At 47.5% G+C, this 66,749-nt stretch overlaps 1 protein-coding gene across 1 annotated transcript; it reads right to left on the bottom strand.

The window, feature by feature from the left end:
• Positions 1 to 9,900: 9,900 nt before the first annotated feature.
• LOC309556586 (alanine aminotransferase 2-like) lies at positions 9,901 to 57,187 on the bottom strand (the record flags this gene model as incomplete). The annotated part of the gene is made up of 5 exons (XM_082259026.1): positions 57,108 to 57,187; positions 56,454 to 56,638; positions 23,302 to 23,391; positions 22,678 to 22,786; positions 9,901 to 10,196 (listed from the first exon to the last, which is right to left on the bottom strand). Exons 2-5 carry the CDS (start codon positions 56,583 to 56,585, stop codon positions 9,901 to 9,903), a joined length of 627 nt encoding a protein of 208 aa, XP_082115152.1. The 5' UTR covers positions 56,586 to 56,638; positions 57,108 to 57,187.
• Between the last annotated feature and the right edge of the window lie 9,562 nt (positions 57,188 to 66,749).

The following is a 66,749-nucleotide window of genomic DNA, read 5'->3' as shown; positions in this document are numbered from 1 at the left end:
GGCCGCTACAGGGAAAAGAGGACCTGCGGCCGCTACAGGGAAAAGAGGACCTGCGGCCGCTACAGGGACAAGAGGACCTGCGGCCGCTACAGGGACAAGAGGACCTGCCGTCACTACAGGGAGAAAAGGGACCTGCCGTCACTACAGGGAGAAAAGGGACCTGCCGTCACTACAGGGACAAGAGGACCTGCCGTCACTACAGGGACAAGAGGACCTGCCGTCACTACAGGGACAAGAGGACCTGCCGTCACTACAGGGACAAGAGGACCTGCCGTCACTACAGGGACAAGAGGACCTGCCGTCACTACAGGGACAAGAGGACCTGCCGTCACTACAGGGACAAGAGGACCTGCCGTCACTACAGGGAGAAAAGGGACCTGCCGTCACTACAGGGACAAGAGGACCTGCCGTCACTACAGGGACAAGAGGACCTGCCGTCACTACAGGGACAAGAGGACCTGCCGTCACTACAGGGACAAGAGGACCTGCCGTCACTATAGGGAGAAGAGGACCTGCCGTCACTATAGGGAGAAGAGGACCTGCCGTCACTATAGGGAGAAAAGGGACCTGCGGTCACTATAGGGAAAAGAGGACCTGCCGTCACTATAGGGAGAAGAGGACCTGCCGTCACTATAGGGAGAAGAGGACCTGCCGTCACTATAGGGAGAAGAGGACCTGCCGTCACTATAGGGAAAAATGGATTTTTGTAAAATCTTACCGTAAAATCCTTTTCTCTTAGCTCATTGACAGACGTAGTCCTCGGTGATACAGCACCTTCGGGTTATGTTGCCTCCACAGGAGAAGGACTAGACAGGAAATAAAATGCTCTGGCCACACCCTAGGGGCAGTCCCCGAGGGTATATCCTCTCTCTCTCTGCCACAGCAAATCAGTTATGTCACAAAAGCAGTGTTTAGAGAATTTTACCCAACCCAACTCAAAAACAGAGGGGCGGGTACTACGTCTGTCAATGAGCTAAGAGAAAAGGATTTTACGGTAAGATTTTACAAAAATCCATTTTTCTCTATCGCTCATTGACAGACGTAGTCCTCGGTGATACAGCACCTTCGGGACGTCCCAGAGCAGTATCACAAATGAGGGGTGGGAAAATGGAAATCAAATCCAAATCTAGAAGGCCCAACCGGTGCCAACTAGAAGTTTACAATGCTCATCCTTAATGATGAGACTTAACAAAAAAATTTTCAAACAGAAAAAAACCCTCGAGGTAGACAACCGGTCTCCTCAAATTGCGGCCTGCAAAACCTTGCGGCCAAATGAGGCATCCGCCGATGCCATCACATCAATTTTATAAAATTTTGTAAAGGTATGTACCGACAACCAGGTGGCCGCCTTACATACCTGGACCACTGACGCCTGATGGCGGAAGGCCCAGGAAGTACTGAGCGCTCGAGTGGAGTGTGCCCTAACAGGGAACGGAGGACTCTGACCCTTAATAGAATAAGCCTGTACCACCGTCTGTCTAATCCATTTGGCAATGGTCGCGGAAGATGCAGGCAACCCCTTTCTGGGGCCATCCGTGATCACAAAAAGTGAATCCGTCTTACGGAACGATTCCGTAGCTTTCGGGTATACCCTGATTGCCCGAACCACATCCAAGGAATGCAACGCACGTTCCCGATGATGATTGGGCTGAGGACACAAGGAAGGTAGTACAATATCTTCATTCAGATGAAAATCTGAAACCGCCTTAGGAAGAAAGGATGGCTTAGGATGGAGTACTACCTTATCCCTATGAATCACCAAGTATGGGGACTGGCATGATAAAGCAGCCAGTTCTGACACCCTGCGTGCAGAAGTGATAGCCACCAAGAAGGCCACCTTCTGGGATAAAGTAAGCAAGGGAATCTCCCTGATGTTTTCAAAAGGAGGTTTCTGTAGAACCGACAAAACCAAATTAAGATCCCAGGGCGGTAAGGGCGCGCGGACTGGTGGAGCCAGGTGCCGCACCCCCTGGATGAAATTCCGCACCAAGGACTTGGTAGCTAAAGGTTTCTGAAAGAAGATTGCTAATGCTGAAACTTGACCCTTGATGGTGCTCAAGGCTAGCTTCTGCTCAACCCCTTGTTGCAAAAAGGCCAATATTCGAGACACCGAATAGGTACGTGGAGGAAATCCTAAAGATTCGCACCACGCAATATAAGTCTTCCATGTGTGATAATAGACTTTGCTGGAAGTCGCTTTCCTTGCTTTAATAAGGGTAGAAATGACTGAAGTAGACAAACCTCTGTCCTTCAGTACTTGGGTCTCAATGGCCAGGCCATTAAAACCAGCGACTGTAAAGCACGAAGGTAACTTGGTCCTTGAGACCACAGACACTCCCTGAGACGAAGTTCCCACGGAACGTCTGCGACTAGCATGTCCAAGTCGGCCAGGCCGGCTTGGGGAGGCCAGCCTAGAATTTCTAGGACCACTGGCGCTGATAGGATCTGAACCAGGCGTCCCTAGAGCTATCTGGCCCCGACCATCCGAGGAAGTCTGGTCGTTTTCTGTTTCCACACATTTATCAGATACCTGATAGTTATCAGGAAGGGTGATCTTTTCTGGTTGAACCTCAGGGACCGAAGTCACCCGACTAGAGGCTACTTGGCCTATCTGGTCAACCAGATCCGATTCCTGTGTGGTATCGGGACTAATCTTAGGAAAGGGTAAAGGAAAAGATCTATTCAGGGAACGGTAACTACCGCTTCCTGTGGTACTTAAATGTTGGAAGGGAAGAATCGCACCGGTAGTAGTGGTTGATGCTCGATCTGATGTCCTGAATACCGGTGAAAACGTCCCCCCACCCTGAAACCGGGTGGGGGCGCACCTTCAGGCTGTGTACTCCTTTGCTTCGGGTTTGGCTGGGTTGGTCCTCTGCTTGTCCGACCAGCCCTTCTTGAATCCTCCTGGAGGAGTCTTGCCTTTCCCGCTAGTACCAGCCGGGCGCCCTTTATGGGCGGTAAAGAAAGGTCCTCGCTTGTTGCGAAGTCCCTTAGCTTTTGCAGCCTGTGGCAAGAAAGTGCTCTTGCCCCCAGTGGCATCCTTAATGATTTCATCTAGGTTGGCCCCAAATAGACGATTCCCCTGAAAAGGGAGATTGGTCAAGGTCTTTTTGGAACCTAGGTCAGCTGACCAGCATTTTAACCACAGCACACGTCTGAGGATCACTGCTAACTTAGATGCATGCCCTAATAAGGGAGTTGTGTCCAAGGCCGCGTCACAGATAAACCGTAGCCCTTGTATGATCTGTTCCATCAAATCAGATGTCTCCTGGGGAATATCTTTTCCCCTAAGATCTTGGCGTACCATCTTCGCCCATTCTGTAAGTGTCTGGGAAACTAGACCAATAACAATTACTGGTCTAAATGCTGACCCTATCAGAGAAAAGATAGTGCGGGACTCTGCTTCTATCTTTCGATCCACCGGATCCTTAAAGGACGAAGTGTCCTCCACTGGAATAACCGTGGCTTTATTCAGCCTGGAAATAGGCGGATCCACGACTGGTGGTACCGTCCATTTCTTAATGATGGATTCCTCAAACGGATAGCGTCTAGCAATACGCTTGGAAATAGTAAAGGTACGTCTAGAATGCTCCCATTCTCCTTTAATCTGATTACCAAAACATTTAGGTACCGGAAAAGCCTTCGCCATCTTGATGGGCTTATTAGTACCGAAAGGCCTCTCTGTTTCAGTTGCCTCTGCCGGTAAAGCCTCAAGTTTTAAGGTTTCTTGCACTGCCACAACTAGTGCGTCCACCAATGCTTCTTCCTGAATTATAGCAGGAGAAGAAGCGTCCTCCTCACTGTCTGAGGGGGCTTTACCTGGGATAACAGCCCTTGCAGAGGAACCTGCAACTGCCGTGACCATCTCTGAATCTGAGTCAGAGGTGTCAGATGGTATAGGGGTAGGCGGGGGTCGCTTCCTTGACCCCCGTCCCTGACAGGCCGCCTCCACCCGAGCCACCATAGACTCCAAAATTGCTGTAAATGACTCTATACTCTGTGCACCGGCGGGTCCCGAGGCCCCCTCGAGGGAAACAGGTGGGGGAATATGTGTGGCAGGGTCCATGATAACTCCAGTTACTTCCTGGATAAAAAAGAAAAAAACTTTTTTTTTTTTTTTTTTTTCTGACCCCCAGCGCCACAAAAAGCCCCTTAGTGTTACCTGCTAGGGATGCCTATCGATCGAAAGAGAGAGAGATAGACCCCCAGGCTCACCACTTGATGCTCAGAGTTAAACTGCAACAGCTTACAGCGCTGTCTTGACAAACAGGAAGTCTTTTGGCTGGCTGCCCAGGAAGAAGGGAGGCGGCTCCGCCCCTCTGCACGCCTTCCGGCGCCTCCCCCAAGCTCCACGAGGTGTAGGATCACCTCAAACATGGCCGCCCCCATGCTGGAGACACGAGGCTACGCCAAAATGGCGGCTCGTGCGATCCAGCAAAAAAAATGGCGGCGGCCTGTGCTGACTAGCGGTGTGCTGCAGGCACACAACACTCTCTTTGCATGGGGATATGGCGTGGTTGGCGGTACCGGCCCTGGCGGACCGCATGGCCGTTCGGGAGGCCTGCTAATAGCTGGAGATCTGATTTGGAAGGCAGTCTACATGTCCGTGGCTTCTAAATGGTAGGTAGCTTATACTTAACCCATAAGATTCCCAGAATGCCACAGATTACATCTTTAAAACATGTATACAATAGATTGTTAACTCCCAAACCAAGCCTCCTGGCTTTTTGCACACATAAAATCACACTCAAAGTAGGAGGATTTGTGACATGTTATAGGATAGAAAGAACTCTTTCTTACCATACAGAGAGGGGCCCGCGTTCACCACAAAACCAGTCAGGGAAAAAGGGGGAACATACTACTCACCATACCGGAACCAGGCGGGCACCAACTCCTGACAGTACCCCTCTCCACCGGGGCGGGAGGGCTGTCGACCGATACGGACGCCGTGACTCATGGTCTTTGGCGTTTCAGCGAGACGTTTAACTCGCGGGTTCAGTCCTTTTAATGGGACTTTGTCGCGGCCGACCCAGCGCGGAGCTAAGGCCTGCACGCGCTCGTAGGCTGAACTGGGGTGACCACCGGATCTCAACATCCAGCCCGTCGCCCAGTTCAGCTTTCTTGCTTGAAGATCTCACAGGAACCCTGGAGAAAAAAAGCTGTCTAAAAATCCTTTTAGAAAAAAATTCTTGCCAGGACCTAAGATCCCAGCAAGGTATCTAGGTCCTTACTCCTAACTAGACAGAAAATAACTGATTTGCTGTGGCAGAGAGAGAGAGGATATACCCTCGGGGACTGCCCCTAGGGTGTGGCCAGAGCATTTTATTTCCTGTCTAGTCCTTCTCCTGTGGAGGCAACATAACCCGAAGGTGCTGTATCACCGAGGACTACGTCTGTCAATGAGCGATAGAGAAAAGAGGACCTGCCGTCACTATAGGGAAAAGAGGACCTGCCGTCACTATAGGGAGAAGAGGACCTGCCGTCACTATAGGGAGAAGAGGACCTGCCTTCACTATAGGAAGAAGAGAAACTACGGTGCCTGTAGAGCAACAAGGTAAAAAAACAGGCATAGAGCACCCCAATAAACAGTGGGCACAGTGCAGCGGAAAAGTGGGCATGGTTGAATTACACTTAATATTAGACATAACTTAATACGTTGACCACCACTAGTTCTGAGCCTTCTCTACAAATAAGTATAACAAGCTGCACTAAATAATGCCAAGAAGAGACTTCAGAAGAATTCTTTATCTCTCCACCACGTTCTGCTCTACAAATTATTTATAATGAGAATGAAAATCCTCTGAGCTGTAAGAACGCACATAATTATACCGCACAGCCTCCGACAATCACAGGGCAGTGACCCAGTTCCTCTAATTAGAACACAGGGATGGGGTGCAGCACCATCATGCAGCTTCCCAGTGGCTCCTCCTGAATGTTGGCCTCTTGCCCGTGGTTACGTGTGTCAACATTCAGCAGATAACGAGCCTGGCCCTGCGGAGGCACGCAGTACTGGACACAACAAAAGGCCGGGATCTTTCCAGCAATGGGCTCTTGAACACAGCCTAGATCTGGGGGATCCTGAGGATTTTTGTTAAAATCCCAGGACAGTCCCGGGGTATGAGTAAATCTGCTGGAAACTTGATAAATTAAGCTTTTCAGATTTGTCTTAAAGTAAATTTTTAACAATTGCCATGTGTATGTCACCTGCTAAACTAACATGGAAATGTGTGCTTCTACTGGCAAGGAGCCGCCATAATGAAGCCAAGACTAAAGCCCCGTACACACGGGTGGAAATTCGGCCGGGAATTTTCGTCCGACGACCGATCTGCCGATTTTCGGATTGTTAGTATGATGCTTCCGACAACCGACTCCGACTTTTCGGCCAAAAAAATCCTGGTGTGCAGGCTATAAAATTTTTGTCGACCGTCAAAACACGTCTGATTTTCGTCTCATTAGTACAGATTTCGATGGGGAAAAAATCTTATGAGCAAGACTGGGCATGCTCAGAGATGAAAGAACACAAAAAAAGCAATCCCACACATCACTTCACTTCTGAAGTAGAATTCTGTCGTGCGGGAAAATTCGTGTGCAGTTTAGAGCACATTCCAACCAACAGACACCACTCTGGACATAAGACGGACGACCGGTCGGCGGAAATTCGTTGCGTGTGTTTACGAGGCTTTAGTGGAGAAACAGCAGAGAACGCACTTTATACAGCCAATCAAACTGCTGCTAGATGAATATTTTGACTATAAAAAGACACAGCAAGACCATTGACTGTCTGGTATCCGCCCAAGAGGAGCGGGAAACTTGCCAAAAAAGCCGAAGTGACATCTTCACATCTATCACTTTCTTTCCGGCTTGTTGTAATCGGTCACATTTAAATGGATCTTTTCTGTAACGTCAAAGATATTTCGTAGCTTATCCAAACCACGTCTTCAGTTCTCATGAGGGTCCGGAAGATACCTCAACATTTATATCCACACAGATAGCACCAACACCCTAACTCAATCATCATGGGATGTTTCAAGGCAGATATTTATTGTCCAAAAACAGGATGGGAAGTACAAAAGTTGTGGAAGAACCCTGTTCTAGGTACAAAATCCCATCCATGGTGCCATAGGGTCTACAGGTGGAAAAGGGACAGTCTTTCAAGGACAATGAGAAGCACATTTTGGATAGAGAATGACTGGTTTGCAGGGCGGAGAAAGTGCACATCTACATCAAACTGGAATAACCATCTGTGAACAGGAGTGGGGATCTTTGACACCATGGGGGAGATTTACTAAAACTGGAGCACTCAGAATCTGGAGCAGCTGTGCATGGTAGCCGATCAGTTTCTAAATTCATCTTGTTCAATTAAGCTTTGACAATAAAACCTGGAAGAGGATTGGTCTCTACGCACAGCTACACCAGATTTTGCACTCTCTGGTTTTAGTAAATCTCCCCCCATCTGTCTTCCACATATCTACTCTGGCTATTTGGCAACACTAATACCTTTGGCTATGTAAATTGAAGAATTAACACCTATGAAGACTTCCTTACATGGATGGGATGACTCAGGGGTGTCCAAACTATGGCCCTCCAGCTGTTCAGCAACTACAATTCCCATCATGCCTAGTCATGTCTGTGAATGTCAGAGATTTTACAATGCCTCATGGGAATTGTAGTTCCTGAACAGCTGGAGGGCCATAGTTTAGACACCCGGATGGGTGGGGGGGTTCCTACAACTTTCACACCCCCTATCCTGTTATTGGACAACCAACATCTATACGTTCCATGGTGATTGGATGAAGGTGTTGGTGTGCCCTGTTCGGATATAAATTCTGAGGGATCTTCGTGACCCTCATTAAAACTGAAGTGGTTTGGAGAAGCTAGGAAATGGCTTCAACATTACAGAACAAGTCTGGTTGTATGTGAGTAACGACTACAAGATACAGTATATCATGACCTGGATTAAGGAGAACCTTCAGAGACATCCCGGACAATCACATGTACACATTCCACGGTGGTTGGATGGACGGTGTTGGGGCTCCCTGTATGAATATAAAATTCTGGGGGATCTTCCCGACACTCCTTAGAACTGAAGAAGTGATTTGGAGAAGTTATGAAACTATAACATTACAGAACAAGTCTAGTTGAAGGTGACCAAATACTACTAGATATTCCGAAAACCTTTATCAATGAGAACCTTCGCGGACATCCTGGACAAATATCTACACACCACATGATGATGGAATGAAGGTATTAGTGCTACCCATGTGGATTTAAATTCCGAGGTATGTTCCTGACACTCATTAGAAATGAAGAACTGGACTGGAGAAGCTACATAATGTCTAACATTACAGAGCAATTCCATTTGAATGTGGCCATGCACAGACAACTAGATATACAATGTCCTGAAGAAATAAGAAGCTTCACAGACACCTTTCCGATTTCCGAGAAGGATCAGCCAGCTAAAAATGTTCTAAACGCACAATGTTTAATGTATGAAAGCAAAGATCCATGAGCTGCAAACCAAGTAATCCCATAAATCAAAGAAATAATAGCAGCCTCAGTCTATCTCCGCCCTGGCCGAGCCCCCCTCCCCACTGACGCATTTCACCCTGCTTACTGGGCTTTGTCATGGAGGAATTGAAATGCGATGGCGGGACTGGCCGGGACGGAGCTAGACTGAGGCTGCTATTATTTCTTGATTGTATTGGATTGCTTGCTGTGTGGTTCATGGTTCATTATTCTTCGCTTCATACATTGGAAGTAGTTTGGGCAGACTTTTCATCCAGGTTGCACCTTGGTTGGGATCAACTAGACATGACTGTACAATCCGGAGCCGGGACCCCGAGCTTTCATTAGGTTCACATGCAAGGTTTAACCACTTGCCGACTGCCTAACGACGATTTACGTCGGCAGTCAGCCCCTCACAGGCAAAGTGACGTAGGTCTACGTCGCTAGCCTGTGAGGGTCTAGGGAGCGAGCGCACGCTCCCGGAGGCGCGCTCCCGCATGGTCACGGACCCCCCCGATGTCCGCCGGTCACTCTGCGATCGCCGCTGCAGAGGGAGAAAGTCAGGCGGCTAATGTAAACAAGCCGCCTGTCATTCTCCCCTGTGTAGAAACAATGATCATATGGTTCTACTATGTAGGACCGTTCATCACTGTTCCTACAGCCCAAGCCACAGCCAATCACAGTTAGAATCACGCCCCTAGGGACACACACAGCCCCTCCCTCTCAAAAAAAGTTAACCCCTTCCCTGTCAGTGTCATTATTACAGTAACAGTGCATATGTATAGCACTGATTACTGTAGAAATGTCACTGGTAACCCCAAAAGTGTCAGTCAAGGGTCCGATCTGTCCGCCCCAATGTCGCAGTCCCGCAAAAAAAAAAAAAAAAAAAAAATCGCAGATCGCCGCCATTACGCGTTAAAAAAAAACAACAAAAATCTTTCCCTTTGTTAGTAAACGCGATAACTTTTGCGCAAACCAATCAAAATACGCTTTTTGCAATTTTTTTTTACCAAACATATGTAGCATAAAACAAATTGGCCGAAAATGTTAAAAAATTTTGATTTTTACATTTTTTTTGGGAATTTTATGTAAAAAAAATGTGAAAAAAAATGTGAAAAATATTGCTATTTTTGCAAAATTGTCGCTCTTTTTTTGTTTATAGCACATGATCAAAAAATCGCACAGGTGATCAAATACCACCAAAAGAAAGCTCTGTTTGTGGGAAAAAAAGGACGTTAAATTAGTTTAGGTACAGCGTCGCACAACCGCGCAATTGTCCGTTAAAGTCACGCAGTGCCGAATCGCAAAATACCCCCTGGTCAGGAAGGGGGTAAAATCTTCCGGGGCTTAAGTGGTTAAAATATTTGATACAATTTTACGCTTAAACAGGCCTGTCTATAGACTTCGATATAGGAGAGTGGTGTGTCTCTGGAGGAGGGGAGCTTTTTGGTTTATTTGTCGGATGGTAATGTGAGCACATTGGTGGCAGGAGATGGACAGGTAACAGATGGGTCTCTGCAGGTGGCTGATGAGGGCAGAGCTCGGGACATCACTCACCACAATGGAATCACTGGCCCCCGTGGAGAGGTAGATGTCGTCTGGGTTGCTCTGTATTCCGCCATCTCTCTTCTCTATGTATTTGGCCACATCTTGCCGGATGACCTCAATACCTTGGCTGGCACTGTAGGAGCCTGTGATAGGTAATCAGAGAAAAAGGAAGAGGTTAATTCAGCATACAAAATGGGCATCGTGTCAACAATTTTGTCTGACCAATCTGTGCCCTCCCGGCATTAATTGAAAACGACATGAGAGGCTTAAAAAATAAAAAAAAAATCAGTGTAGCAGCCCCAAGTTAAGGCGCAAGCTACAAGTGGGGTTATGTGCTGGCCCTCGGTGCAGAGAGCCCAGAGGTACAAATGGGGTTATGTGCTGGGCCTCGGTGCAGAGAGCCCAGAGGTACAAATGGGGTTATGTGCTGGGCCTCGGTGCAGAGAGCCCAGAGGTACACATGGGGTTATGTGCTGGGCCTTGGTGCAGAGAGCCCAGAGGTACACATGGGGTTATGTGCTGGAATCAGATAGACAGAGCCCTGAAGTACAACTGTGATGGGTTCAGGTACAAAAGCCCACCGGTACAAGTGAGGTTATGTGATGGGCCAGGGTGCAAAGATTTCAGAGATACATGTGGGGTTATATGCTGAGCTCAGATACAGACAAACCAGAGGGTACACTTTGGGTTATGTGGTGGGCCCAGATGCAAATAAACTAGAGGGTACACCTTGGGTTATGTGCTGGGCCCAGATGCAGATAAACTAGAGGGTACACCTTGGGTTATGTGCTGGGCTCAGATGCAGATAAACCAGAGGGTACACCTTTGGCTATCTGCTGGGCCCAGATGCAGGTAAACCAGAGGGTACACCTTGGGTTATGCGATGGGCCCAGATGCAAATAAACTAAACTAGAGGGTACACCTTGGGTTATGTGATGGGCCCAGATGCAAATAAACTAGAGGGTACACCTTGGGTTATGTGATGGGCCCAGATGCAAATAAACTAGAGGGTACACCTTGGGTTATGCGATGGGCCCAGATGCAAATAAACTAAAGGGTAAACTTGGGTTATGTGATGGGCCCAGATGCAAATAAACTGGAGGGTACACCTTGGGTTATGCGATGGGCCCAGATGCAAATAAACTAGAGGATACACCTTGGGTTATGTGATGGGCCTAGATGCAGACAAACTGGAGGGTACACCTTGGGTTAGGTGCTGGGCCCAGATGCTAATAAACTAGAGGATACACCTTGGGTTATGTGATGGGCCTAGATGCAGACAAACTGGAGGGTACACCTTGGGTTAGGTGATGGGCCCAGATGCAGACAAAGCGGAGGGTACACCTTGGGTTATGCGATGGGCCAAATGCAAATAAACGGGAGGGTACACCTTGGGTTATGCGATGGGCCCAGATGCAAATAAACTAGAGGGTACACCTTGGGTTATGCCATGGGCCCAGATGCAAATAAACTGGAGGGTACACCTTGGGTTATGCCATGGGCCCAGATGCAAATAAACTGGAGGGTACACCTTGGGTTATGCCATGGGCCCAGATACTAATAAATTAGAGGGTACACCTTGGGTTATTTGCTGGGCCCAGATGCAGATACACCGGAGGGGACTTCTTAGGTTATGTGCTGGGCCCAGATGCAGATAAACCAGAGGGTACACCTTGGGTTATGTGATGGGCCCAGATGCAAATAAACTAGAGGGTACACCTTGGGTTATGCCATGGGCCCAGATGCAGATACACCGGAGGGTACACCTTGGGTTATGTGCTGGGCCCAGATGCTGACAAACCAGAGGGTACACCTTGGGTTATGTGCTGGGCCCAGGCGCAGAGAAATTAAAAAAAAAGGTACAATTCTTGAAAAGTCAAGAACTCAAGGCAACTTTTCTTTTCTTTTGCAGAGCAGTAAAAGTCTTTATTGCCGTCATTGAACTTCGCTCCATTAGCCATATCAGCAACTTTTATAGGCTGTCTGGTGTAAAGAATTCACTGGGAAAAACACAAACTGTCCATCTACCTCAGTGTGCCCCACTATTAAAAAGTGTATTTAATCACTTCAATACCGGGCACTTTTTCCCCCTTCCTGCCCAGGCCAATTTTCAGCTTTCAGTGCTGTCGCACTTTGAATGACAATTGCGCCGCCATGCAACATTGTACCCAAACTAAATATTATATAATTTTGTTGACACAAGTAAAGCTTTCTTTTGGTGGTATTTAAATCACCACTAGGTTTTTTTTTTTTTGTTAAATAAAAACGAAGAAAAAAAAAAAAAGCTGAAACTTTTGAAAAAAAAAAAAAAGTGTTTTTCTTAGTTTCGTTTATAAAAATATGCAAATAAATAATTGTTCTTCATAAATGTATTATTCTACATTTCTCTGGTGAAAATACTCCAAATCAGTGTTTAGTATTTAGTCTGTAGGAAAGTTATAGAGTACAAAAAACTATGGGAAATATCTGAAAATTGAGCAGTCCTGATGTACTAATGGTTGACGTCATTTCTTGAGGCCTGAAAATGTCAGGACAGTACAAATACCCCCCCCCCCCCCCTCCCAAAGTAGATAGTCCAAGGTATTTAGTAAGATGTATGGTGGGGGTTTCTGAAGTTGTAATTTTTTTGTCATAATTTTTTGGAAATTGAAGAAATTAAAAAATAAAAAGAAAAATTATAATTAGTCACAATTTTTTTTTTTTTTTTTTTTACATACTGTCACCGTGCAGTACAGTGTCATCGTATAACTAGTGTAGCAGTGATTTTCCTTTTTTTTTTTTTTAACGATTTTGTTTTTAACATAATGTGATCAAAGCAATATAATGTTACCATAGCAACATTGTACTACTCTGAGGAAATGATCAGGAATTTTTTTTTTTTTTTTTACACATTAGGTTTGCGTATAGCAGTGAATTACATTGCTATAAGCAAGTATTTTACTGAATGAAACAAAATCATTAAGTCTGTTTTTTTTTGTTACTAGCTGTAATCACACGGTACAGATGGGCTGTGATTATCCTTGGATGTACCATGTGATCAAATTTACCAATCACAGCTTTTTTGAATGATTGTTTTTAAACACACTGTGACCAAAGCAATATAATGTTACCATAGCAACATTGTACTACTCTGGGGAAGTGATCAGGAATTTTTTTAAAATTTTTTTTTTTTTTTTTACACATTTGGTTTGCTTATAGCAGTGAATAACATTGTTATAAGCAAGTATTTTACTGAATGAAACAAAATCATTAAGTCTGTTTTTTTTTTGTTACTAGCTGTAATCACATGGTACAGATGGGCTGTGATTATCCTTGGATGTACCATGTGATCCAATCACAGCTTTTTTTGAACGATTGTTTTTAACACACTGCGACCAAAGCAATATAATGTTACCATAGCAACATTGTACTACTTTGGGGAAGTGATAAGGAATGTTTATTTGTTTTTGTTTTTTTTGTTACTAGCTGTAGTCACACGGTACAGATGGGCTGTGATTATCCTTGGATGTACCATGTGATCAAATTTACCAAATCACAGCTTTTTTTGAACGATTGTTTTTAACACACTGTGACCAAAGCAATATAATGTTACCATAACATTGTACTACTTTGGGGAAATGATCAGGAATGTTTATTTGTTTTTAACATAATGTGACCAAAGCAATATCATGTTACCATAGCAACATTGTACTACTCTGGGGAAGTGATCGGGAATTTTTTAAAAAAAATTTTTTACACATTAGGTTTGCTTATAGCAGTGAATTACATTGCTATAAGCAAGTATTTTACTGAATGAAACAAAAACATTAAGTCTGTTATTTTTTGTTACTAGCTGTGATCGGTCAAAGTTAATCACATGGTACAGATGGGCTGTGATTGACCTTGGCTGTACCATGTGATCAAATTTACCAATCACAGCTTTTTTGAATGATTGTTTTTAAACACACTGTGACCAAAGCAATATAATGTTACCATAGCAACATTGTACTACTCTGGGGAAGTGATCAGGAATTTTTTTTAAATTTTTTTTTTTTTTTTACACATTTGGTTTGCTTATAGCAGTGAATAACATTGCTATAAGCAAGTATTTTACTGAATGAAACAAAATCATTAAGTCTGTTTTTTTTTTTTGTTACTAGCTGTAATCACACGGTACAGATGGGCTGTGATTATCCTTGGATGTACCATGTGATCAAATCAAAGCTTTTTTTGAACGATTGTTTTTAACACACTGTGACCAAAGCAATATCATGTTACCATAGCAACATTGTACTACTTTGGGGAAGTGATCAGGAATGTTTATTTGTTTTTGAACAATTGTTTTTAACACAATGTGACCAAAGCAATATCATGTTACCATAGCAACATTGTACTACTCTGGGGAAGTGATCAGGAATTTTTTTAAAACATTTTTTTACAGATTAGGTTTGCTTATAGCAGTGAATTACATTGCTATAAGCAAGTATTTTACTGAATGAAACAAAATCATTAAGTCTGTTTTTTTTGTTACTAGCTGTGATCGGTTAAAGTTAATCACATGGTACAGATGGGCTGTGATTGGCCTTGGCTGTACCATGTGATCAAATTTACCATTCACAGCTTTTTTGAATGATTGTTTTTAAACACACTGTGACCAAAGCAATATAATGTTACCATAGCACCATTGTACTACTCTGGGGAAGTGATCACCATTGTACTACTCTGGGGAAGTGATCAGGATTTTTTTTTTTTTTTACACATTAGGTTTGCTTATAGCAGTGAATTACATTGATATAAGCAATGATTTTACTGAATGAAACAAAATCATTAAGTCTGTTTTTTTTGTTACTAGCTGTGATCGGTCAAAGTTAATAACATGGTACAGATGGGCTGTGATTGGCCTCGACTGTACCATGTGATCAAATTGACCAATCACAGCTAGCAACACAATTGTACAGAAGGAATCGCATGAAAGGAAGCCATCCATTGTGTACAACTGTCATGTGACCTTCTGTAATTGGTCAGGACGATAACTGGGTACTGGCAGTGAGCCGGCACTGCGATTGGTTGATCGGTTATGTCCCGTGGACATGGTGGGTGACAAATTGCCACGTGATCGGCGCTTCCTGACAGGATTTCATATGACGACATCCAGTCAGGATAACAAAGCCACATTTTCTATTGGCCGGGCAGGAACTGGTTAAACCCCAGCCATGAACTTCTCTTATTTGCTTCCTGTTGGTAGGTTATAACGGTATTAAACCCACACCAAAACATTATATTGCAGCTTACCAATTATTAGATGCGACGGCTGCATTTGTTTTCTTTTTTTAGGCTCTCTTTCTTTTATTTTCACCTGGTGATCTGGTCAGCAAGTCTGTTTTTCAACAGAACAAGCTGCCCTGCAGACGTAGCAGTGGAAGGGTTGAGACAAACCATTTACCACTAACAGGGTGCTTACAATGATCTTTTTTTTTTTTTTCTAAATCCTTTATACCAAAAGCAGTGGCGGCTGGTGCTCCATGGGCCGGGGGGGGGGGGGGGGGGGGCGTCAGACGGACCAAACTATACCCCACCCCCTGGACCACACCATACCTCCCCCCCTGGACCACACCAGCCCGCAGTGCTCTGCGCTCCAAGCCCACCCTTTTTTTGAAGCCTATGAAAGCCTCTGGCTCTAATCTTGTGTTAAAAAAAAAAAGAAACCCCATTGGAATCCATGTGTCCGGCGCCCTGCATGTAGAGATAAGGGGGCCGGACGCATGGATAGGGGGGGGCGGCGCCCCTGCACCCCCAATAGACGGGCCGCCACTGCCCAAAAGGATAAGCTTCTGTAACTGCTTACGAAGCGTTAGCAGGTCATTTGGCTTCAATTTGTTAGTGTATTTAAATCTGTTAGTACATCTAACACCCCCACTAAAACAAACCTTAGTGCTGCGCTAAATAATATCATATAAAACAATCAAAGAAATAAATGATAACAACTCTTGGAACCTCAGTTGTGACAAGTGTGCTATACTAAGAGGTAACATACGAGTTAACCACTTGCCAACCGCCCTCTGCAGATATACTGCGACAGGTTGGCTCGGCTGCGCGAACTGGCGTACCTGTACGTCGGTTCGCAGTAGCGCTCCCAGGGGGGCGGGCTAGGCAGCGGGGATGCCGATATACGGGGCCGGCGGCTGCGATCTCTCCCCGCTGAGAGAGGACGACGGTCTGCTGTTATAAACACAGCAGACCGTTGTACTCTCTGAAATGATCACAGAGCGCTGGTGGCCCTTCTATATAGGATCACAGGTCTCTATGGTCATTTCACAAGCCCCTACACCATACAGTTAGAAAACACCCCCTAGGCTCACACTTAACCCTTTGATTACCCCTGACATAAATCTTTCCCCTAGTTTGTAGACTGTGTTCATTCCCGTTCTCTCTATTTAGGATCACAGGTCTCTGTGTTGATTCCTCAAGCCCATCCCCCGCACAGTTAGAAAACACCCCCTAGGCTCACACCTAACCCTTTGATTGCCCCTGGGTTAACCCCTTCCCTGCCAGTGTAATTATTACAGTGACAGTGCATATTTTTAGCACTGATTACTGCAGTAATGTCACTGGTCCCCCCAAAAGTGTCAAAAATGTCAGGTGTTCGATCTGTCTGCCGCAATGTCGCAGTCCCGCTTAAAAAAAAAAAAAAATAAATAAAAAAATCGCAGATCGCCGCCATTGCTAGTAAAAAATAAATAAAAAAAATTACAAATCTTTCCTCTTAGTTTTTAGACGCAATAACTTTTGCGTAAACCAATCAAAATACGCTTATTGTGATTTTTTTTGCCAAAGATATGTAGCAGAATACATATTGGCCCTAAGTGCCGGTTCACACTAGGGCGACCTGTGAGGCGACCTAGTCGCCTCACAGGTCGCCTCCCATAGGGAAGCTACGGACCCGTTCTAATAGGAGCGACACAAGTCGCTCCGACCTAGAAAAAGGGTCCGGACCTTTTTGGGGCGACCAGGAGGTGACCGCCATAGACTTCAATGTTATGAAGTCCGTGGCGGCCGCTCGGAGGTCGCCACCTAAAGTCGCGGTAGTGTGAACCGGCGCTGAAGGGATGAAAAAATTTGATTTAAAAAAAAAAATAAAAAAAAAAAAAAACAAAATCGCAGAGGTGATCAAATATCACCAAAAGAAAGCTCTATTTGTGGGGAAAAAAAAAGGACATCAATTTTATTTGGGTACAGCGACGCATGACCGCGCAATTGTCAGTTAAAAAAACGCAGTGCCGAATCGCAACAAAATGGCCTGGTCATTAAGGGGGCAAATCCTTCCATTCCAGAAGTGGTTAATAATACTTGTGATATAATCAAATGCTTCTTTTAAAAACAAAGTCCACAACTATGCAAATTTTATGTAAATGCACTGCCTGGCCAAAAAAAAAAAAAAAAAGTCGCCACCTGGAATTAATTAAGCAACTAAATAAACTAAGCATGCATTAGCTCTCCTATTGGATAGTTACTGCATGCGCCCAAAGAATGAGGTCAGCTGACTCCCTGAATATACGGAATGATCAGATTATTCCATCAGTGGATTTTTTCTTCCCTGATGGGACGGGAATATTCCAAGATGACAATGCCAGGATTCATCGGCCTCAAATTGTGAAAGAGTGGGAGGATGAGACCTCATTGTCACACATGGATTGGCCACCACAGAGTCCAGAACTTACCCCCATTGAGAATCTTCGGGATGTCCTGGAGAAGGATTTGCGCAGAGCTCCGACTCTCCCATCATCAATACAAGATGTTGGTGAAAAATGAATGCAACACTGGAAGGAAATAAATCTTGTGACATTGCAGAAGCTTATCGAAACAATGCCACAGCGAATGCGTGCCGTAATCAAAGATAAAGGCGGTCCAACATGTGTGACCTTTGTTTTTGGTGGCGACCTTTTTTTTCGGGCCAGGCAGCATATATTAGACTGAGCTTAGGTGCGAGGTAACATCATTTGAGGAGAGAACCCAACCATGGGGGGGGAGGGCACTCATCGAGGTGGCACATGGATGTACATGTTCATTAACTGCATGAAAGGAGGGATCCTCCCCGCCACCGATATCCGTGTTGTACGGGGTGCTCACTCTTCCTCCTTTCATGCAGTTAATGAACATGTACATCCATGTGCCACCTCGATGAGTGCCCTTCCCCCCCCCCTATGGTTAGGTTCTCACCTCAAATGATGTGACCTCGCACCTAAGCTCAGTCTAAGAACGCCTTTTTACCTCTCCCCGGCCTGGGGATGAGTATCTGGTTGGCCCCAATACATACTGCTGGTCTCCTCACTCCACTCCTCCACAGTACTGTTGCAACGTCACATATGAAGAAAGAATTCAATAGTGCTTATAGCCTTAAAAGCACATATCTTTATTAACCACTTGCCAACTGCCCGCCTGCGGCAGGCTGGCTCGGCCGCGTGAACTGGCGTATAGGTACGTCGGATCGCGGGAGCGCTCCTGGGGGGCGTGCACACGCCCCCCATTAGGCAGTGGGAAAGCCGGTCCTTGGGGCCGATAAACTGCAGCAGGCTGGCTTGGCTGCACAAACCGATGTATAGCTACGTCGGTTCGCGGGGGCGTGCTTGCCCCCATTAGGCAGTGGGGAAGCCGATCCATGGGGCCAATGTACTGCAGCAGGCTGGCTCAGCTGTGCGAACCAACGTATAGGTACGTCGGTTTGCAGGAGCGCTCCTGGGGGCGCACACTTGCCCCCACTAGGCAGTGGGGAGGCTGATCCATGGGGCCGATGAACTGTGGCAGGCTGGCTCGGCTGCACGAACCAACCTATAGGCATGTCAGTTCGCGGGGGCGCGCCTGCCCTCATTAGGCAGCAGGGAAGCCGATCCACGGGGCCGATGAACTGTGGCAGGCTGGCTTGGCTGCACGAACCGATGTATGGGTACGTCTGTTCGTGGGGGCGCGCTTGCCCCCATTAGGCAGTGGGGAAGCCGATCCATGGGGCCAATGTACTGCAGCAGGCTGGCTCGGCTGCGCGAACCAACCTATAGGCACGTCAGCTCGCGGGAGCACTTCTGGGGGCTGCCTGCCCTCATTAGGCAGCAGGGAAGCTGATCCATGGGGCCGATGAACTGTGGCAGGCTGGCTCGACTGTGCGAACCAACCTATAGGCACGTCAGTTCGTGGGAGCGCTCCTGGGGGCGAGCGCCTGCCCTCATTAGGCAGCAGGGAAGATGATCCATGGGGCCGGCGGCCACAATTGGTGCAGGGCGCCCGCGACGGTGGAGAGAGAACAGCGGTCTGCTGTTGTGAACATAGCAGGCTGTTCTCTCTGGAATGAACACAGAACGCCTGTGATCCTCCCATTTAGGAACACAATTAAGTCGCAGAGGACCCTTTTTTTGGTCCGCACCAGAATCGGATGGAATGGGTGTTCACACCTATGCAATCCAATTCAAGTCCGAACTGACAGTTCGCACTGAGATATGCAAACTGCTCTGGGGGTGTCGTTAACTTTGTATTGACACCCCCAGCGATTCGCAAATGGCAGTGTGAACTGCCTGCGAGTCGAGTGCGATGTGAGAACCCGCATTGGATTCGCAGGGTTCTCGCATCGCATATTTGTGAGAACCGGCACTAAGGGTATAAGGGTCGTTGTTCTCTCAGGAATCAGCACAGAGCGCCTGTGATCCTCCTATTTAGGATCACAGGTCTGCGTGTCGATTCCACAAGCCCATCCCCCACACACTTAGAAAACACCCCCTAGACATACACTTAACCCTTTGCTCGCCCCTGAGTTAACCCCTTCCCTGCCAGTGTCATTATTACAGTAACAGTGTATATTTTTAGCACTGATTACTGTAGTAATGTCACTGGTCCCCCCCCCCCAAAAGGGTCAAAAATGTCAGTCAGGGGTCCGATCTGTCCGCCGCAATGTTGCAGTCCCGCAAAAAAAAAAAAAAAAAAAAAAAAAAAATCGCAGATCACCGCCATTACTAGTAAAAGTAAATAAATTAAAATGACAAATCTTTCCCCTAGTTTGTAGACGTGATAACTTTTGCGCAAACCGATCAATATACAATTATTGGGGTTTTTTTTTTTTACCAAAAATATGTAGCAGAATACAAATTGGCCTAAAATGATGAAAAAATATTTTATTTTTATTTATTTTTTTTTATTGGGAATGTTATATAGCAGAAAGTAAAAAAATATTTTTTATTTAGTTTTTTTTAGTTTTTTTTTTTTTTTTTTTTACAGCGCAAAGAAATAAAAAAAAAAAAAAAAAAAAAACACAGGTGATCAAATACCACCAAAAGAAAGCTCTTTTCGTGGGAAAAAAACAACATCAATTTTATTTTGGTACAGCGTCGCACGACCGCGCAATTGTCCATTAATGTAACATAGTGCCGAAGGACAAAAAAAGGCCTGGTCATTAAGGGGGAAAATCCTTCCGGTCCAGAAGTGGTTAATTGCACGAAAGGAGAAGAACGACTGAGCACCCGGTACAACACGGATGTCGGGGGCGGGGAGGATCATCGCAATATATTTACATAAAAATTTGCATAGTTGTGGACTTTGTTTTTTAAAAGAAGCATCTGATTATATCACAAGTATTATTTTGTCACGTTACCTCTATTATAGCACACTTGTCACAATTGAGGTTCTTACCATTTATTTATGTATTTCTTTGATGGTTTTATGTGATATTATTTAGCTCAGCACTAAGTTCTGTGTTAGTACAGCACTATACATGTCAGTATGAGATGGTGATCAGTGCTTGCAGCTGGCTTGAAGTTGTGTTGGTCATAGCAGCTGGCAGGAAACTTTTATATTTGTATTATTTAACATCTAACACCCCTCTCCCCCAGACTGACAATGCTGCGGTCTGCTGTGCCTACTGTGCTCTTTTATCCAGAGTAGGAGGGCGCTCTAATACAGGAGGTGTGTCACTGCCCAGATTAATGGGGTGAAAACTAATGCAGCCACCACATCTAATGATGATTGGTAAGTTACAATATATGACATTTTTAGTTTCAGGTTTAATACTGCTTTACACATCCGATTGGAAGGGTTTTGTTGCAGGGCCGCTGATAAGCCAGTACAGCCAGCCCTCCTGTACTAAAAAAAAAAAAAAAAAAAAAAAAAAAAAAAACTAACTGAAAATTGTGAAGAAGAAGAAGAAAAAGAAAAAAGGAGGAAGAAGAAAGAAAAAGAAAAAAAGGAGGAAAAAAGAAAGAAAAAGAAAAAAGGAGGAAAAAAGAAAGAAAAAGAAAAAAGGAGGAAAAAAGAAAGAAAAAGAAAAAAGGAGGAAGAAGAAGAAAAAGAAAAGGAGGAAGAAGAAGAAAGAAGAAAGAATGAAGAAAGAAGAAAGAATGAAGAAAGAATGAAGAAAGAAGAAAGAATGAAGAAAGAAGAAAGAAGAACATTTTTATACTTTGTTATAAAATTTTGCAAACCGGTAATTTTTCTCCTTCATTGCACTTCAGTGCACTGATGAGGCGGCACTGATGGGCCCTGATAGGCTGCACTGATTGGCACTGACTGCACTGATGGGCACTTATAAGGTGGCACTGATAGTCACTAATAGGTGGCATTGATAGGTGGCACTGATGGGCACTGGTGACACTGATAGGCAGCACTGATGGGGCACTGATAGGTGGCACTGATCTGCACTGGTAGGTGGCACTGACCTGCACTGGTAGGTGGCACTAGTGGGCACAGTTGCTCTTCCTCTTTGGGACCGATGTCCCTCTGACAGCAACCAGCGATCCTCGGCTGCTGTTTTCATCATGTGATCAGCTGTCTTTGGCTGACAGCTGATCACATGGTAAAGGGCCAGGACCGGCCTCTTACTCTGATCTGTGATCAGCCAAGTCTTATGGACTCGCTGATCACAGAGCGAGCCGCGTGCGCCACACAGGGAGCGCGCAGGCAACTCATGCACGGGAGGATGTAAATGGACGCCCTCCGGGCAATTTAGGCCCGCGTGTAGCGTCTTTCGGCTAGAACGCGTGCAGGAAGAAGTTAAATATTGCAGAGATATCCATTCTGTGAAACTGCATGTACATTCATTCAGTGGGAATGGGGAAAAAAAAAAAAATCAAACTTTATTAGGTTGTTATTTTAACGTCAAATGTTATTCAATTCATAGGGAAGAGTGGGAATCAGGAACATACAGTAATGTGGCCACTAGATGGAGCTGATGATCACAGGAAATAAATATTCGCTATGATGACCAGCACCATCTAGAGGCCCAATGCAGTATTATCTGCTTTTATACAAGCCTTTATTTTCCCCAGAGTATGACCTTCGTACCCCCCCAGGTGTCCCTGTATCCATTTCACATACTGACCACAATTTACACAGCGCTTTACATACTGTATGTTTGTATGAGTCCCTGCCCCCAAGGACCCTGCGATCTCACATGCATGCTCACATATAAGAGTCATTGTAGAATGGGGACAATTAACCAACCGGCATGTCTTTGGAGTGTGGGAGGAAACCAAAGTACCCAGAAGAAACCCACAAAAGTAATGGGAGAACATGCAAACTCCATGCACATGCCGAGGACCCCAGGGCTGCAAAGACTGAAGTGCTAACCACCAAGCCACTGGTGAGAGACCCCTTTCCCGGCCCAGTACTGACCCATGCTGTTGCCCCCGCAGGCCTGCAGGATCCGCACCGCCTTCTGCTTGGCATCATCCGGGAACTTGTTGTCGTTGAGCAGCTCTGGGTAGAGACAGAGGGCGATGACCTGGCAGGATGGAGAAAAGGAGAGAATGGGCACGCCAGAACCACACAGGGGGGGTCATCAGGTAAAAAGTCCATCATACCGGGGGGGGGGGGGGGGAGGGTATTATCAGGGGAGCGATCAGAAAACTTGACAGAGCCAATGATGGCTATCCAAAAAAATTACCGATCGCCACATGTCTGATCAATTACTCGGATCGGATGCCCCAACCTTGCCTGCACGGCCATGAAGGTTCAGGGATTTTCCGGCACACTTCATTCACACATGACACTGGGGCTGCAGGATGACAGGGAATTATTTACAAGCAAACATTAGCCCTTTTCTCTAAGTGACTACATAAATTCCCCAGTTCCTGGAGATGGGATTTTATTAGAGTACAGTCAACAGCAACTAAAGCAAAAACACCTTTCATTATCACATCTTATCAATCAATTTATCATCAAAGCATCTCTGAATGGCTCCGCCCCCGAGGAGCACAGGGCTCCCTCAAGTGGCAGGCCTAAGTATTGCAGCCTCACCTGTCTGAGGAATGTGATTGGCTTCTGGCCCATGGCGTGCGCATCTCCGATATTGGCTTTTATCACCTCTGTGAATGGCTTCTTCACACCCTGAAAAATATAAGAACAACCCAAATAAAATCACCAGAACATAGAAAATGTATAATACAACACAAACTGACCACATAATACTGTACTACATCTCTTATCCTGTATGCCGGGTATAATTCTCAGTATCTGTTCTTATTCTGTATGTATGGACTCTGCACAGTAACACTTCTCTTGTCCTGTATGCCGGGTGTAATTCTCAGTATCTGTTCTTATTCTGTATGTATGGACTCTGCACAGTACCACTTCCCTTGTTCTGTATGCCGGGTATAATTCTCAGTATCTGTTCTTATTCTGTATGTATGGACTCTGCACAGTAACACTTCTCTTTTCCTGTATGCTGGGTGTAATTCTCAGTATCTGTTCTTATTCTGTATGTATGGACTCTGCACAGTACCACTTCTCTTCTCCTGTATGCCGGGTGTAATTCTCAGTATCTGTTCTTATTCTGTATGTATGGACTCTGCACAGTACCACTTCTCTTCTCCTGTATGCCGGGTGTAATTCTCAGTATCTGTTCTTATTCTGTATGTATGGACTCTGCACAGTACCACTTCCCTTGTCCTGTATGCCAGGTGTAATTCTCAGTATCTGTTCTTATTCTGTATGTATGGACTCTGCACAGTACCACTTCCCTTGTCCTGTATGCTGGGTGTAATTCTCAGTATCTGTTCTTATTCTGTATGTATGGACTCTGCACAGTACCACTTCTCTTGTCCTGTATGCTGGGTGTAATTCTCAGTATCTGTTCTTATTCTGTATGTATGGACTTCACTCTTGTCCCTTAGTACCCTATAGAATTTCTGGTCATGGTATAGTCGGTATATAATAAGTAATGGGTTAAGCAGAGGATCTGATGGAGCGGAGGGCGGTGGGGTAACCTCTGATCCCTTCCTCCGCACTATGTGTTAGAAAAAACAGCTTATCACCCCCCCCCCCACCCCCACCTACATACAGAGTTCACTTATTAATATAAAGCAAACACATCGCTGGGGGTGTGAGAGGAGGCCACCAATCAGCTGCCACTCACCTGCGCTCGTCTACCTGTAACCTACTGACAGATCATGGCTGGATCCTGGTGCAGTAATGACAGGTGAACCTGCTGGAATGGGAGTGCAGAACTGACAGCGCCGGAATCCAGAATGCAAATCATGGAGGACCGCTCAGTGTTCTCTGTACAGCACTGCGGTATATGTCAGAGCTATATAAAATGTATAATAATAATAATAAGAATTATTATTATTATCCATTTATATAGCTCTGACATATACCGCAGTGCTGTACAGAGAACACTGAGCCAGTCACATCAGTCTCTGTAACAGCGGAGCTTACACTCTAATGTCCCCCCACAGTCACAGTCTATTATTATTATTAATAGTGTGTGACTGTGGGACAGAGTGTAAGCTTCTCTGGTACAGAGACTGATGTGATTGGCTCTGTGTTCTCTGTACAGCACTGCGGTATATGTCAGAGCTATATAAATGGATAATAATAATAATAATAATAATAATAATAGGTGTGTGACTGTGGGGGGACATTAGATTGTAAGCTCCTCTGGTGCAGAGACTGATGTGACTGGCTCAGTGTTCTCTGGCTCAGTGTTCTCTGTACAGCACTGCAGTATATGTCAGAGCTATATAAATGGATAATAATAATAATAATAATAATAATAATAATAGGTGTGTGACTGTGGGGGGACATTTGAGTGTAAGCTCTTCTGGTACAGACATTGATGTGACCTGCTCAGGGTTCTCTGTACAGCACTGCGGTATGTGTCAGTGCTGTATAAATGTAGAATAATAATAATAATAATTGTGTGACTGTGGGGGAACATTAGAGTGTAAGCTCCTCTGGTGCAGAGAGTGATGGAAATGATTTACAGTATATTTTCTGTTCTGAGTAGCTATTGAATATATGTCAAAGCTATATAAATGTATTAGCATAATAATAACAATAAAAGTGTGGGATTGTTGTTGAACATTAGAGTGTAAGCTCCTCTGGTACAGAGACTGATGTGACTGGCTCAGTGATCTCTGTACAGCACTGCGGTATATGTCAGAGCTATATAAATGTATAACAATAATATTAGTGTGTGATTGTGGGGGAACATTAGAGTGTAAGCTCCTCTGGTGCAGACAGTGATGGGAATGATTTACAGTATATTCTCTGTTCCAAGTAGCTATTAAATAAAGATAACTCTTCGCAGAACTTTGGACCCAGATATGGAATACCCCTCCATGTCATAGTCTGGATTGGTGTACTTTGATAGGACTATGTGTGGTGGAAATAATATTGTATAATAGGCAGAATAATGGTGCGGTGTCCTCAGCTGCCTTCATTAATTTCAGTTGGGTGAGCGATTTAACTCCAAGGAATTTACGGTCTCCTTGTTATGATTAGAGGAGAGGCAGGTGAGGTGAAAGAAAAGGTTTCGGATGGCGGAGAAAGTGGTAATCCTCTTGTTACATTGTATAACATATGATGGGTCAGTCTGTTGGAAGGACAGATTACTAGATGTACATAGCACGAAGGTCTGTAGAAGGTGACAGCGCTGGAGAGCTCCGTGCATGGCGACTGATCTGGCAGTACGCCCGGGGATCAAAGGTGAGTTTAACATCTTACATGAGAACTTAGCGGTGGTGGTGGCACATCGGTTCATTCCAAGAAACTCCGAGACGGCACGTCTGTACAGTCCAAAGGTAGCCAAAGATGTTATTTTTATCTAATGTTAAATAGTCAGCAGTCTACAGAGAATGCTGAGCCAGTCACATCAGTCTCTGTACCAGAGGAGCTTACACTCTAATACGCCCCCACAGACACACATTATTATTATACATTCATATAGCTCTGACATATACAACAGTGCTGTACAGGGAACACAGAGCCAGTCACATCAGTCTCTGTCCCACAGCCCAGAGGAGCTTACACTCTAATGTCTCAAACTCAAACTGTTGGCGCTATATAAATCCTTTATAATAATAATAATAATAATAATAATAATAATAATGACACAAATATTTTTTCTATATAGAAATTCTAGATTATGATCCACCTATCACAGCATTCATTGTATCCCAGTAGATATGGTATTTAATGTGTGATAATGTTTTCACTGCCGAGTTGGGAAGTAGGGTAGAGGGTCAAAGATGGGAACCATGGCACATGGCAGGCAGACGTTCAACACTGCTGAAGAGTCTGATGGAGGCTGCCAAGCAAGAATGAATTGGTTTGAGCACCTTGTTGAAGATTTTGTAGACTTTCCAAGCCATTTCCTCAAGTCCAGTAAGTGTCAGGAAGATACTCCAGCATTTATATCAGTAGCACGGACTCCTTAATCTAGTCAGTCATTCTCTTAGGGGTTTATTGGATTGTTGATTGACATCCCATTTGATGGTGCCTACGTAATTCTAGGGTCAACGCCACTTGGCAGAGCAAGCAGCATGACACCAATTATAAAAAGTGCATTCTTCCTAATGACCACGAATGGAAGGAGCATTCTTTCCCCTGACCACCAATGGAAGGGACATTCTTTCCTACTGACCACCAATGGTAGGGGCATTCTTTCCCCTGACCACTAATGGAAGGGGCATTCTTTCCTACTAACCACGAACGGAAGGGACATTCTTTCCTACTGACCACCAATGTAAGGGGCCTTCTTCCCACTGACCACCAATGGAAGGGACATTCTTCCTACTGACCACCAATGGAAGGGACATTCTTCCTACTGACCACCAATGGAAGGGGCATTCTTTCCTACCGACCACCAATGGAAGAGGCATTCTTCCTACCGACCACCAATGGAAGAGGCATTCTTCCTACCGACCACCAATGGAAGAGGCATTCTTCCTACCGACCACCAATGTAAGGAGCATTCTTCCCACTGACCACCAATGTAAGGAGCATTCTTCCCACTGACCACCAATGTAAGGAGCATTCTTCCCACTGACCACCAATGGAAGAGGCATTCTTCCTACTGACCACCAATGGAAGAGGCATTCTTCCCCACTGACCACCAATGGAAGGAGCATTCTTCCCACTGACCACCAATGGAAGGAGCATTCTTCCCACTGACCACCAATGGAAGGAGCATTCTTCCCACTGACCACCAATGTAAGGAGCATTCTTCCCACTGACCACCAATGGAAGGAGCATTCTTCCCAATTTTTGTTTATTAAAAGTCTTGCAATCAATAATCATAAAATCAATATACATAAATAAATATATACATATTTACATGAAAATGGAAAAAAATACATAGCAAGTTCTGCTCTCAAATAAAGAATGGCTTTACAGCAAAAACAAAACTCACATCATGAAACTGTCATTACCGGAGAAAATAATCGTAGTAGGACTCACACCACCACACCAGACATCCAACCTGCGAGGTCAAGAAACAAAACCACCCCCATTATGCATGCAGCCCTCCTTCAAAAAGAAGATATTAACCAACAAAAGCTAAGGGCGTGAAAGAAATAGCATAGGAAAAAAGAGCTCCTCACCCAGAGATGGACAGTTCACCAAAAGCAGGTCTGATATTCCTCCACGCCCTTATCCAGACCGCTCGAGGCTCCCTGCCCTTCTCAAGACCCCGAATCTTCCCAACCTCACCCAGAATATCGTACACCACCACCTCAACAGGGAGGACTTTCTTCCGCAGGGTAATCTGGCACCGTGCATTCCACGTGAAGTAACGGACAACTATACTAACTAGAAAAAGTGTATCCAAATCAAAATCCCAGCGAGTCGGGAATGCCCCGTACACCCACTCCGCATAACTCATGCGATAGAGAAAGGGGAGGCCTAGAGCCCTCCCCACCCTTTTATACACCTCTATGTTAAAGGGACACTGGAGCAAAAAGTGGTCCATAGACTCCACTTTACCAACACACTCCGCTCTAGGACAATCCCGATCATCCACAGGGCGATGCTTCAGGTTCCCTCTCACATAGAGCCTTCCATGGAAAGCGAGCCAGGCTTGATCCCTAAACTTCAAAGGGATTCTTCCTAAGTTAATTAAACGCAACCCCTCCCTCATTACGGGGCCTGGGCAATCCCTTAAGGTCAGTGACACACTGAAAGCAGAGCCCAAAATCCTCTTCTCCAGAAGCTTTCTGGGGAGGGACTTGATATCCCCCACTGTCACCTGCCACTGCCTAAGTATTTTCAGACACGGGGCAACATAAGCCGGAAGCTTGCCATGTCGGACTCTCAGACTTTTCACTGGCCCGCCATCTTCCCAGCATCGCAGAAAAGGCCTAAACCAAGATTGAAAAATACCCACCCATCCCGGCGGGGTCTCTGCTAACATATTACCAAGATTATACTTTAAAAAGAGCAGAGAAAAGAAAACTATAGGGTTGACCATTCCTAGACCACCCTCCCGCCTGGACAGGTAAGTTACATTGCGTTTGATCAGGTTCAGCCTATTTCCCCATAACAGTTGGAAAAAGCAGCTGTACACCCTTGCATAGAGAGATTCCGGCAAGATACAGACAAAGCTGACATATAAAAAGATTGGGATCAGGTAAGTTTTAATCAAGTCAACCCTTTCCCTCAAGGAAAGTTTCCATTTCTTCCAGCTTGCCACCTTGGCATTGGCATTCAACAACCTGCTTTCCCAATTTCGATGACCATAGTCACCAGGACCAAATTTGATGCCCAACACTTTAATTTCCTGCTGAGGCTCTGGGAAGGCATCCGGAAGTTCGAAGCTTTCACCCTCCTCACCCATCCAGAAAACTTCACTCTTTTCATGATTGATTTTAGAGCCAGAAGCCTCTGTGTACTGCTCTATCACCGAGACCACCTCCTGCGCCTCCTCCATCCCAGAGATAATAACAGACACATCATCGGCATAGGCCACGACCTTCAAAGGTGGCACACCAGCAATGCCCAAAGGCACCCCACACAACGATCCACTCTCTAACCTTCTTATGAAGGGGTCGATTGCGAATACATATAGCAGGGGGCTCAAAGGACACCCCTGGCGCACACCAGAGCCAACCTCAAAAGGCCGTCCAACCCAACCATTAACAAGTGGGAAGCTCTCAGCCCCTTTATATAATGTTTTCAGCCAATCAATAAACCTCCCCTGCAGGCCGTATCTACCAAGTAGCAAATACAGGTACTCATGATTGACTCGATCAAAAGCCTTCGCCTGATCCAATGCCAGCAAGTACTTTCTCCATCCAGCAGCCCTGCATCGCTCCAAAGCCTCCCGGACAGCTAAAATTGCTGAAAAGGTACTTCTGCCCTGGACCGAGCAGTGCTGATAATTGGACAACAAATCGCCTGCTACTGACGACAAGCGCCAAAAAAGAATCTTCGCCAAGATCTTTCTATCAACATTGAGAAGACTGATGGGGCGCCAGTTCTCAATTATTGAGGGGTCTTTACCTTTTGACAGAAGAATCACAGCGGATTGCCTCATGGAGGGAGGGAGAGAACCCTCTTCTAAACAGCTGTTATAAACCTCCGCTAAAAAGGGAGCCAGAATGGACTTAAAACACTTGTAAAATTCAGCTGTCAACCCATCTGGCCCAGGCGATTTTTTGGTAGCCAGCTTCTCTATAGCACGAACTACCTCATCCGCTGAAATTGGTTCTGTCAAATCCATCAAAGGCAATGTATCATTTCCCAATCCTGGAGTAGAATCCAGAAAGCTTTCCATCCTGTCCCGATTAAGGTCCTTTCTTCCCAGAAGGTCTGCGTAATATGACCTGAAGATCTCCAGGATCCCTGATCTGGACTTCACCAGGGAACCCGTACTATCCCTCAGACCTATGACCGTCTTAACTGCTATGCCTTGCTTACAGTTCTGGTAAGGATCAGGCGAGTGATATTTCCCATAATCTCTCTCCAGAACCAAGGAGGCATGCCGGTCGTATTGACACTTCCTAAGAAGAAGCTTTACCTCCGAGATCTCCCCTGGATCTCCTCCATACGAGACAAGACGATCAAGCTTCCTCCGCAAATGCTGGTAGACAATATACATACCAAGCTGCTTCTTCTTACTTATGGCCTTGAAAAGTCCAATCGCCCTTTGTTTCACAAGCTCCCACCACTCTGACTTACTGCTGCAAAAGTCCAGAATAGAAACCTGTGCCTGAAAAAAATCCTCAAAGGATTGTCTTACCTCTACATCTTCCAGGAGAGCCGAATTCAGTTTCCAGGTACCCCTTCCCCTGGGTGGAGTGTCCGAGGCATTCAGAGTCACAGACAGCATACAGTGGTCAGAGAACTCCACCGCCCTCAACTCAGGAGCCGAGAAAGCAGAGTTCTCCTTTAAAAAAAACCTATCTATCCTACTCTGACTATTCCCTCTCTGAAACGTGAATCCCGTGCTGCCAGGGCAGTGCTTAATGTGCACATCTACCAGGCCTGCTTGTCTAACCATATCTCTAAGAAAAACGCTATCATAACCCAGCCTGTCTATGGAGACCCTCCTGTCTTCAGGCCTAATTATGGTGTTAAAGTCACCTCCAAAGACAACCTGCTGGGATGTAAAAAGGAAGGGCTTGATCTTTGTGAAGAGGCATTTCCTGTCCCATTTTGACTGCGGTCCATAGATATTGATGAGGCGCAGGTCTTGCCCCCTAACAGAGACGTCTAAGACCATGCATCTCCCCATTTCTACCTCAATTATCCGCCGGCACGTTACCATATCGGTTTTAAAAAGAACCGCAACTCCGCTGCAAGGCTCAGCCGCAAGAGACCAAAAGGAGGGACCGCATCTCCACTCCCTTTTTGCTAGATGAACATCGGCCAAAGTATTGAGCCAGGTCTCTTGCAAAAATAAAATCTCAGCATCAAACTCACTGAGCAAAAATAAGGCAATATCACGAGCTCTTGCAGATTTCACGCTGGCGACATTAATGGTCGCCACCTTTATCAGAGCGGGCACTGCCATCAGGATGATTGGGGTAGTCGTTTCTTAACCTCCACCACACTCTCATCACCTGAAGCAGCTCTCTTTACACTATGTGACTCCCCCTCATCCATAGATGATAAAGAAGTAGATAAATCGGATACTAACTCCTCCCCTGATAAAACCGAAAATGTGTTGCCAAGAGGAACCCCTCCTGGCTCTAACTGTAAGGAAGAAATGACCGCCTTACTGGTCTTCCTCTTCTTCTTTTTCTTCCTCTTTGTCCTCTCCCACCCCTCATCATCCGAATCCTCCACAACAGAGGGTGAGACATGGGACATGGACACCCCTCCCTCATCCCCATCGACCCCACCACCATCCAGCACCCCTGCACCCTCTTGGCCGCGTTTGCGGTGTCGAGAGACAGGGACTGGAGGTGGAGTAGGCCGAGGGGGAAGATCCACTATACCCGCCCCCCCAGCAGCTTCCGCTAGTCTGGAGGATCTACGCACAGTAGATGTAGGAACAACAGGAGGGACAGACTCAGGGACCACATCACTAGGGGAAACAGAATCTGACACAACAGACACAGGAGGGACAACAACAATTTCCTCTCTAACTTCAGCTGCTTCATCTTCTTTATCAAGCCTCTGCAGCTCAGTCTCCAATCCTGGCAAGTTATGCAGTGCCTCTGGGCACTGGCTATATGGATGACCCAGCTGCTGGCACAAATTGCACCGAATCTGGGTGCATTCTCTGGCCAAATGGCCTAAATCCTGGCACAGTGAGCACTTCTTGTGGGTGCAGGACGATGCAAAGTGGCCTTTATCACCACATTTATTACATACCTTAGGCTGACCTTGGTAGAAAATGGTCAGCCTATCCCTACCCAGAAAGGCTGAGCAGGGAAGGTGCTGAACTACATCGCCCAGCACCCCCAATTTTAGTGACACTGTCCAGGCCCCTGTCCATATCCCATGCTCATCAAGGACCTTCCGCAGTGGAGTGAGGACCTCGCCATATCGGCGTAGCCATACTAATAAATCAGCCTCTGGTATGGATTCGTTACGCACCAAGATGGTCACCGACTTTATCAGAGGCTGTCTTGAGATCACCTTTGGCACCAAACCACTCCACTGCTGAAGGCCCTTGCACCTCCTATATCTCTCCCAAAAGAGATCCAAACTCTCAGGTTTTACAAACGATAAATCAAATTCATAACTTCCCACCGGGCAAATCAAAGCAAAAATGTCACAGGCTTTAAACCCCATTTCCAAGACCAACTCGGCCACTCTCCCCCTTACTGGCGGCGTTCCATCGCCCTCCCACCGCAACTGTACCACATTCCTCCTCCTATACCCACTAACCAACCCCCCAACAAACCTCCTTGAATTGCGATTATTAACCGAAACCCCACCACCCACCCTGGTGTGACTCCCCAAAACTGAAGCATAGCTTCCAACATTCCTCCCAGCAGAAAATCCATCAGTTTGTTTTGAAACATCCGACACAGACATAACAGATAACGATTGTACAGATCCGGGATTGATCTGTACAACCGATAAATCTTTCCTCTGCTGAGCAGGAGGAGAAATGTCATTTCTATTTTTCCCAGCAATATTATCCCCTTCACCACCACCCACCACATTCATTGCTTTATGATTATTGTCATTTTTAATACTTGCTGGGATATTTGTTGTCTTCACAGCAGAATCCATAGTTGGTGCTGCACTGGTAAGAGATTCAGCTGTCATCTTCTCTTCCCCTGGGACAGGGTTTTCAGCTGTGGAAATGGAATTCCGTTCTAGCACAGCAGCAGGTAAAACACTGCAGGTAACTTCCATGGCCGCCTCCATTCCAAACACAGCAGCATGCTGATCCCCTCCCCCACCAGCAAACAGCTGGTCAATCAGCCCTGAAACACTGGGAAGCTCTGGTGAAAGTGAAACAGACTCCTTGGAGCTGGCAGCCATTTTGCTTTCAGAGGGACTACTGGTCTCAGCCAGACCAGCAAAATCCATGTCTGGGGTGTTAGATACAGGTCCATCCACATTCACCTGATGGTCCGGGGATTTCACGGTCAGGGATTTTCCCTGCATGTCTGTACTGGTTGTGTTCACAGCAGAATCTCCAATAGGTAGCTGTAGGCAAAGCTCCTTCTCACCTGGGACACCATCCACTACAGCAGGTGGGGCAGACATGTTGGATGGCAGCATGGTATACTGGGATTTCTCCACCAGTACTGGCTTTGCTGGTTTGTATCTCCTCTGCCCATCCACAGGGATTTCTGATGGATCATCAGTGAATGCAAACTTATCTGCTCTCAGGGGGGACTCCATCTCCTGGATAAATGTCAGGGATCCATGCCCACTCTCAACCCCCTGGCTGGTTGCCGCTGGCGATTCCCAGTTCTGGCATGGGGGGAGAGGTGCAGAGGCAGATGGAGCCTGGTCATCCATTAACTGAGGCTGCTGATCCACAGAGCTTGCTGATGTTTGGCTGGCAAATCTCCTCTCATTATCAAATTTTTCTTTAAACACTCCGCTTCTATCTTTCAACTTTTCCAACAATAAAGATGGTTTCTTTACCTTATCTTCCAGATCCTGTAACTCAGGCTTCATGGCTGTACGATTTTTACTCCAGGCCTGGCAGTATTTGGCTCTGAAGGATTTATGTTCAGCCTTCAAAACTTTAAGCTTTTCTTCAGCTCTTCCAATCGCCCTAAAACGATTGATAACCTTCTGGCTGAAGACATCCGCATTCTCATCGGGGCCTGGACCCACAGACAGGTCCTCCACCTCCTCCTCACTAGGCCCCGTGTCATCAGGGGGATCCCTCCCAGGGCCTCCCCCAGGATCAGGCATTGTTCCTGGGCCAAGCTAGCAAGCAAGGCCCAGGCTTGAAAAGGGCTGGTTCTCACAGAGAGCTCCTTGGGTGTGTCCTCCTCCTTCTTCCCACTGACCTCCAATGTAAGGAGCATTCTTCCCACTGACCACCAATGGGTGGATAATGTGACCAACTACTATTATGTACACCATGGCCTGGAGGAATGAAAACCTTCACAGACATCCTGGAAAGCCAACACCTACATATTCTATGGTGATTGGAGGGGGAGGGGGGGGGGGGGGTCGGTGTTCTCTGGGTGGATAGAAATGTTGGGGGATCTCCTGACTCATTAGAACAGAAGTCACTTGGAGAATCTACAAAACATCTTGTCCTCCGAGTCCTTCAGAATCTTTTACAGGAAAGGAGTAAGCTTTGTTCTGACATTTCCCGGCAGTCCTGGGTCTGAAAACTTCCTTTCAGCTCAGTCACCATAAGCCGCTCTGTTGGGGTAAGCAGGGGCCCCAGCACTTAAAGCCAACAACCTCCCGGAATAAAACAAGGATTGAGGAGGGCCACAATGGGCTCTCCTGGTTTCCATGGCAGTGAATGGCGGTGGATGAGCTCCTCCGCATAACGAGGCTGAGAAAGATGCGAGGAATTCTACAGAACAATCGCTGTCATCCTGCACTCACTGAATATCTGTGTGGCCCCAAAGTATCACGGGGGGCCCAAAATATTGGCACTGCGCCCGTAACAGAAGAAGAAGCAGGGTGAGAGTATTCACATGAACTTTCAGGGTTCATTTACTAAAACTGGAGTGCTCAGAATCTGGTGCAGCTGAGCATGGTATCCAATCAGCTTCTAACTTCAGCTTGTTTAATAAAGCTTTGACAAAAATAATCTGGAAGCTGATTGGTGCAGCTGTGCACGGTAGCCAGATTTTGTACACTCATCCAGGTGTTAAATTGCAGCTTTCCAGCTGTTGCAGAACTACAAGGCCCATGCATTGGGAGCCATTGGGCCCCATCGTTGGCGTCATTGGGAGCCATTGGGCCCCATCGTTGGCGTCATTGGGAGCCATTGGGCCCCATCGTTGGCGTCATTGGGAGCCATTGGGCCCCATCGTTGGCGTCATTGGGAGCCATTGGGCCCCATCGTTGGCGTCATTGGGAGCCATTGGGCCCCATCGTTGGCGTCATCGGGAGCAATTGTGCCCCATCGTTGGCGTCATCGGGAGCAATTGTGCCCCATCGTTGGCCTCATCGGGACCGGGACAAGGGGTGGGCAGGAGGGGAAGCTTCCCCGGGTGAAGTGCTGTCATGTGTGGTTTTTGGCAGGGCCAGGACAAGGGGTGGGAAGGAGGGGTGGCTGCCCTGGGCACAGTGGTATCATGTGAGGTTTGCACTGCCCTGCCATCAGGACCGGGAAAAGGGGTGGGAAGGAGGGGCGGCTGCCCTGGGTGCAGTGGTATCATATGAGGTTTGAGGGTGCTGCCTTTAGAGGTACTACCTACAAGCTGGCAGGAGTAATGACAGCAGCTTTAGAGTAACAAACATTTGTGCTGGGGATGAGGGTATGTGTGCTAGGAGGGGAATGGAGACAAGGATTAATGCTGGGAGGGGGGATTGGACAAGGAGGGGATTTGCACTAGGAGGAGGAAATTTGGGGGTGGCAGTGGTGCACGATTTATTTTAGGAGGCAAAATTTGGGGGGAGAATGTGATTTGGGGGGGGGGGATGGACGAGGGGGATTTATATATTAGTAATGGGAATTTTGGGGGAAGTATTTGTGCTAGTAGGGATAATTGGGGGTAATTTGTGGTAGAAGGGAAAATTGGGGGGGGTTGTGCTATGAAGGGGGGGGGGGATTTGGAGGTAGGAGAGCATATATGCATAGAGGAGAAATTTGACGGGTGGAGGATTTGTACTAGAAGAGGGCATTTGGGGAGAGAATTTGAGCTGGTGGGGGGGGGGGGGGGTGGGGGGAAGGTGGAGGGCAAAGATTTGTGCTGGGAATTTCAGTGAGGGGAATTTGTATTGGAAGAAGGGGGATTTTTTGTTTGGGGAGAATTTTGGCTTGCAAAGGGAATTTATGCTTAGGGGGTAAGCGTGTAGATTAGTGCTCAATTGTTTTGTGGGGGGGAGATTTTGCTGGCACAGAATGCTCATACATTGTGGGGCTGGGCATCGTTTGGCATCTTCGCCCTGGGCACTAGATGACCTTGTCCCGGCACTGCCTACCATATTATATAGCCAGGAAGAAGACACCATTATTCACCATTGCAGCTTCCTGTGCCACCGCCACATTCCCAACTTTGTTACTGGACAAAGAATAGGCAGCATTACCTGCTGAGCTACTTCTCCATTTGCTTTTACCAAAATGCCTCCCCCAGCTCCCAGTGCCTGAAACATGTTTGATCAGTAGCAGTATGCTTCATTATAAAAAGATACATTTCTGGCAGTTCTATCTGCAGCATAAAAAAGATACATTACTGAAGTTTATTTTGCAAATAAATGGTCAAATTATTATCTCCTAAACCTGCACAGTTTAGGAGTTATTCGCCCTGCATGCAGCCGCTGACACCAGCGGCGCCATGCGCTCTAAAAGGTTCGGCGTATCTTGCCGGACCTTCAGAGCTCCTTGCCGGAAAGTGAACTCCTGTGCGCATGCGCGGGAGTGACGTCATCACGGCTCCAGCCACTCTCCGGGTCATTCAACCCAGAAGAGACACCGAGCAAAGATGTCGGCTGCCTCAGCGGTGTCCGGGCTTCGTTCTAAGGTATTTCATAATAAGCTAGTATGCGATGCATACTAGCACATTATGCCATTGTCCTGCAGGGTTTTTTTTTTTTTTTGAGGATACAACCACTTTAAAGGCCCCTTTCACAGGGGCTTTCCGATCCGGTCCCTGTCAGTTTTTGAGGCGGACCTGATCAGATCCTCCATGCAGCCCTATGGAGCAGCGGGTGTCCGCAGAGACATCTCTGCCGACACCCGCTGCTCTCTGATCCGATCCTGTCCGTGAAATCCGAACGGATAGAAACCCTATTTTCCATCCGTCTGGAGGATCAGATAGGATCGGATGAAAATGATCAGGCTGTCCGTTCTCATCCAATCTCCCAATAGAGGAGAGCGGGGCTCCGACAGCTCAGTCTCTGCACACAGAGCAGAGACAGAGCTGTCATCCACCTGCTCAGCTGGGGATCGGTGGATCGATCCCCGCTGAGCAAAACTGAGTCCATTGGGCGCATCGCCCGTGTGAAAGGAGCCTCATGGACCTTGCTTTGAGCACAAATCGTTTGGTGGGGGGGGGGGGGGGGGGATTATGGTGTTGGGTTTTTTTTCAGGGGTTGGGCTTTGCCCCTCAGTTCCAGTGAAGGTGACTCTTAAGGTGTCAGCATACCAAGACATTTTGGACAATTTCATGCTTCCAAAACTTTGTGGGAACAGTTTGGAGATGGTCCCTTCCTGTTCCAACATGACTGCACACCAGTGCACAAAGCAAGGTCCATAAAGACACGGATGAGCGAGTTTGGGGTGGAGGAACTTAACTGGCCTGCACAGAGTCCTGACCTCAACCCGATGAGAACACCTTTGGGATGAATTAGAGCAGAGACTGCGAGCCAGGCTCTCTCATCCAACATCAATACCTGGCCTCACAAATGGGCTTCTGGAAGAATGGTCAAACATTCCCATAGACACTCCTAAACCTTGTGGAAGCCTTCCCAGAAGAGTTGAAGCTGTTATAGCTGCAAAGGGTGGGCCAACCCAATATTGAACCCTACGGACTAAGACTGGGATGGCATTAAAGTTCATCATGTGTGTGTAAAGGCCGGTGTCCCAATACTTTTGACAATATAGTGTATATTTACAAATCACATGCTAATTTTGGGTTGCCCGGTGTTGTGTCTGCTGGTAAAATAGGAAATATTCAGTGTAAATCAGCCTGTCGCTTCTCTGTGGGGGAAGGGCAGGTGGTAGAATTGCAGAAGTGACATCCCAGTGACCTCATAGAGAAGTCACAAGATTCTCCCAGTTTCACTATTCAGCTAAAATTCCCCTTTCAGTGAAGGGTCATTGCTGAGAGTGCGGAGAGGAGAGGCCATGTGGGGAAAGTTCAGCTGCCACCTCTACTACGAGGGGGCAATGGAGGCGTCACACTCTGCACTGAAGGGTTTGGAGTGGATGGGGGAAGAACTAGAAAGCCTTCCCCACTAGGGGGCAGTATGATGGGATAGGGATGTTATGGCAGGGCAAGTAACAGGGCCTCACTCACACCATCTATTGGTGGTGTGCACATTTTTGGTGTGGTGGTGCAACGTGGAGCCATTTTTTCTGCAAAGCACCCCAATGCACTGAATGATGGATGTGTGTTGGCTTGCAGCGTGGTGTCAAAAAATTGTGCATCATTTTTTGGCAGTACACGCATTGCAACGCATCTCTGCTGGCAGGTGCGATGGGGTGCCATTCAGAACGAATAGCACCACTGTGCTTCACCGCACCAAATACACAGTATCTCACAAAAGTAAGTACACCCCTCACATTTGTGTAAATATTTTATTTATAAAATATTTATTTATATCTTTTCATGTGACAACACTGAAGAAATTACACTATGCTACAATGTAAAGTAGTGAGTGTACAGCTTGTATAAGTGCCGGTTCACACTAGGATGACCTGTGAGGCGACCTGGTCGCCTCACAGGTCGCCTCCCATAGGGAAGCTGCGGACCCGTTCTAATAGGCGCGACACAAGTCGCTCCGACCTAGAAAAAAGGGTCCGGAGCTTCTTTGGGGCGACCAGGAGGCGACCGCCATAGACTTCAATGTTATGAAGTCCGTGGCGGCCGCTCCGAGGTCGCCACCCAAAGTAGCGTCGCGGTAGTGTGAACCGGCGCTAACAGTGTAAATTTGCTGTCCCCTCAAAATAACTCAACACAGCCATTAATGTCTAAACTGCTGGCAACAAAAGTGAGCACACCCCTAAGTGACAATGTCCAAATTGGGGACCAAAGTGTCGATATTTTGTGTGGCCACCATTATTTTCCAGCACTGCCCAAGTGCCGGTTAACATTTGTGCGATCACAGAGATCGCATGCAATTCCGAGCACACTGCTCCTAAAATCACATGCGATGTCTGTGCGGTGCAAATTCGGCCATACAGTTTGTATGGCTGAATTCGCACATGATCCTTTATTTGGTCCACAGCAGAATCGGATCGCATTGTGGTTCACACTAGTGCGGTCCGATTCTGTGCAAACTCTCAGAGCGAGAGCGCACTGCGATATGCGATCTGATCTGGGGGGGGTGTCGTTAACTTTGAATTGACACCCCCAGCGTATCACATATGGCAGTGTGAACTGCCTGTGCTGCGGATGCGATACGGGAACACGCTGTATATTCGCAGCTTTCCCGCATCGCATAAATTTTAACCGGTGTTCTGTCAGATTTCCCTACCTACGTCATTTCCGGTGCAGGTTCGTCATGCATCAGCTGTAGCCGCGTCACACGTCCTACTGCGCATGCGCGGAATAGGTAGGGAATTTTGATAGCATAGTAAGGGGTGAGGCAAAGTCCTACTGTGCATGCGCACCAACGGTTCGGGCAGCGGTATCGCTTATAACAAACATCCATCCGATCTCCGTGGCATACACTGCGCCGAGCCGACAATGGGACAATCCTATTCCCTACCCACACGCCATGCACGCTCACTGTCTAATTGTCGGGTCGGCGCAGTGAGGGGCATGGAGATCGGATTGTCGGGTCGGTGCAGTGTGGGGTCAGCGCAGTGCGGGCCATGGAGATCAGATGGATGTTTGTTATCAGAGATCCTGCTGTCCGACTCGTTGGTGCGCATGCGCGAGCACATGCACACTAGGACTTTTGCCTGACCCCTTACGATGTTATCAAAATTCCCTACCTATTCTGCACATGCGCAGTAGGATTGTGACGCGGCTACAGCTGAATCATGACGAAGCCACAGCTGATCCGCAACCGGAAATGACGGAGGTATGGAATTCTGATAGGGTATGGTATTCTGACAGAACACCGGCACTCAACCCTCTTGGGCATGGAGTTCACCAGAGCTTCACAGGCTGCCACTGGAGCAAAAAGAAATGTTTTTTTTAGAATTGTCGCTCTTTTTCTGCTTGTAGCGCAAAAAAAATAAAAATAAAATAAAATTTAAAAAAAAAAATCGCAGAGGTGATCACATACCACCAAAAGAAAGCTCTATTTGTGGGGGGGGGGGGGGGGACATCAATTTTATTTGGGTAGTGTCGCGCGACTAAACTAGCGCAGTGCCGAATAGCAAAAAATTGCCTGGTCATTAAGGGAGTAAAACCTTCCGGTCCAGAACTGGTGAATATTGGAGTCAGTCTCAAAACTTTTGACCACGGCTGTACAATATGATCAATTAAAAAAAAAAAAAAAAGACAACTGCATGCATCCAAACTGTGCGAAACCTGCGCCATTGTTGGCGTCCATGGTGCTAAAATCATTCACATCAAGCAAATTCTGCATGCGCAACTCTACAAAAAACCATCAGGCGGCACCATGCAGGTTAAAAAATTTTCTGCAGTAAATCCACAAGCACCGGCGTGGTCGGTCAGTTCCCCAAACTGCCCCTCAAAACATTTTATGGGCCGGCGGTGGGTTTTGGATGGCATGAGATGTGACCACCATTTACTGCTGATCTGCACATCCCAATTTGGCGTCAGAAGTGAGGAAGGGGGTGAGTGACACCTGGATTATCTCCTCAAACACACATAAGGCGTCAGATACCTGGACGCAAATCACCCAGTTGTGTATTGAACAAATATTATTGCGTATAAGTTGGACGCGGCTTACAGGGCTAGGAGAGACAACAACAGGGGCCTGTGTGCCATCCCGTGCCAGGGACATGACGACAACCAGGACCTCGGACACCCCAGATGGAGCAATCTCCAGCATACCTGGCTGTATCCTGCTCGGGAGGGCAGTGGGGTCGTTGACCGCTATCGCTCGATGTGTGCAATTGTGTGAAGCAGTCAGCTGCACAAACAGCTGACTAATTTGTCCGTTTTCAAGGACTGACTCAGGAATTGTTACTCGTCTCTAGAAAAACTGAGCATTTAAAAAAGGTAGCTGGTGTACACAGGTGAAAAAGTCGCTTGTTCTGCGACTTGTCTATTCTGAAAACGTGTGTGGGTGGAACCAATTACAGAAAATTGAAGCACCAACATCCCAATTAAGAAATATAAAGTAGAATGTGGGAACTAGGGACTTTTTAGGTGCACAGATAGACCAGACAAACCTTAATGAAAATACCAAGGAAGAATAGACGATGAAAAAAAATCTAATAATATATTATATATATATATATATATATATATATATATAAAAACTTGGGATATCCTTCCCAGCGTATATATTATACAATTTAGGGATGTGGTACCTTCTGACAATAGTTTGATACAAACACACAATTTGTATAAATGTATTATATATATATATATATATATATATATATATATATATATATATATATATATATATATATATATATATATATATATATATAGTGCCTTGCGAAAGTATTCGGCCCCCTTAAACTTTTCAACCTTTTGCCACATTTCAGGCTTCAAACATAAAGATATAAAACTGTAATTTTTTGTGAAGAATCAACAACAAGTGGGACACAATCATGAAGTGGAATGAAATTTATTGGATATTTCAAACTTTGTTAACAAATGAAAAACTGAAAAATTGGGCGTGCAAAATTATTCAGCCCCTTTACTTTCAGTGCAGCAAACTCTCTCCAGAAGTTCAGTGAGGATCTCTGAATGATCCAATGTTGACCTAAATGACTAATGATGATAAATAGAATCCACCTGTGTGTAATCAAGTCTCCGTATAAATGCACCTGCACTGTGATAGTCTCAGAGGTCCGTTTAAAGCGCAGAGAGCATCATGAAGAACAAGGAACACACCAGGCAGGTCAGAGATACTGTTGTGGAGAAGTTTAAAGCCGGATTTGGATACAAAAAGATTTCCCAAGTTTTAAACATCCCAAGGAGCACTGTGCAAGCGATAATGAAATGGAAGGAGTATCAGACCACTGCAAATCTACGAAGACCTGGCCGTCCCTCTAAACTTTCAGCTCATACAAGGAGAAGACTGATCAGAGATGCAGCCAAGAGGCCCATGATCACTCTGGAAGAACTGCAGAGATCTACAGCTGAGGTGGGAGACTCTGTCCATAGGACAACAATCAGTCGTATACTGCACAAATCTGACCTTTAACCACTTAAGCCCCGGAAGATTTTATCCCCATTCCGACCAGGGGGTATTTTGCGATTCGGCACTGCGTGACTTTAACGGACAATTGCGCAGTCGTGCGACGCTGTACCTAAACGAATTTGGCGTCCATTTTTTCCCACAAACAGAGCTTTCTTTTGGTGGTATTTGATCACCTGTGTGATTTTTTGATCACGCGCTATAAACAAAAAAAGAGCGTCAATTTTGCAAAAATAGCAATATTTTTCACATTTTTTTATATGAAATTCCCCCCAAAAAAAAAAAATGTAAAAATCTAAATTTTTTAACATTTTCGGCCAATTTGTTTTATGCTACCTATGTTTGGTAAAAAAAAAAAAAAAAAAAAAAAAAAAAAATAAAAAAAAAAAAAAAAAAATCGCAAAAAGCGTATTTTGATTGGTTTGCGCAAAAGTTATCGCGTTTACTAACAAAGGGAAAGATTTTTGTCATTTTTGTTGTTTTTTTTTTTAACGCGTAATGGCGGCGATCTGCGATTTTTTTTGCGGTACTGCGACATTGCGGCGGACAGATCGGACCCTTGACTGACATTGACACTTTTGGGGTTACCAGTGACATTTCTACAGTAATCAGTGCTATACATATGCACTGTCACTGTAAAAATACACTGGTAGTGAAGGGGTTAACTTTATTTGGGAGGGAGGGGCTGTGTGTGTCCCTAGGGGCGTGCTTTCTACTGTGATTGGCTGTGGCTTGAGCTGTAAGGACACTGATCAACGGATCTACATAGTAGATCCATGTGATCAGTGTCTTTACAGCGAGGAGAATGACAGGTGGCTTGTTTACACAAGCTGCCTGACATTCTCCCTCTCCCCCGCCGATCGCCGAGTGGCCGGCAGACATCGGGTCCGCTGGTCACACGCGCGGGGGGGGGGGGGGGGTCCGTGACCGCGCGCGCTCGCTCCCTAGACCCTCACAAGCAAGCGACGTAGCCCTACGTTAGTTTGCCTGTGAGGGGCTGACCGCCGACGTAGATAGTCGTGCGGCGGTCGGCAAGTGGTTAAGAGTGGCAAGAAGAAAGCCATTTCTTAAAAGATATCCATAAAAAGTGTTGTTTAAAGTTTGCCACAAGCCACCTGGGAGACACCAAACATGTGGAAGAAGGTGCTCTGGTCAGATGAAACCAAAATCAAACTTTTTGGCAACAATGCAAAACGTTATGTTTGGCATAAAAGCAACACAGCTCATCACCCTGAACACACCATCCCCACTGTCAAACATGGTGGTGGCAGCATCATGGTTTGGGCTGCTTTTCTTCAGCAGGGACAGGGAAGATGGTTAAAATTGATGGGAAGATGGATGGAGCCAAATACAGGACCATTCTGGAAGAAAACCTGATGGAGTCTGCAAATGACCTGAGACTGGGACGGAGATTTGTCTTCCAACAAGACAATGATCCAAAACATAAAGCAAAATCTACAATGGAATGGTTCACAAATAAACATATCCAGGTGTTAGAATGGCCAAGTCAAAGTCCAGACCTGAATCCAATCGAGAATCTGTGGAAAGAACTGAAAACTGCTGTTCACAAACGCTCTCCATCCAACCTCACTGAGCTCGAGCTGTTTTGCAAGGAGGAATGGGCAAAAATTTCAGTCTCTCGATGTGCAAAACTGATAGAGACATACCCCAAGCGACTTACAGCTGTAATCGCAGCAAAAGGTGGCGCTGCAAAGTATTAACTTAAGGGGGCTGAATAATTTTAAAACGCCCAATTTTTCAGTTTTTTATTTTTTAAAAAAGTTTGAAATATCCAACAAATTTTGTTCCACGTCATGATTGTGTCCCACTTGTTGATTCTTCACAAAAAATTACAGTTTTATATCTTTAGGTTTGAAGCCTGAAATGTGGCAAAATGTCGCAAAGTTCAAGGGGGCCGAATACTTTCGCAAGGCACTATATATATATATATATATATATATATATATATATATATATATATATATATATATATATATATATATAATATATATATCAATTATTAATGAATTTATATAATATAAATAATAATTTATATTAATATATTTATCACTGCCTCCATGGTTTCACACTAAAACTGGGCTGCATTGTAATGAAGAACAGAAGAACAATGTAAAGCTGGTCCATCAAAAATTACCTGAGGGCTATTCCTCATGAACACTCCTCACCCAGGAGACCATCAAGTCTTTTATTTGCCAAGTTGAATGGGCCAGAAGTATATTCCGAACAAGAAAAGTGGATACAGCAAAAGTCCCATGTCCTTCATTCTGTGGGCTAAAAGAGTTGTCTTGAGGAGACTTTAGGAAACCCTATCTTTTACTATGAATTTTTAAATGTGACATCTCCTCTTAAAATAAATAAAAAAAAATAAAAAAAATGTATTTATTCCAAAATAAGTTTTATTCCAACATCAGTGCCTGACCTCACAAAAACGGTTCTGGAAGAATGATCAAACATTCCCATAGACACTCCTAAACCTTGTGTGAAGAGTTGAAGCTGTTATAGCTGCAAAGGGTGGGCCAACTCAATATTGAACCCTACGGACTAAGACTGGGATGCCATTAAAGTTCATGTGCGTGTAAAGCCAGGCGTCCCAATACTTTTGGTAATGGAAACCCACATTCAGTTAGAATTTTGTTCCTTGGTAGATAACATTTCCGTCCATCTCTTTCAGACCTTCCTCATCACAATGGGGACAACGGGGCTGCACCTGTCTCTCCTGGTCAAACATTCCCATAGACACTCCTAAACCTTGTGGACAGCCTTCCCAGAAGAGTTGAAGCTGTTATAGCTGCAAAGGGTGGGCCAACTCAATATTGAACCCTACGGACTAAGACTGGGATGCCATTAAAGTTCATGTGCGTCTAAAGCCACGCGTCCCAATACTTTTGGTAATATAGTGTATATTTCTATGGATATAACCCTTAAAATTTCCATTTGACTGCCGTGTGTTATATTTTGGGATCCACGCGTGCATTACAAGTAGTTATTTTTTTTCCAGAATGGAAACCCACATTCATAAAATTTCCAGCCCCATTTCTTACAGACCTTCCTCATCACAATGGGGAGAACGGTGCTGCACCCGTGGCTTCTGGGTGCCATAAAATGCCGGGAGGGACATAATTTACTCAGACGGCTCTGTGTGCAAAACTGTTACAAAATCGAATGAACGTTCCAAAAAAGAATTTTCTTAGAAAAAAAAAAAATGTAGTCGCGTGTGGCCAGCTTGAGAGCATTACATAAGTAAGCAGTGGCCGCACACTGCGCACACTTACCAGCGTTCATTTATTTTTACATGGCCAAACATTGTTTTTGGCCGGAGTTCAGCTTGAAAGGAAATGTCCCTGAAGAGACACAGATGTCCAAAACCTGACATTTGAAGCAAAACCCAGAGAGGAAGTCTCTTGGTGAATGAAGAAATGCAAATTGCGACAAAAAAATAAAATCGGTTTTTAATAGTCATCCGGAGCGGCAACCACAGCACCCTGAGGACACGGAGCATGAAGGATGTGGAGGATGCCGGAAACCCGGGAATACGTCCCATCTGTAATACACTGCACTCTGGTTACTAGGAGTGATCACACAATCCACATCATGACTTCTCTTCAAAAAGTCTTAGGTTTGAGTTCTTCCCAAAAATCTGTCGCCGGGGGAGGGGAGGGGGTATAGCGTGCAGAGAGAGGTGCAGAGATTCCACAGATCATACACACAGCATTCCAGAGGGGGACCAGAAGGGAGAACAGACACCAATCTCAGCCACAGGACATCTAGCAGAGGAAGAGGGACCCCGTATACAGTACAAATATTTACCATCACCCCACCCCACATCACCTACTGGGATCAGGGGGTGCAAGCATAAAGAACATGACCAACTAAACTAGAAACAGTCAACTTGTAGGGCGTGATGAAATGTGGCCCCCTGACCGCTACAAAGGGCTGCACATAATGTTCTGTATATGACAGAAAACTGTCAGATTACAGACATACCGCAGGAGAGGGTCAGAGACTGCAGACATGATACAGGAGAGGGTCAGAGACTGCAGACATGATACAGGAGAGGGTCAGAGACTGCAGGAGAGGGTCAGAGACTGCAGACATGATACAGGAGATGGTCAGAGACTGCAGACATGATACAGGAGAGGGTCAGAGACTGCAGACATGATACAGGAGAGGGTCAGAGACTGCAGACATGATACAGGAGAGGGTCAGAGACTGCAGGAGAGGGTCAGAGACTGCAGACATGATACAGGAGAGGGTCAGAGACTGCAGACATGATACAGGAGAGGGTCAGAGACTGCAGACATGATACAGGAGATGGTCAGAGACTGCAGACATGATACAGGAGATGGTCAGAGACTGCAGACATGATACAGGAGAGTGTCAGAGACTGCAGACATGATACAGGAGAGGGTCAGAGACTGCAGACATGATACAAGAGATTGTCAGAGACTGCAGACATGATACAGGAGAGGGTCAGAGACTGCAGACATGATACAGGAGAGGGTCAGAGACTGCAGACATGATACAGGAGAGGGTCAGAGACTGCAGACATGATACAAGAGATTGTCAGAGACTGCAGACATGATACAGGAGAGGGTCAGAGACTGCAGACATGATACAGGAGAGGGTCAGAGACTGCAGACATGATACAGGAGAGGGTCAGAGACTGCAGACATGATACAGGAGAGGGTCAGAGACTGCAGACATGATACAGGAGAGGGTCAGAGACTGCAGCCTTACTATAGGAGACAGTCAGACTGCAGACATACGGCCCTGTATGTGAGTACCGCTTGTATATGTGTACAGCCGCTGCATATTTCAACCTGTCATTGACAGGCCGCTGGCAGCAGGCTGTACGCACCACCTGTGACTCCTGGACACAGAAATATTGCACACTGTATACCCATGTAATGCATCCATGTGCATGAGCCCCAGGTAAAAAGCTTGTGTATATTTTGGGCGCATAGTGGAAGCTTCTTTATAGCGCCATGCAGAGGGTGCCGCAGGACTCGGTAAACGCTTTGGTCGCTGCAATATATTAGATAATTTTTTGCAATTTGCAACAGTTTTGCACATAACTCTCCGATAGGAGTGTCTCCGGTGCGATACATTTCTGTGCTGCGTTTAGGCAGCTCACTCATTTTGAAAGGGGTTGAGCGCTCCAGAACACAAAAAAAGAAAAAAAACAGCAATGTTCTGTACATTTGGGATTTCCTATACAAGCGAACTGGGGTGTGAAAGGCACATATGTACATTGGATCCTGGGGCATTCTACACTGGATCCTGGGGCATTCTACACTGGATCCTGGGGCATTCTACACTGGATCCTGGAGCATTCTACATTGGATCCTGGGGTATTCTACATTGGATCCTGGGGCATTCTACATTGGATCCTGGGGCATTCTACATTGGATCGTGGGGCATTCTACATTGGATCGTGGGGCATTCTACATTGGATCGTGGGGCATTCTACATTGGATCGTGGGGCATTCTACATCGTATCATGGCGTATTATATGTTGTATCATGGGGTTACTGCATTCTACATTGGATCCTGGGGTATTGTACATCGTATCATGGGGTATTATACGTTGTGTCCTGGGGTATTATACATTGCAGTAACACACACACACATGCCATGGCAGGTCACACACAGATCAGCCCAGCTGTGATCAGAGAAGACGATCGCTCCGGGAGATCTCACAATCACAGCATAGAACGCTCTGCCAAATGTTATTTAATCCTTATTTACACTGCGGGGGCGATGCAGGAAGGGGGGGGGGGGCGCAGCTGTACTCTATTGACACCAACTGCAGCGCTGCAACCATCCTATCACAAGACTACGGCAGAATCCGCCTACAACTAAAGTCTCATTTCATGGCGTATCCATACATTCAATGTGTAAAGCAGATCTATTCGGGTTTATTAAATAAGAATCTGACTTTGATCTGAGATCAGATGTGGGCTGTGGTTGGGGATTTGGGTGATCCCATGTGACCTCTGACAGTTCAGTGTGCAGCACCTGACAATGGACAGCGATTATTCCCAGCAATCACATGAGGGATTATCCCGATCCGCCAACTTCCATTACCATCCCCCGCCTCTCCATAACCACACTGCACGGTATTTCCAGGGACACCGGACAAACTCGCAGCTCATAAAGATACCGGAACGCCGCATTTCTTCCCAGAAATCGCACTGCATTTTTTATTGTGTTCAGTGCCATCGTCCAATCATTGCCGGATTACAGCCCAGGACTGGGTGATGAATATAAATCTCACCTCCCCTCAGTCTTGCACAGTTGTAGCGTCTCCTCTCCTGGACTTCCTCTGATTTCACTGCACACTGTGAGCTTCTCACCATGTGCATTAGAGGCTTCAGCAAGTCAGATAGACCCTTCATTTCCTGGCTGGAGGACGCAAAGCATCATCTAGCACTTCTTTCCCCAGGCCGACTGTCCCTGGCCGTCGGGGGGGTGGGGGGCGCAGCCCCTGCAATCTGAGCGGGGGGAGCTCAGTCCCTGCAATCTGAGCGGGGGGGGAGCTCAGTCCCTGCAATCTGAGCGGGGGGGGGAGCTCAGTCCCTGCAATCTGAGCGGGGGGGGGAGCTCAGTCCCTGCAATCTGAGCGGGGGGGGGGGGGGAGCTCAGTCCCTGCAATCTGAGCGCGGGGGGAGCTCAGTCCCTGCAATCTGAGCGCGGGGGGAGCTCAGTCCCTGCAATCTGAGAGCGGGGGGAGCTCAGTCCCTGCAATCTGAGAGCGGGGGGAGCTCAGTCCCTGCAATCTGAGAGCGGGGGGAGCTCAGTCCCTGCAATCTGAGAGCGGGGGGAGCTCAGTCCCTGCAATCTGAGAGCGGGGGGGAGCTCAGTCCCTGCAATCTGAGAGCGGGGGGGAGCTCAGTCCCTGCAATCTGAGAGCGGGGGGGAGCTCAGTCCCTGCAATCTGAGAGCGGGGGGAGCTCAGTCCCTGCAATCTGAGAGCGGGGGGAGCTCAGTCCCTGCAATCTGAGAGCGGGGGGAGCTCAGTCCCTGCAATCTGAGAGCGGGGGGAGCTCAGTCCCTGCAATCTGAGAGCGGGGGGAGCTCAGTCCCTGCAATCTGAGAGCGGGGGGAGCTCAGTCCCTGCAATCTGAGCAGGGGGGGAGAGCTCAGTCCCTGCAATCTGAGTATAAAAAACAATGTATACAATATATATACTGAATAAAAAAATAAAAAAAAAAACACACCAATCAGCCAAAACTTCATGACCACTGACAGATAAAGTGAAGAACATTGAATAGGTTATGCCGCTAGCGAACATGTTGTCCCTGAAGTTGAGACATTGAAAAAATAAAAATAATGGGTGTTACTGTTGTGTATGGGACTGCCTAGCCGCACACCGGTCTCAGTCCCTGCAGTCTGAACCGAGTCTCAGTCCCTGCAATACTAATGCAATCCTCAGCAGGTCTCTGATCCTGCAATCTGAACTGAGTCTCAGTCCCTGCAATCTGAGCGGGGGGAGCTCAGTCCCTGCAATCTGAGCGGGGGGAGCTCAGTCCCTGCAATCTGAACCGAGTCTCAGTCCCTGCAAATCTAATGCATTCCTAACTGGGTCTCAGCCGTGCAATACTAATGCAATCCTCAGCAGTTCTCAGTCCCTGCAAATCTAATGCAATCTGAACTGGGTCTCAGTCCTGCGATACTAATGCAATCCTCATCAGCAGGTCTCAGTCCTTGTAATCCGAACAGGATCTCAGTCTCTACAATCTTATTCTGGGTCTCAGTCCTTACAGTCCTAACCAGGTCTTAGTCCTAACTGGATCCCAGTCATAGTAATCCTAAATGGGTCTCGGTCCCTGCAATTGTAACTGCTGCTCATTCCCTGCAATCGGAACCGCTGTGCCATGCGTAGTTGGGCGAGGGAGGATATCCAGCACCAAACAGGTGGAAATGGAGAAGTTTCCGATGGGGAGGACCGGCTAGATCCAATCTCTGAGGAGATCACACATTTCCGGCCATGTAACAGGAGAGCGGAGTTTACAGAGCACTGGGAACAATGGGCCATTATACACCCGGATACTGGGAGGAATAGAAGGCTCTTCATGAGCATTTAACAAAGATAAACGTTTGCAATTTTCAACAATGTAACAAGTTCAAGGTTATTGTATCCATATTATACAGGATGGGGGAGATTTACCAAGACTGGGGCACACAAAGTCTGGTGGAGCTCTGCACAGTAACCAATCAGCTTCCAGGTTTTATTGGAACAAGCTGAAATTAGAAGGTGATTGGCTACCATGCACAGCTGCACCAGATGCGGAGTGTTCCAGTTTTCAGGCCAGGTTCACACTGGTGCGACTTCTGCTCAGAGTTTGGGAGCACATGATGTCGCATGACGTTTATAAATCAGTGATTCCCTATTAGAGCCGTCCTAACTGCTCCGACTTGTGTCAGTCCATTTTTGTCCGATTTCAGCCCATTGAATATCAGCATCCTAAATAATCAAATCATGCGACATGCGACTTGTGCCCAGAGGAAATGTTAGTACTGCAAAATGTATTAAAAAAAACAAAAAAAAAACAAATCCATACCAGACTAAAGTTGCACTCATCTCAAGTTAGATCCTGTTCAATAAAGTCTGATGTTGCAGGTCAAAGTCAGATCAGAAGTCATGGGACCTTCATGTCGGAGCAGTAAACCTGGCCTTCATAAACCTTACAGTCCCTGCGCTCCCCAGTGCCCCCCCCCCCAGTCCCTGCACTCCCCAGTGCCCCCCCCGTCCCTGCCCTCCCCAGTGCCCCCCCCAGTCCCTGCACTCCCCAGTGCCCCCCCCATCCTTGCCCTCCCCAGTGCCACCTTCCCAGTCCCTGCTCTCCCCAGGGGCCCCCCAGTCCCTGCGCTCCCCAGGGGCCCCCCAGTCCCTGCTCTCCCCAGTGGCCCCCCCAGTCCCTGCTCTCCCCAGTGGCCCCCCAGTCCCTGCTCTCCCCAGTGGCCCCCCCAGTCCCTGCTCTCCCCAGTGGCCCCCCCAGTCCCTGCTCTCCCCAGTGGCCCCCCCAGTCCCTGCGCTCCCCAGTGGCCCCCCCAGTCCCTGCGCTCCCCAGTGGCCCCCCCCCCCAGTCCCTGCAATCCACCTGCTGCACCAACAGAAGCCTCACTTTGAAGAAACAGTAAATTAAAATCCAACAGGTAGAGTGCGGTCCCTTTAAGTGACCACAGCAAATGTGGAGCTGGGAGTGCAGAGATCTCACTGCGGGATCTTTGAGTGACCCCAGAGCCACAAACAGGGACTACAGATATGCATGCCACTGCCTGTATGGTGCCAAATATGCCAAGAGGAAACAGGACAGCATTAGAATATTACATGAAATAGCGCAGCCCATAAGCCAGCAGACAGGTCCTCTTTACAGACCATTCCAGCATTGAAGAGAGTAATCATCTGCAGACAGCAGTTGATATAAATCCCATTATCTGCCATTCATTATCAGCCGGAACCGAGCGAGCGCAGAATACACAGCGAGCAGATGGCAATTAGTGTCAGAGTCGCTGAAGGATAGGGGGAGGCCATTGCTCTATCCTGGTTACTGACATCATCGCTGGGCACACACAATACGCACACATCACTATCTGTATTGTCACCGCAAACCACTGCGCCTAATCTACTATCAGTGTACGTGGTTATGTACGGCACCATTATTCTGTATGGCACAGCGTACATTGGTATATGGGCGCACAGCGTACATTGGTATATGGGCGCACAGCGGACATTTTTATATGGGGGCACAGCGTACATGGTTATATGGGGGCACAGCGTACGTGGTTATATGGGGGCACAGCGTACGTGGTTATATGGGGGCACAGCGTACGTGGTTATATGGGGGCACAGCGTACGTGGTTATATGGGGGCACAGCGTACGTGGTTATATGGGGGCACAGCGTACGTGGTTATATGGGGGCACAGCGTACGTGGTTATATGGGGGCACAGCGTACATTTTTATATGGGGCACAGCGTACATGGTTATATGGGGGCACAGCGGACATTGTCATATGGGGGCACAGCGGACATTGTCATATGGGGGCACAGCGGACATTGTCATATGGGGGCACAGCGGACATTGTTATATGGGGGCACAGCGGACATTGGTATATGGGGGCACAGCGGACATTGGTATATGGGGGCACAGCGGACATTGGTATATGGGGGCACAGCGGACATTGGTATATGGGGGCACAGCGGACATTGGTATATGGGGGCACAGCGGACATTGGTATATGGGGGCACAGCGGACATTGTTATATGGGGGTACAGCGTACATTGTTATATGGGGGTACAGCGTACATGGTTACATAGGCCACAGCGTACATTGTTATATGGGGCCCATGCGTACATTGTTCTATGGGGGGCACAGCGGACATTGTTCTATGGGGCCACAGCGGACATTGTTCTATGGGGCCACAGCGGACATTGTTCTATGGGGGGCACAGCGTACATTTTGGTAGATGGGGGCACAGCGTACATTGGTAGATGGGGGCACAGCGTACATTGGTAGATGGGGGCACATCGTACATTGGTAGATGGGGGCACATCGTACATTGTTGCACAATTTCAAAGTCACATGTCAGTGTAACTTTAGGTGCGACTTGGAAGTTATCCGTGCGACTTCATGCACAGAAGTCTATGGAAATCGCATCTGAACTTCCAGGTTTTAGGCTCCATTCACACTTGTGCGATTCCAAAGTCGTGCGATTATCCATTGTGACTTTATACTGCAACTTTGGCTGTTGCACTGATAATATTAAAATGGGACTTTCATGCTACATTTGAGAGTTTACATTGCAGTCTATGGCATGCTAGTTGCATTAAAGTCGCATCAAAGTAGTTTTTATTATTATTTTTTGTATGTTTATATAATTCTTCTATGTTTATAAATTCAATAAAGTTTTATTGTGTAAAAAAAATTAAATAAATAAAAACGCATCAAAGTAGTGCAGGAACCTTTTTATGTCCGATTTGAACGGCTTACATTGAAATATATCAGCTGCGTGGGGTCCAAAGCCGCACAAGTGTGAATGGAGCCTTATTGCCAAAGCTTATTTAAACAAGCTGAAGTTAGAAGCGGATTGGCCGCCCTGCACAGCTGCGCCAATCTTTGAACTCTCCAGTTTTAGTAAAAACCCCCCCTAAGGCTCCAATCACACTTGTAGGACTCCGAAATCTTTTGGAGTGCTACTTTGACTCAACTTTGGGTGGGTGCGACTTGATTGCAACTTGTTGTTCCTCTGCAAAGTCTGACTCGCTGCTGCGCCACTGTTCCAGGTAAAACATTTAGACACGACTTTTGATGATTAACATTGAAGTCTATGGCCCTCAGGTTGCATGACAGTTGGACCAAAGTAGTGCATGAACTCCTCTGAAGTCGCAGCAACTTTAAGGGCTCTTTCACACGGTCCGCCTCTGTAAGCGGATCCGTGCTGCTCAGCGGGGATCGATCCGCGGATGACAGCCCCCGCTGCTCTCTGTGGGGAATCTGATGAGAGCGGACCGCCTGTCCGCTCTCATCCGATCCAATCCCCAGGAAATAGGGTTTCCATCCGTCCGGATTTCACGGACAGGATCGGATGCGGGTGTCAGCGGACATGTCACCGCTGCTCCATAGGGCTGAATGGGGCATCCAATCAGATCCGCCTAAAAACTGACAGGTGGATCTGATCGGACCGCCCGTGTGAAAGAGCCCTTAGACCCCTTTCACACGGGCTTTCCGATCCAGTCCTTGTCAGTTTTTCAGGTGGACCGGATCGGATGTTCTATGCACCCTTATGGAGCGGTGGATGTCAGTGGTGACATCTCCGCTGACACCCGCTGCTATCTGATCCGATCCTGTCCGTGAAATCCAGACGGATGGAAACCCGATTTTCCATTCATCTGGAGGATCGGATTGGATGAAAATGGACAAGCGGTCCGTTCTCATCCAATCTCCCATAGAGGAGAGCGGGGATCGGACAGCTCAGTCTCTGCAAAGTAAGCGAAGACTGATCTGTCATCCGCCTGCTCCGATCCCTGCTGAGCAAAACAGAGACCACCGGGCGGAAAGCCTGTTTGAAAAGGAACGCAAGTCGCCTATAAACAGTGGCGGCCCGTCCATTGGGGGCGCTGCCCCCCCCCCCCCGTCCATGCAGCCAGCTCCAAAATCTACATGCAGGGCCCTGGACGCATGGATTCCAATGGGATTTTTTTTTTTTTTTTTTTAAGCACATGATTAGAGGGTGGGGGAAGCCGCCCTGGGCGCAGTCAAGCAAGGGAGCAAAGAACGGACACAGGGTGGTACGCCCATTCTACAGCATGTAATAACAGTGGGGGGAAGGGGGGGGCGCAATTCTGGATCCTTGCCCAGGGGTGTCAAACTGGTGGCCCTCCAGCTGTTGCAGAACTACAAGTCCCATAATGCCTCTACCTGGGGGGGGAGTCATGCTTGTAACGGTCAGCCTTGTAGTTTTGCAACAGCTGGAGGGCGGGCAGAGTGACACCTGTGCCCGGGCACTGTACAACCCTGCCCCCGGTACGGTCTACGCTCATTCCCTGCAGAGACATTCCTCCAGTACTGCGGATGCCGATACTTTGTAGCAAAAATCAACAAGACGTGTTTTATTAGATTGTAGTATAATTTCCATGTTATGACCTCACATAGCAGGGCATGTCACACCATTACCGCTTTTACAGTAAAGACCCCCTTCCCCATCCCGATAAAGATATTTCTTCCTACTGAAGAAGTCTTCTTAGTTATTGAAGTTTTCTATTGCTTACTTTTACACCTCCTGATATCGGTGTGTAAATAAGTTTCCCTCCACACCTTGTGCCGTCACTACCTGACCAGGATTTGTGGTTGACCGTGACGCGCGAGCCGTCTTCCTATCACCCGTGTGTTAACCCTTCGCCCTCTCTCTCCATGTGTGCCTATACACCGTCTACTATCACCTGTGTGTTAACCCTTCGCCCTCTCCCCATGTGTGCCTATATGCCATCTACTATCACCTGTGTGTTAACCCTTCGCCTTCCCCCATGTGTGCCTATACGCCGTCTATCACCTGTGTGTTAACCCTTCGCTCTCTCCCATGTGTGCCTATACGCCGTCTACTATGACCTGTGTGTTAACCCTTCGCTCTCTCCTCCCATGTGTGCCTATATGCCGTCTACTATCACCTCTGTGTTAACCCTTCACTCTCTCCCATGTGTGCCTATATGCCGTCTACTATCACCTCTGTGTTAACCCTTCGCTCTCTCCCATGTGTGCCTATATGCCGTCTACTATCACCTCTGCATTAACCCTTCGCTCTCTCCCCATGTGTGCCTATACGCCGTCTACTATCACCTCTGTGTTAACCCTTCGCTCTCTCCCCATGTGTGCCTATACGCTATCTACTATCACCTCTGTGTTAACCCTTCGCTCTCTCCCATGTGTGCCTATACGCCATCTACTATCACCTCTGTGTTAACCCTTCGCTCTCTCCCCATGTGTGCCTATACGCTATCTACTATCACCTCTGCGTTAACCCTTCGCCCTCTCCCATGTGTGCCTATATGCCATCTACCATCACCTCTGTGTTAACCCTTCGCTCTCTCCCATGTGTGCCTATACACAGTCTACTATCACCTCTGTATTACCCCTTCGGTCTCTCCCATGTGTGCCTATATGCCGTCTATCACCTCTGTTAACCCTTCGCCCTCTCCCCATGTGTGCCTATACACCGCGTACTATCATCTCTGTGTTAACCCTTTGCTCTCTCCCATGTGTGCCTATATGCCGTCTACTATCACCTCTGTGTTAACCCTTCGCCCTCTCCCATGTGTGCCTATATGCCGTCTACTTTCACCTCTGTTTTAACCCTTCGCCCTCTCTCCCCATGTGTGCCTATACACCATCTACTGTCACCTCTGTGTTAACCCTTCGCTCTCTCCTATGTGTGCCTATATGCCGTCTACTTTCACCTCTGTGTTAACCCTTCGCCCTCTCTCCCCATGTGTGCCTATACAGAATTGCAGCTCGCAAAAAGCGTACAAGTGGTCCCTTTGTTTGACCAATGTAGACCTCCCTTCCCCCGGTGTTACCTGCTGCAGCTCTTTCTCCAGCTCCACGGCTCGGGTGACTATGGGGCCCCTGACGGCGTACTCCACCTTCTTGATCCAGGGGTTCATGGACTCCAAAGTCAGGATCCGACTGTGCACACCGTTCTCCGTCATCTTGCCCGCGACCCTGCTGTCCCTTTCTGCCAGCTGCGTTCCCGAGGCGGACCTGGAGGAGGAAAGGAGAGGGGAGCTCAGAGGGGTGATGATGCGGGGAGCCAGGGCGCGAGCCCCTCGGTGCACCCCAATTCTCAGAGCGCTCATGGTTGCAAGAGAGAAATCCAGCAGCTCCAGTTAAAAGATTGCAAAGGTTAAAAAAGTTTCTAGAAAAGGGAAAGTTCCATCAAACGGAAAGAAGGACTTTGAGCAGATGGGACGAAGCAGAGAAGAGTTGACACGACAACATTCTGAGAGTAAAAAAAAAAAAAAGAGAAGGAAGCCAAGAAGGAGGAGGGAGAAGGAGGGGAGATCAGCGCGCACAGACAGCTCCCAGCATGCAAAAAAAAAAAAAAAAAAAAGAAGGGTTTAATGTAAAACTTTTACAACAAACACACTCCGGCTAAACCAGTCCTGGAGCAAGTCTGAGCCCCTACAGGACAGGACAAGAAAATTAATGAGGAGCTCCTCACCCGGCTGCCTCTGGTGCCAACCTGACACTGAGCGCTCAGCGGCTGCCTGCTGGGACTATAGAGGGGACGGGGAGGGGACAGCCACGAGGCACCTCAAATGACACAACCCACTTTCCTCCGGGGCAAAAAATTTATACCTTGATTGTTATAGGAGGAGTCTTTAGACTCTCCAGGAGAATGGCAGAAGCATTTTCTTTGGAGAGTCTGAAGGACCTTCACTGTTCAGAAGGAACATGTGGAAGAAATACTCACAGCTGGAACTCATATAGGAGAACTGGTCCAACCACCCGAGCCCCCAGGGCCTCTCTCTACCATAATTACCCTCAGAAGTAGTAGGAAAGGCCATGCAATGACTGGCCCATTAAGGTCTCATGCACTCGGGACGTTATAAAAATGTCAGTAGCTTTGTAGTGAGTTTTTTTTTAGCATTAGCGTTTCTCAGCGTTTTTAGCTAAAAATCACCTCTCTGCTATTTTAGTAACTCCAACTTTCCCACAATGCAATGCTTGCCAGAATTGTGTCGCATGGTTTTGCACCCCCGCCCCCCATCAAAGTCGCATCGCATAAGTGTTCACACCCATGTGATAAGATTTAGGTGCGGAGAAAAAAAGGGTCCAACAACATTTTGGTGCAAATGTGGACCCCTTTTTCCCCCCCACATCAAAATCGCATTGCATGGGTGTTCTCACCTCTCTGCTATTTTAGTAACTCCAACTTTCCCACAATGCAATGCTTGACAGAATTGCATTGCATGGTTGTACACCCTTCCCTCCCCCCCCCCCGCATCAAAGTCGCATCGCATAGGTGTTCACACCCATGCAATAAGATTTAGGTGCGGGAAAAAAAGGGTCATGGATGTTCTCACCTCTCTGCTATTTTAGTAACTCCGACTTTCCCACAATGCAATGCTTGCCAGGAGGGCAGCGCATGGTTGTGCACCCTTTCCCCCTCTCACATCACATAGGTGTTCACACCCATGTGATAAGATTTAGGTGCGGAGAAAAAAGGGTCCTACAACAAATGTGCAACTTTTACCCCCCCCCCCCCCCCCGCGCATTAAAATCCCATTGCATGGATGTTCTCACCTCTCTGCTATTTTAGTAACTCCAACTTTCCCACAATGCAATGCCTGCCAGAATTGCATTGCATGGTTGTGAACACCCATCCGATGCGATTTTGATGCGGGGCGAAAAGGGTCCTACAACATTTTGGTGCAAATGTGGACCCTTTTTCCCCCCGCATCAAAATCGCATCACATGAGTGTGAAAACCCATGCAATGCTACTCCGTCACGCTCACTGCATTTTGTAATCTATTTCGGGGGGGTTGTTCATGGAACATTAAGCCCCCGTTCACATTGGGCAGATTTGACATGTCAAATTGCATGCCAAATCAGAGCCTATTGCCGGCAACTTCACTGTCCAAATTGGTGCAACCCTGACTTTGCGGCGCCGCACCGACTCCCAAAAGTAGTTTCTGCACTACTTTTGGCGACTTCAAGGCGATTTCAATAGACATCTGGGCATGAACCCGTACAGATGTCTGTCAAATCGCCCCTGAAGTCGCACTGACATGCGAGTTTGAAATCGTGCACGTTCAGCTGAATGATTTCCAACCCGCCCTCAGTGTGAACCGGTGCCGTTGCCGGCAATAGACTCAGATTTGACATGCAATTCGACATGACAAATCGCATGCCAAATCGGCACAACGTCAACAGGGCTTCATGTTCCATGAACGATCCCCCGAAACAGATTGCAAAATGCAGTGCTCTTGCCAGAATCGCATCGCATGGCTGTTCACACTTATGAAATGCGATTAGGTGTGGAGAAAAAAGGGTCCTACACCATTTTGATGCAAATGTGATGCAATTTGTGGCATACAAAATATATGGCTCAAATCGCATCGCACAGACATCACATGTGATGTGCACAGGAATGCGGTGCGTTTTTGGTGCAAATTACATGCGGTGTTCAGCATGCACCAGTGTGAACCCAAAAAGAAAACAGAACAGAAGTCGGAGCAAAAAGTACAGTACATATCCAGCTCATAATCTAAACTTACAAGGTATCAGCACTAGATTACAGTGATAAAATCAAGGCTAAAATGTATTTTTCATCGGGGGACAAAGGTCCTCCGTAATCATTTTGTTTTTGTGACAGGTTCTCTTTATGGAGACATCAGGGTTCTAAAATATTCTAGACATTAGTCTGTGGTACCAGGCAGAGATCCTTCAAGCTGCATTCCTGCGATACCAGTCCTGAGACTCCTCCAGCCACTTGCTTGTGATGCCAGCCCCGAAATCCTTTCAGCTGCCTGCCTATGGTACCAGCCCAATGACTCCTCCAGCCGCTCGCCTGTGGTGCCAGCCCAGAATTCCCTCTATCTGCCTGCTTGTGGTATTAGTCTTCGATCTCTTTCAGCTGCCCACCTGTGCCCTGTGACTCCACCAGCCGCTAGCCTGTGGTGCCAGCCCACAGATCCCTCCAGCCGCTCACCTGTGGTGCCAGCCCACAGATCCCTCCAGCCGCTCACCTGTGGTGCCAGCCCACAGATCCCTCCAGCCGCTCACCTGTGGTGCCAGCCCACAGATCCCTCCAGCCACTTGCCAGTGGTGCCAGCTCAGAGATCCCTCCAGCCTCTCCCGTGGTGCCAGCCCAGAAATCCCTCTAGCAGCTCTCTTTTGGTGTCAGCCCAGAAATCCCCCTATCTGCCTGCTTGTGGTACCAGTATTGGAACTCTTCCAGCTGCCCACCTGTGCCTTGTGACTCCATCAGCTGCTAGTGATCCCTTTACCAGCCCAGAGATCCCTTTACCTGCCTGCCTGGGGTACCAGCCTATGCCCTGAGACCTTAAAAGCTCTTCACCTGTGGTGCCAACCCAGAGATCCCTCCAGTTGCTAGTCTGGTGCCAGCCCCAGGATTCCTCCAGCCACTAGCCTGTGGTGCTAGCCCAGCGATCCCTCCAGTTGCTAACCTGTGGTGCCAGCCCAGAGATTCCTCCAGCTGCACACCCAATGGTGCCAGCCCAGAGATCCCTCCAGCTGCTAGCCAATGGTGCCAGCCCAGAGATCCCTCCAGCTGCTAGCCAATGGTGCCAGCCCAGAGATCCCTCCAGCTGCTAGCCAATGGTGCCAGCCCAGAGATCCCTCCAGCTGCTAGCCAATGGTGCCAGCCCAGAGATCCCTCCAGCTGCTCATCTGTGTTACTAGATCTAGTCTGGACTTCATTGTGAGAAATGCTGATGCAGAGGCCAGGTGCAAGTAGCCATTTATGTATTGTACTGTTTACTGAAACGATGATCATTCTCTAGTATCTGCGGGCCATGGTCACCAAGAAAGTGAAGAGAAATTCTAACATGGTAAAGTTGTCACCAGACCAGGAAGTGAGGGGTAATCAAATGGGGTCACCTGTCCCAGCGACAACTGTCAGGGTTAGGAGTTTAATCTAGAACAAAATGGCTATATATACGCACACTTTAATAGGACATGTGAGAATGTCTTCATAGTAACAACTGTGTCTGTTTATAGCAATATAAGTGGGAAATTGTATTGAATTTGTAACCTAAATAAAATGTTAAAAATGGAAAAGCTTCTTGTTTCAGCGTATGGAAACAGTTATGGCGGCTCCAAGCTGCACGTGGACTGAATGTAATACAGAATTCTGCCAGCGGACTCCCTACAGGATAAAGCAACATGGAGGGAGGAAACAGGGCCGCTGATAGAGGGGGGACCACCAGTCCTCCTGTAGGGGGGCACACAGGAGGGCCCCAACACCACGGGGAATCGGTGCAGTTGTGCATGGGGACAATTAGGAAGGAAGCCCTGTGCGGCTCTCTGCAGCAGCTGAAAGCCAATTTCTCCCCCTCCTGCCAGCTTTCAGCTGCTGTAGGGACAGTCAGACACAGGACATCATTCCTGTAATTGCTTCTCCAACATTGATTCCCCCCCCCCTTTCCACCTTTCAATGTGCCGTTCTTCCCCCCCCCCGTCTTTCACTGTGCCGTTCTTTCCCCCCCTGTCTTTCACTGTGCCTTTCACTGTGTCACTGTGCCACCCCCCCTTTCTGCCTTTCACTGTGTCACTGTGCCACCCCCCTTTCTGCCTTTCACTGTGCCACCCCCCTTTCTGCCTTTCACTGTGCCACTCCCCTTTCTGCCTTTCACTGTGCCATTCTCCCCCCCCCCCCCCCCATTCTGCCTTTCACTGTGCCATTCTCCCCCCCCCCCCATTCTGCCTTTCACTGTGCCATCCCCCCCCCCCATTCTGCCTTTCACTGTGCCATCCCCCCCCCCCCCCATTCTGCCTTTCACTGTGCCATCCCCCCCCCCCCATTCTGCCTTTCACTGTGCCATTCTCCCCCCCCCCATTCTGCCTTTCACTGTGCCATTCTCCCCCCCCCCATTCTGCCATTCCCCCCCCCCCCCATTCTGCCATTCCCCCCCCCCATTCTGCCATTCCCCCCCCCCATTCTGCCATTCCCCCCCCCCCATTCTGCCATTCCCCCCCCCCCCCATTCTGCCATTCCCCCCCCCCATTCTGCCATTCTCCCCCCCCCCCCCCATTCTGCCTTTCACTGTGCCATTCTCCCCCCCCCCCCATTCTGCCTTTCACTGTGCCATTCTCCCCCCCCCCCCATTCTGCCTTTCACTGTGCCATTCTCCCCCCCCCCCATTCTGCCTTTCACTGTGCCATTCTCCCCCCCCCCATTCTGCCTTTCACTGTGCCATTCTCCCCCCCCCCCTTTTTCCCCCCACATCAAAATCGCATTGCATGGGTGTTCTCACCTCTCTGCTATTTTAGTAACTCCAACTTTCCCACAATGCAATGCTTGAAAGAATTGCATTGCATGGTTGTGCACCCTTCCCTCCCCCCCCCCCCCCCGCATCAAAGTCGCATCGCATAGGTGTTCACACCCATGCAATAAGATTTAGGTGCGGGAAAAAAAGGGTCATGGATGTTCTCACCTCTCTGCTATTTTAGTAACTCCGACTTTCCCACAATGCAATGCTTGACAGGAGGGCAGCGCATGGTTGTGCACCCTTTCCCCCTCTCGCATCACATAATTGTTCACACCCATGTGATAAGATTTAGGTGCGGAGAAAAAAGGGTCCTACAACAAATGTGCAACTTTTACCCCCCCTGCGCATCAAAATCCCATTGCATGGATGTTCTCACCTCTCTGCTATTTTACTAACTCCAACTTTCCCACAATGCAATGCCTGCCAGAATTGCATCGCATGGTTGTGAACACCCATTCGATGCGATTTTGATGCGGGGCGAAAAGGGTCCTACAACATTTTGGTGCAAATGTGGACCCTTTTTCCCCCCGCATCAAAATCGCATCACATGAGTGTGAAAACCCATGCAATGCGACTGTCACGCTCACTGCATTTTGTAATCTATTTCGGGGTGTTGTTCATGGAACATTAAGCCCCCGTTCACATTGGGCAGATTTGACATGTCAAATTGCATGCCAAATCAGAGCCTATTGCCGGCAACTTCACTGTCCAAATTGGTGCAACCCTGACTTTGCGGCGCCGCACCGACTCCCAAAAGTAGTTTCTGCACTACTTTTGGCGACTTCAAGGCGATTTCAATAGACATCTGGGCATGAACCCGTACAGATGTCTGTCAAATCGCCCCTGAAGTCGCACTGACATGCGAGTTTGAAATCGTGCACGTTCAGCTGAACGATTTCCAACCCGCCCTCAGTGTGAACCGGTGCCGTTGCCGGCAATAGACTCCATGAACGATCCCCCGAAACAGATTGCAAAATGCAGTGCTCTTGCCAGAATCGCATCGCATGGCTGTTCACACTTATGCAATGCGATTAGGTGTGGAGAAAAAAGGGTCCTACACCATTTTGATGCAAATGTGATGCAATTTGTGGCATACAAAATATATGGCTCAAATCGCATCGCACAGACATCACATGTGATGTGCACAGGAATGCAGTGCGTTTTTGGTGCAAATTACATGCGGTGTTCAGCATGCACCAGTGTGAACCCAAAAAGAAAACAGAACAGAAGTCGGAGCAAAAAGTACAGTACATATCCAGCTCACAATCTAAACTTACAAGGTATCAGCACTAGATTACAGTGATAAAATCAAGGCTAAAATGTATTTTTCATCGGGGGACAAAGGTCCTCAGTAATCATTTTGTTTTTGTGACAGGTTCTCTTTAGGGAGACATCAGGGTTCTAAAATATTCTAGACATTAGTCTGTGGTACCAGGCAGAGATCCTTCAAGCTGCATTCCTGCGATACCAGTCCTGAGACTCCTCCAGCCACTTGCTTGTGATGCCAGCCCCGAAATCCTTTCAGCTGCCTACCTATGGTACCAGCCCAATGACTCCTCCAGCCGCTCGCCTGTGGTGCCAGCCCAGAATTCCCTCTATCTGCCTGCTTGTGGTATTAGTCTTCGATCGCTTTCAGCTGCCCACCTGTGCCCTGTGACTCCACCAGCTGCTAGCCTGTGGTGCCAGCCCAGGGATCCCTCCAGCCACTCCCCTGTGGTGCCAGCCCAGAAATCCATCTAGCCGCCCGCTTATGGTGTCAGCCCAGAGATCCCTCTATCTGCCTGCTTGTGGCACCAGTCTTAGAACTCTTTCAGCTGTCCACCTGTGCCCTGTGACTCCACCAGCTGCTAGCCTGTGGTGCCAGCCCACAGATCCCTCCAGACACTCACCTGTGGTGCCAGCCCACAGATCCCTCCAGCTGCTCACCTGTGGTGCCAGCCCACAGATCCCTCCAGCCGCTCACCTGTGTTGCCAGCCCACAGATCCCTCCAGCCACTTGCCAGTGGTGCCAGCTCAGAGATCCCTCCAGCCGCTCCCGTGGTGCCAGCCCAGAAATCCCTCTAGCAGCTCTCTTTTGGTGTCAGCCCAGAAATCCCCCTATCTGCCTGCTTGTGGTACCAGTCTTGGAACTCTTCCAGCTGCCCACCTGTGCCCTGTGACTCCACCAGCTGCTAGCCTGTGGTGCCAGCCCAGAGATCCCTTTACCTGCCTGCCTGGGGTACCAGCCTGTGCCCTGAGACCTTAAAAGCTGTTCACCTGTGGTGCCAACCCAGAGATCCCTCCAGTTTCTAGTCTGGTGCCAGCCCCAGGATTCCTCCAGCCAATAGCTGCTAGCCCAGCGATCCCTCCAGTTGCTAACCTGTGGTGCCAGCCCAGAGATTCCTCCAGCTGCACACACATGGTGCCAGCCCAGAGATCCCTCCAGCTGCTAGCTAATGGTGCCAGCCCAGAGATCCCTCCAGCTGCTAGCCAATGGTGCCAGCCCAGAGATCCCTCCAGCTGCTAGCCAATGGTGCCAGCCCAGAGATCCCTCCAGCTGCTAGCCAATGGTGCCAGCCCAGAGATCCCTCCAGCTGCTCATCTGTGTTACTAGATCTAGTCTGGACTTCATTGTGAGAAATGCTGATACAGAGGCCAGGTGCAAGTAGCCATTTATGTATTGTACTGTTTACTGAAACGATGATCATTCTCTAGTATCTGCGGGCCATGGTCACCAAGAAAGTGAAGAGAAATTCTAACATGGTAAAGTTGTCACCAGACCAGGAAGTGAGGGGTAATCAAATGGGGTCACCTGTCCCAGCGACAACTGTCAGGGTTAGGAGTTTAATCTAGAACAAAATGGCTATATATACACGCACACTTTAATAGGACATGTGAGAATGTCTTCATAGTAACAACTGTGTCTGTTTATAGCAATATAAGTGGGAAATTGTATTGAATTTGTAACCTAAATAAAATGTTAAAAATGGAAAAGCTTCTTGTTTCAGCGTATGGAAACAGTTATGGCGGCTCCAAGCTGCACGTGGACTGAATGTAATACAGAATTCTGCCAGCGGACTCCCTACAGGATAAAGCAACATGGAGGGAGGAAACAGGGTCACTTATAGGGGGGGACCACCAGTCCTCCTGTAGGGGGCCCGGCCACACAGGAGGGCCCCAACACCACGGGGAATCGGTGCAGTTGTGCAGGGGGACAATTAGGAAGGAAGCCCTGTGCGGCTCTCTGCAGCAGCTGAAAGCCAATTTCTCCCCCTCCTGCCAGCTTTCAGCTGCTGTAGGGACAGTCAGACACAGAACATCATTCCTGTAATTGCTTCTCCAACATTGATTCCCCCCCCCCTTTCCACCTTTCACTGTGCAATTCTCCCCCCCCCCCCCTTTCTGCCTTTCACTGTGCCATTCTCCCCCCTTTCTGCCTCTCACTGTGCCATTCCCCCCCCCTCCCCCCATTTCTGCCTTTCACTGTGCCATTCTCCCCCCCCCCCCCATTTCTGCCTTTCACTGTGCCATTCTCCCCCCCCCCCCCATTTCTGCCTTTCACTGTGCCATTCCCCCCCCCCCCCATTTCTGCCTTTCACTGTGCCATTCTCCCCCCCCCCCCATTCTGCCTTTCACTGTGCCATTCTCCCCCCCCCCCCATTCTGCCTTTCACTGTGCCATTCTCCCCCCCCCCCATTCTGCCTTTCACTGTGCCATTCTCCCCCCCCATTCTGCCTTTCACTGTGCCATTCTCCCCCCCCCCTTCTGCCTTTCACTGTGCCATTCTCCCCCCCCCCCCCCTTCTGCCTTTCACTGTGCCATTCTCCCCCCCCCCCCTTCTGCCTTTCACTGTGCCATTCTCCCCCCCCCCCCCATTCTGCCTTTCACTGTGCCATTCTCCCCCCCCCCATTCTGCCTTTCACTGTGCCATTCTCCCCCCCCCCCCCATTCTGCCTTTCACTGTGCCATTCTCCCCCCCCCATTCTGCCTTTCACTGTGCCATTCTCCCCCCCCATTCTGCCTTTCACTGTGCCATTCTCCCCCCCCCATTCTGCCTTTCACTGTGCCATTCTCCCCCCCCATTCTGCCTTTCACTGTGCCATTCTCCCCCCCCCCCTTCTGCCTTTCACTGTGCCATTCTCCCCCCCCATTCTGCCTTTCACTGTGCCATTCTCCCCCCCCCCCTTCTGCCTTTCACTGTGCCACCACCCCTCCTTCTGCCTTTTACTGTGCCATCCCCCCTCCTCTGCCTTTTACTGTGCCATCCCCCCTCCTCTGCCTTTTACTGTGCCATCCCCCCCTCCCTCCTTCTGCCTTTTACTATGCCATTTCCCCCCCCCCAAGAGCACTGCAGGCTTCCCTGTCCCGTAAAAAAATTAATTCTAAATACAAAAAAGATTATATATATATATATATATATGAATAATAAACATTGTAATAAATAATTTAAGAGCAAAATTGTAAAATAAAAAAAAACTTTTTTTTGTTAAAAGTAAAAAAAATAATTAAAAAGGGGTAATTCACACAGGTTCTCTGTTATGTTTGTGTCCACCAATAATGATTTTAGTGAAAATATTGTCTTGATATAGTCGGGGGGGGGGGGGGGCTGCCAGGGAGGTTGTAAGGGGCCCCGTGATTTCTAACAGCAGCCCTGGGAGGAAATGTTTTAGTGTAAGCGCACAATTATGTTCTTGTAGTACAGCAAGTCTGCCAGTCAGCTCAGACAGACTAAAAATAACACAGCAATAAATTAGCATAGGGCCAATTTATTTTATTTCAGCAGTTCTACATAAATACCTAACATACAGATCACATAATCTGATCAAAGTCAACATTTGCCTGTAAAAAAGGTTAAAGCGTTTCTCAGACATTAACAG

The sequence above is a fragment of the Pelophylax lessonae genome, assembly GCF_965119305.1.
Source record: "Pelophylax lessonae genome assembly, chromosome: 5".
Classification (NCBI taxonomy): domain Eukaryota; kingdom Metazoa; phylum Chordata; class Amphibia; order Anura; family Ranidae; genus Pelophylax; species Pelophylax lessonae.
The sequence above is the reverse complement of the archived record's forward strand: the minus strand, read 5'-3'. Positions and strand labels throughout refer to the sequence as shown.